The sequence below is a fragment of the Eriocheir sinensis genome, unplaced genomic scaffold, assembly GCF_024679095.1.
Source record: "Eriocheir sinensis breed Jianghai 21 unplaced genomic scaffold, ASM2467909v1 Scaffold297, whole genome shotgun sequence".
NCBI classification, from domain to species: domain Eukaryota; kingdom Metazoa; phylum Arthropoda; class Malacostraca; order Decapoda; family Varunidae; genus Eriocheir; species Eriocheir sinensis.
Window position 1 is genome coordinate 162,804 of NW_026111606.1, and position 72,089 is coordinate 234,892.

Consider the following 72,089-nt stretch of genomic DNA (forward strand, 5'->3'; position numbering starts at 1 on the left):
ACGGTCAGAAAGGAAACTGGAGATAAAGGTACAGAGAGAAGGATAGAAACTGTAGGAGGGTAGTTTAGAAAGCAAAGATTTGTGCCAGACCCTATCAAAAGCTTTTGATATGTCCAGCGCAATAGCAAAAGTTTCACCGAAACGGCTAAGAGAGGATGACCAAGAGTCAGTTAAGAAGGTTAGGAGATCTCCAGTAGAACGCCCCTTGCGGAACCCATACTGGCGATCAGATAGAAGGTCAGAAGTGGAAAGGTGCTTTTGAATCTTACGGTTAAGGAATGAGTCAAAAGCTTTAGATAGACACGAAAGTAAAGCAATAGGACGGTAGTTTGAGGATTGAGCGGTCACCCTTCTTAGGTACAGGCTGTGTGAAGGCATACTTCCAGCAAGAAGGAAAGGTAGATGTTGACAGGCAGAGGCGAAAGAGTTTGACCAGGCAGGGTGACAGCACGGAGGCACAGTTTTAAGGACAATAGGAGGCACTCCATCAGGTCCATAAGCCTTCTGAGGATTGAGGCCAGAGAGGCATAGAAAACATCATTTTGAAGAATTTTATAACAGGCATAAAGGAGTCAGAGGGGATGAGTAGGAGGAATATGCCCAGAATCGTCCAGAGTGGAGTTTTAGAAAAGTTTGAGAGAAGAGTTCAGCCTTAGAGATAGATGAGACGGCAGTGTTGCTGTCAGGACTGAGGAGTGGAGGAAAGATGAAGAAGTGAAGTTGAGGAGATGTTTTGGCTAGATGCCAGAAGTCACGGGAAGAGTTAGAGAAAGCAAGGTTTGACATTTTCTATTAATGAAAGAATTTTTGGTTAGTCGGAGAATAGATTTGGCACGATTTCGGGCAGAAATGTAAAGTTCATAATTAGCATTAGTTTGAAGGCTCTGGTATCTTTTGTGAGCTACCTCTCTATCATTGACAGCACGAGAACAAGCGTGATTAAACCAAGGCTTTTTAGCGTGAGGAGTAGAGAAAGAACGAGGAATGTATGCCTCATTCCAGAGAGACAATCACCTCTGTGATGCGCTGAGCACACACAGAGGGGTCTCTATCCTGGAAGCAATAATCATTCCACGGGAAATCGGAAAAGTACATCCTCAGGTCGTCCCACCGAGCTGAAGCAAAATGCCAGAAGCATCACCTCTTCGGTGGGTCCAGAGGATGTACAGGAGCGATAGGACAGGATGCAGAAATAAGATTGTGATCGGAAGAGCCCAACGGAGAGAACAGTTTGACAGAATAAGCAGAAGGGTTTGAGGTAAGGAAGAGGTCTAGAATGTTGGGCCGATCTCCAAGACGGTCAGGAATACGTGTAGGGTGCTGGACCAACTGCTCTAGGTCGTTGAGGATACCAAAGTTGTAGGCTTGTTCACCATGATGGTCAGTGAAAGAGGATGAAAGCCAAAGCTGGTGGTGAACATTTTTTTATACGTATTTACTTCATTTTATGTGTATTTTGTATATATATTTTTATAAAAATCTACGTTATTTTATGTGTATTCGTATATATATTTTGAAACAAATTTACATTGTTTTATATGTATTTTGCATATCTTTTTCAATACAAATCTACCTTATTGTGTGTGCATTTCGTATATTTATTTTAATACAAATTCAAATATTTTATGTGTGTTTTGGTATATATATTTTTATAAAAAATGCGCTATTTTATGGGTATTTTGCATCTTAATTTTCATACAAATTTACATTATTTTATTTATATTCTGTGTATTTATTTTGATACGATTTTACATTATTCTATTTGTGTTTTGTATATATTTTGGTATACATATTTACAATATTTAATGTGTATTTTGTATATATATTTTATACAAATTTACGTTATTTTAGGTGTATTTGTTTATATATTTTCATTCAAATTTAATAATTATTTTATGTGTATTTTGTATATGTATTTCAATACAAATTTACCTAATTTTATGTGTATCTTGTATATTTATTTTCATACAAATTTAAATTATTTTTGTTTATTTTTGTATATAGTTCTATTCAAATTTAGGTTATTTTATGTGTATATTGTATATCTATTTTCATACAAATACACATTCTTTTATTGATATTTTGTTTATTTATTTTGATACGAATTTTCAATATTTATTATTATTTATTATTTAATGTATATATATTTTATATATATATACATATATATATATATATATATATATATATATATATATATATATATATATATATATATATATATATATATATATATATATATATATATATATATATATATATATATATATATATATATATATATATATATATATATATATATATATATATATATATATATATATATATATATATATATATATATATATATATATATATATATATATATATATATATATATATATATATTTTTCTTTATTTTCATACAAATGTACGTTACTTTATGTATTTGTTTCATTTCATACAAATTTACATTATTTTATGTGAATTTTATATATGTATTTAAATACATATATAACTAATAATATGTGTATTTTGTATATCTATTTTCATACAAATTGAAATTATTTTGTGTATTTGTTATGTATATTTTATATAAATTTTCGTTACTCTATGTGTATTTTGTATATTTATTTTCCTACAAATATACGTTCTTTTATCGGAATTTTGTTTACTTATTTTGATACGAATTTACATTATTTATGTGCATTTTGCACATCTATTTCAATTCAAATTTACTTTATTGTATGTGCATTTTGTATATTTATTTTAATACAAATTTAATTATTTTATATGTATTTTTGTATATATATTTTTATACAAATATGCGTTATTATATGGGTATATTGCATCTTTATTTGCATACAAATTTAAATTATCTTATTGATATTCTGTTTATTTATTTTGATACCATTTAACATTATTTTATGAGTATTTTGTATATATATTTTTATACATATTTAAAATGTTTAATGTATATTTTGTATATATATTTTATCCAAATTTACGTTATTTTATGTGTGTTTATATATGTATTTCAATACAAATTTGTCGAAGTTTATTTGTATTTTGCATATCTTTTTTCTAACAAATTTAAACTATTTTTGTGTATTTTTGTATATATTTTTATACAAATTTTAGTTATTTTATTTGTATTTTGTATATATATTTTCCTACAAATATACATTCTTTTATTGGAGTTTTGTTGATTTATTTTGATACGAATTTACATTATTTTATGAGTATTTTGTATATATATTTTTCTACGTATTTACATTTTTTATGTTTATTTTGTATATATATTTTCTAAAAAATTTACGTTATTTTATTGTGTGTATTCGTATATATTTTGATACAAATTTTAAACAAATTCATGTTATTTTATGTGTATTTGGATATATATTTTCATACAAATTTACATTATTTTATGTGTATTTTGTACATATATTTCATTACAAATTTACCTTATTTTATGTTTATTTTGTATATTTATTTCATTCAATTTTAAATTATTTTATGTGTATATTTGTATTTGTGTTTAGGTTATTTTATGTGTATTTTCAATATATATTTTCATCCATAATTACATTATTTTATTGGTATTTTGTTAATTTAATTCGATTCTAATTTAGATTATTTCATAGGTATTTTGTATACATATTTTTATACGCATTTACATTATTTAATGTGTGCTTTGTATATATATTTTTATGCACATTTACTTTATTTTACGTGCATTTTTGTACATAATTATATTTTTATAGAAATTTGCATTATTTTATATGTATTTTGTATATATTTTCTCATACAAATTTACATTAACTTATTGGTATTTTGTTCATTTATTTTGATACGAATTACATTATTATATGTGTATTTTGTACATATTTTTTATACGTATTTAAAGAATTTCATGAGAATTTTGTTTATATATTTTTATACAAATTTACGTTATTATGTGTGTATTTGTATAAATATTTTGATACAAATTTACATTATTTTATGTATTTTGTATGTATATTTCAATTCAAATTTAGCTTATTTTATGTGTATTTTGTATATCTATTTTCATATAAATTTAATTACTTTTGTGTGTTTTTGTATATTGTTTTATACAAATTTACGTTATTTTATGTGTATTTTGTATATTTATATTTATACAAATACACATTCGTTTATTGTTATTTTGTTTATTTATTTTGATTCGAATTTACATTATTTTATGTGTATTTTGTATCCATTTTTTTATACGTATTTACTTAATTTTATCTGTATTTTGTATATATGTTTTTATAGAAATCTACGTTATTTTATATGTTTTCGTATATATATTTTGAAACAAATTTACATTGTTTTATATGTATTTTTGAATATCTCTTTCAATACAAATTTACCTTACTTTATGTGCATTTTGTATATTTATTTCAATACAAATTTAAATATTTTATGTGTATTTTGGTATATATATTTTTATAAAATATACGCTATTTTATGGGAATTTTGCATCTTTATTTTTATACAAATTTACATTATTTTATTGATATACTGTGGATTTATTTTCATACGATTTTACATTATTCTACTTGTTTTTTGTATATATTTTTTTTATACACATTTACATTATTTAATGTGTATCTTGCATATATATTTTATACAAATTTACGTTATTTTAAGTGTATTTGTTTATATATTTTCATTCAAATTTACATTATTTTATGTGTATTTTGTATATGTATATCAATACAAATCTACCTAATTTTATGTGTATTTTCTATATTTCTTTTCATACAAATGTAGATTATTATTATTTTTTTTTATATAGTTTGATACAAATTTAGGTTATTTTATGTACGCAATTTAATGTGTGTTTTGTATACATATTTTTATGCAAATTTACTTTATTTTATGTGCATTTTTGTACATATATTTTTATTGAAATTTGCGTTATTTTATGTGTATTTGTATATGTTTTCTCATTCAAACTTACATTATTTTATTGCTATTTTGTTTATTTATTTTGATACGAATTAAATGATTATATATGTATTTAGTACATATTTTTTATACGTATTTACATTGCTTAATATGTATTTTGTTTATATATTTTTTAAACAAATCTACGTTATTATATGTATTTGTATAAATATTTTAATTAAAATTTACATTATTTTATGTATTTTGTATATACATTTCAATTCAAATTTAGCTTATCTTATCTGTATTTTGTATATCTATTTTCATACAAATTTAATTACTTCTGTGTATTTTTGTATATAGTTTTATACAAATTTACGTTATTTTATGTGTATTTTGTATATTTATATTTATACAAATACACATTCTTATATTGGTATTTTGTTGATTTATTTTAATACGATTTTACATTATTTTATGTGTATTTTGTATGTATTTTTATAGAAATCTACGTTATTTTATGTGTATTCGTATATATATTTTGAAACAAATTTACATTGTTTTATAAGTATTTTGTATATCTATTTCAATACAAATTTACATTATTGTATGTGCATTTTTTATATTTATTTTAATACAAATTTTAATATTTTATGTGTATTTTCGTATATACATTTTTATAAAAAATGCGTTATTTTATTGGTATTTTGCATCTTTATTTTCATACAAATTTACATTACTTTATTGATATTATGCTCATTCATTTTGATACGATTTTACATTATTCTATATGTATTTTGTAAATATTTTTCATACAAATTTACGTTATTTTATGTGTATTTATTTATATATTTTGACACAAATTTACAATATTTTATGGGTATTTTGTATATATATTTCAAAATAAATTTACCTAGTTTTATGTGTATTTTGTATATCTATTTTCATACAAACTCAAATTATTTTTATGTATTTGTGAATATATTTTAATACAAATTTTAGTGATATTATGTGTATTTTGTAAATTTATTTTCATTCAAATATATATTATTTTATTGGTATTTTGTTGATTTATATTGACAGGAGTTTACATCATTTTATATGTACTTTGTATATATATTTTTATACGCATTAACATTATTTAATATTTATTTTGAATATATATCTTTATACAAATTCATTATATTTTATGTGTATTTGTATATATATTTTCATATAAATTTACATTATTTTATATGTATTTTGTACATATATTTCATTACAAATTTACCTTATTTTATGTTTATTTTGTATGTGTATTTTGTATATTTATATTTATACAAATACACATTCTTTTATTGGTACTTTGTTTATTTATTTTGATTAGAATTTACATTATTTTGTGTTTATTTTGTATATATATTTTTATAGAAATCTACGTTATTTTATGTGTATTCGTATATATATTTTGAAACAAATTTACATTGTTTTATATGTATTTTTGCATATCTCTTTCAACACAAATTTACTTTATTGTATGTGCATTTTGTATATTTATTTCAATACAAATTTAAATATTTTATGTGTATTTTGTTATATATATTTTTATAAGAAATGCGCTATTTTAGGGGAATTTTGCATCTTTATTTTTATACAAATTTACATTATTTTATTAATATTCGGTGTATTTATTTTGATACGATTTTACATTATTCTATTTGTTTTTTGTATATATTTTTTTATACATATTTACATTATTAATGTGTATATTGCATATATATTTTATAATAAGGTAAAGTTATATTGAAATAGATATGCAAAATACTTATAAAACAATGTAAATTTGTTTCAAAATATAAATACGAATACACATAAAATAACGTAGATTTCTAGAAAAATATATATACAAAATACACTTAAAATGAAGAAAATACGTATAAAAAAATGGACACAAAATGCACATAAAATAATGTAAATTCGTATCAAAATAAATAAACAAAATACCAATAAAAGAATGTGTATTTGTATAAATATAAATATACAAAATACACATAAATAACGTAAATTTATATAAAACTATATACAAAAATACACAAAAGTAGTTAAATTTGTATGAAAATAGATATACAAAATACACATAAAATAAGCTAAATTTGAATTGAAATATTTACATCAAATTTACATCAAATAATGTAAATTTGTATCAAAATATTTATACAAATACACATATAATAACGTGAGTTTGTATGAAACACATAAACAAAATACACATTAAATAATGTAAATACGTATAAAAAAATATGTACAAAATACACATATAATCATGTAATTCGTATCAAATTAAATAAACAAAATACCAATAATATAATGTAAATTTGAATGAGAAAACATATACACAGTTCATATAAAATAACGCTATTTTTTTTAGAAATATATGTACAAAAATGCACATAAAATAAAGTAAATTTGCATAAAAATATATATACAAAACTCACATTAAATAATGTAAATACGTATAAAAACATGTATACAAAATACCTTTGAAATAATCTAAACTCGTATCGAGTTAAATTAACAAAATACCAATAAAATAATGTAATTTTGGATGAAAATATATATAAAAAATACACATAAAATAACCTAAATACTAATACAAATATACACATAAAATAATTTAAAATTGCATGAAATGAATATATAAAATAAGCATAAAATAAAGTAAACTTGTAATGAAATATTTGTAAAAATATACATAAAATAATGTAACTTTATATGAAAATATATATTCAAATACACATAAAATATCATGAATTTGTATAAAATTTGTATCAAATTATATACGAATATACACAAAAAAATAACGTAAATTTTTATGAAAATATATATACAAAATATATATAAAATAATATAAATACGTAGAAAAATATATATACAAAATACACATAAGGTAATGTAAATTCGTATCAAAATAAATCAACAAAATTCCAATAAAAGAATGTATATTTGTAGGAAAATATATATACAAATTACAAATAAAATAACTAAAATTTGTATAAAAATATATACAAAAATACACAAAAAATATTTTAAATTTGTTTGAAAATAGATATGCAAAACACACATAAAATTAGGCAAATTTGTATTGAAATACATATACAAAACACACATAAAACAATGGAAATTTGCATGAAAAAATTTAAACATATACACATAAAATAACGTAAATTTGATAAAATATATATACAAAATATACATTAAATGATGTAAATATGTATAAACATATATATACAAAATACACATAGAATAATGTTAAATCGTATCAAAATAAATAAACAGAATATCAATAAAATAATGTAAATTTGTATGAAAATAAAGATGCAAAATACTCTTATAATAACACATATTTGTATAAAAAAATATTTACAAAAATACATATAAAATAGTTAAATTTGTATTAAAAAAAATATACAAAATGCACATATAATGAAGTAAATTTGTATTGAAATAGATATGGAAAATTCACATCAATGATGTAAATTTGTATCAAAATATATATACGAATACTCATAAAATAGAGAAAATTTCTAAGAAAATATTCATACAAAATACATATAAAATTATGTAAATAAGTATAAAAATATATATATAAATATACCAAATATACCTCAAATAATGTAAATTCGTGTCAAAATAAATAACCCAATTTCTGATAAAAGATCGTATATTTATAGGGAAATAAATATACAAAATATACATAAAATAACGAAAATTTATATAAAAATATATACAAAAATACACGAAAATAATTTCAATTTGTATGAAGATTGATATACAAAATATACATATAATTAGTTAAATTTGTATTTAAATACATGTACAAAACACACATAAAATAATGTAAATTTGTATGAAATGAAAACAAACACACATAAAATAACGTACATTTGTATAAAATATATATACAAAATACACATAGAATAATGTAAAATCGTATCAAAATCAATACAGAAAATATCAATAAAATAATGTAAATTTGTATGAACATAAAGATGCAAAATACCCATAAAATAAAGCATATTTTTTTTAAAATACATATACAAAAATACACATAGAATAATTAAATTTGTATTAAAATTAATTTATAAAATGCATATACAATAAGGTAAGTTTGTATTGAAAAAATATGCAAAATACACATAAAACAGTGTAAATTTGTTTCAAAATCTATATACGAATACTCATAAATCAACGTAGATTTCTATAGAAATATATATACAAAAAACGCATCAAATGATGTAAACAATATATATATATATATATATATATATATATATATATATATATATATATATATATATATATATATATATATATATATATATATATATATATATATATATATATATATATATATATATATATATATATATATATATATATATATATATATATATATATATATATATATATATATATATATATATATATATATATATATATATATATATATATATATATATAAAATACACATTAAATAATGTAAATTCGCGTCAAAATAAATAAAAAAAATATCAATAAAAGAATGTGTATTTGTATGAAAATAGATATACAATATACAAATAAAATCACCTAAATTTGTATAAAACTAGATACAAAAATACAAAAAAATATTTTAAATTTGTATGAAAATAAATATACAAAATACACATAAAGTTAGGTAAATTTGTATTGAAATACATTTACAAAATACACATAAAATAATGTAAATTTGAATGAAAATATATAAACAAATACACTTAAAATAACGTAAATTTGTATAAAATATATTTACAAAATACACATTAAATAATGTAAAGATGTATAAAAAAATATATACAAAACACAAATAGAATAATGTAAAATCGTATCAAAATAAATACACTGAATATTAATAAAATAATGGAAATTTGTATGAAAATTAAGATGCATAATACCCTTAAAATAACGCATTTTTCATAAAAATATATATACCAAGACACACGTAAAATATTTGAATTTGTATTAAAATAAATATACAAAATGCACATACAATAAAGTAGATTTGTATTGAAATAGAAATGCAAAATACATATAAAACAATGTAAATTTGTTTCAAAATATATATACGAATACACATAAAATAAAGTAGATTTCTATGAAAATATATATACAAAAGACACATAAAATGAAGTAAATACGTATTAAAAAAGGTATACAAAATACACATAAAATAATGTAAACGCGTAAAAATAAATAAACAAAATACTAATGTGTATTTGTATAAATATAAATATACAAAATACACATAAAATAACGTAAATTTATATAAAACTATATGCAAAAATACACAAAAGTAATTAAATTTGTGTGAAAATAGATATACAAAATACACATGAAATAAGCTAAATTTGAATTGAAATATATATACAAAATACATAAAACAATGTAAATTTGTATTAAAATATTTATACAAATACACATATAATAACGTAAATTTGTATTAAAATACATAAACAAAATACACATTAAATAATGTAAATACGTATAAAAAAATATGTACAAAATACACATATAATCATGCAATTCGTATCAAAATAAATGAATAAAATACCAATAAAATAATGTAAATTTGTATGAGAAAGCATTTTTTTTTTTTTACAACAAAGGAGGCAGCTCAAGGGCACACAAAAAAAGAAAACAGTAATAAAAAAAAAGCCCGCTACTCGCTGCTCCTAAAGTAAAACAAAAGATATACAAACATATACAAAATACTCATAAAATAACGCAAATTTCTATAAAAATATATGTACAAAAATGCACATAAAATGAAGTAAATTTGCATAAAAAATATTTACACAAAACACACATTATTTAATGTAAATGAGTATAAAAATATGTATACAAAATACCTATGAAAAAATCTAAATTCGTATCGAATTAAATTAAGAAAATACCTATAAAATAATATAATTTTGGATGAAAATATATATAGAAAATACATATAAAATTACCTAAATACAAATGCAAATATACACATAAAATAATTTAAGATTGAATGAAATAAATATACATAATAATCATAAAATAAGGTAAATTTGTAATGAAAACTATGTAAAAATACACATAAAATAATATAAATAAGTATGAAAATATATGTACAAATACACATTAAATAACATGAATTTATATAAAATTTGAATCAAAATAAATACGAATACACACAATAAAATAAAGTAAATTTTTATTAAAATATATGTACAAAATACACATAAAATAATGTAAATACGTAGAAAAATATATATACAAAATACACATAAAATAATGTAAACTCGTATCAAAATACATAAACGAAATTCCAATAAAGGAATGTATATTTGTAGGATAATAAATATACAAAATACAAATAAAATAACTAAAATTTGTATAAAAATATATACAAAACTTTACAAAAATAATTTAAATTTGTTTGAAAATAGATTTGCAAAATACACATAAAACTAGGCAAATTTGTATTGAAATACATATAGAAAATACACATAAAATAATGTAAATTTGTATGAAAATATATAAACAAATACACATAAAATAACGTAAATTTTGATAAAATATATATACAAAATATACATTAAATAATGTAAATATGTATAAAAATAGAATAATAAAACATAGAATAATATTAAATCGTATCAAAATAAATAAACAGAATATCAATAAACTAATTTAAATTTGTATGAAAATAAAGATGCAAAATACCTATATAATAACGCATATATGCATAAAAATATATATACAAAAATACACATGAAACAATTAAATTTGTATTGAAATAAATATACAGAATGCACATACAATAAAGTAAATTTGTATTGAAATAGATATGCAAAATACACATCAATAATATAAATTTGTATCAAAATATATATACGAATACACATAAAATAGAGTAAATTTCTATGGAAATATACATACAAAATACATATAAATTTATGTAAATAGTGTAAAAATATATATACCAAATACACCTAAAATAATGTAAATTCGTATCAAAATAAATAAACAAAATTCCGATAAAAGAAAGTATTATTGTAGGAAAATAAATATACTAAATACACATAAAATAACGAGAATATGTATATTAATATATCTAAAAAAAAACACAAAAATAATTTCATTTTGTATAAAAATAGATATACAAAATACACATATAATTAGTCAAATTTGTCTTCAAATACATGTACAAGATACACACAAAATAATGTAAATTTGTATGAAATGAAAACAAATACACATAAAATAACGTACATTTGTATAAAATATATATACAAAATACACATAGAATAATGTAAAATCGTATCAAAATAAATACACAGAATATCATAAAATAATGTAAATTTGTATGAAAATAAAGAATCAAAATACCCATAAAATAAAGCATATTTTTTTATAAAACTACATATACAAAAATACATATTCAATAACTAGATTTGTATTAAAAATAATATACAAATGCTCATACAATAAGGTAAATTTGTTTTGAAAAAATATGCAAAATACACATAAAACAATGTAAATTTGTTTAAAAATATATATACGAATACACATAAAATAACGTATATTTCTATAGAAATATATATACAAAATACACTTGAGATGATGTCAATACGTATAAAAATATATATACAAAATACACATTAAATAATGTAAATTCGCGTCAAAATAAATAGATATAATATCAATAAAAGAATATGTATTTGTATGAAAATAGATAAGCAAAATACACATAAAATTACCTAAATTTGTATAAAACTATATGCCAAAATACACAAAAAATAATTTAAATTTGTTATTATATGTGTGTTTTGCATATGTTATCTCATTCAAATTTACATTATTTTATTGGCATTTTGTTTATTTATTTTGATACGAATTACATTATTATATGTGTATTTTGTACAAATTTTTTATACGTATTTACATTATTTAATGAGTATTTTGTTTATACATTTTTTATACAAATTCACTTTATTATATGTGTATTTTTACAAATATTTTGATACAAATTTACATTATTTTATGCACTTTGTATATATATTTCAATTCAAATTTAGCTTATTTTATGTGTATTTCGTATATCTATTTTTATACAAATTTAATTACTTTTGTGTATTTTTGTGTATAGTTTTATACAAATTTACGTTATTAATGTGTATTTTATATATTTATATTTATACAAAAATATATATATACAAAATACACCTAAAATAAGGTAAATTCGTATCAAATTCAATAAACAAAATTCAGATAAAAGAACGTATATTTGTAGGAAAATAAATATACAAAATACACATAAAATAACGAAAATTTGTATGAAAATATATACAAAAATAAACAAAAATAGTTTCAATTTGTATAAAAATAGATCTACAAAATACTCATATAATTAGTTAAATTTGTATTTAAATACATGTACAAAATACACATAAAATAATATAAATTTGTATGAAATGAAAACAAATACACATAAAATAACATACGTTTTTTAAAAATATATACAAAATACACATAGAATAATGTAGATTTGTATGAAAATAAAGATGCAAAATACCCATAAAATACAGCATATTTTTTTAAAAAATACATATACAAAAGTAAACATAGAATAATTGAATTTGTATTAAAATTAATATACAAAATGCATATACAATAAGGTAAATTTGTATTGAAAAAATATGCAAAATACACATAAAACAATGTAAGTTTGTTACAAAATATATATACGAATACAGATAAAATAACGTAGATTTCTATAGAAATATATATACAAAATACACATGAAAAGACGTAAATAAGTATAAAAATATATATACAAAATACACATTAAATAATGTAAATTCGTGTCAAAACAAATAAACAAAATATCAATAAAAGAATGTGTATTTGTATGAAAATAGATATACAAAATACACATAAAATAACCTAAATTTGTATAAAACTATATACAAAAATACACAAAAAAATATTTTAATTTGTATGAAAATAAATATACAAAATACACATAAAATTAGGTAAATTTGTAATGAAATACATATACAAAATACACATAAAATAATGTAAACTTGAATGAAAATATATAAACATATACACCTAAAATAACGTAAATTTGTATCAAATATATATACAAAATACACATTAAATAATGTAAATATGTAAAAAAAATATATATATAAAATACACAAAAAATAATGTAAATTCGAATAAAAATAAATAAACAAAATACCAATAAAAGAATGTGTATTTGTATAGATATAAATATACAAAATACACATACAAAATAAACATAAAATAAGGTAAATTTGTAATGAAAAATATATACAAAATACACATAAATTAATGTAAATTTATATGAAAATATATATACAAATACACATAAAATACCATGAATTTGTATATAAAATATATATGTAATGAAAAATATATACAAAATACACATAAAATAATGTAAATTTATATGAAAATATATATACAAATACACATAAAATACCATGAATTTGTATAAAAAAATATATTCAAAATAAATATTAAATAATGTAAATGCGTATAAATATATATATACAAAGTACATATAAAATAATGTAAATTCGTATCAATATAAATCATCAAAACACCAATAAAATAATATATATTTGAATGAAAACAAATTTACAAAATACACATAACATAATTAAAATTTGTATTAAAATATATACAAAAATACATAGAAATAATTTGAGTTTGTATGAAAATAGATATACAAAATACATATAAAACTAAGTAAATTTCTTTTGAAATGTATATACAAAATACCCATAAAATATTGTAAATTTGTGTCAAAATATATAAACAAATACACATAAAATAACGTAAATTTGTATGAAAAATATATACAAAATACACATAGAATAATGTCAATTCGTATCAAAATTAATGAGCAGAATATCAATAAAATAATGTAAATTTGTATGAAAATAAAGATGCAAAATACCCAAAAAATAAAGCATATGTTTATAAAAATACAGATACAAAAATACACATCGAATAATTAAATTTGTATTAAAATTAATATACAAAATGCGTCTATAATAAGGTAAATTTGTATTGAAAAAATATGCAACATACACGTTTACTCATAAAATTTATTTTATTTTATTGGTATTTTGTTTATTTATTTTGATACGAATTACATGATTATATGTGTATTTTGTACATATTTTTAAACATAAAATAACGTAAATTTGTATGAAAAATATATACAAAATACACATAGAATAATGTCAATTCGTATCAAAATGAATGAGCAGAATATCAATAAAATAATGTAAATTTCTATGAAAATAAAGATGCAAAATACCCAAAAAATAAAGCATATGTTTATAAAAATACAGATACAAAAATACACATCGAATAATTAAATTTGTATTAAAATTAATATACAAATGCGTATAATAAGGTAAATTTGTATTGAAAAAATATGCAACATACACGTTTACTCATACAAATTTATATTATTTTATTGGTATTTTGTTTATTTATTTTGATGCGAATTACATGATTATATGTGTATTTTGTACATATTTTTTTATACGTATTTACATTATTTAATGTGTATTTTGTTTATATATTTTCATACAAATTTACGTTATTATATGTGTATTTGTATAAATATTTTGATACAAATTTACTTTATTTCATGTATTTTGTATATATATTTCAATTCAAATTTAGCTTATTTTGTGTGTATTTTGTATATATTTCATTCAAATTTAGTTACTTCTGTGTATTTTTGTATATAGTTTTATACTAATTTACGTTATTTTATTTGTATTTTGTATATCTATTTTCAAACAAATACACATTCTTTTATTGGTATTTTGTTTATTTATTTTGATACGAATTAACATTATTTTATGTGTATTTTGTATACATTTTTTTTATACGAATTTAATTCATTTTATGTGTATTTTGTATATATATTTTTATAGAAATCTACGTTATTTTATGTGTATTCGTATATATATTTTGAAACAAATTTACATTGTTTTATATGTATTTTGCATATCTATTTCAATACAAATTTACCTTATTGTATGTGTTTTTGTATATTTATTTTAATACAAATTTAATTTTTTTATGTGTATTTTGGTATATATATTTTTATAAATAAAAAAAATGCGTTAATTTATGGTTATTTTGTTTCTTTATTTTCATACAAATTTACATTATTTTATTAATATTCTGTGTATTTATTTTGATACGATTTTACATTATTCTATTTGTGTTTTGTACATATTTTTTTATACAAATTTACGTTATTTTAAGTGTATTTGTTTATGTATTTTCATTCAAATTTACACTATTTTATGTGTATTTTGTGTATGTATTTCAATACAAATTTACCTAATTTTATGTGTATTTGTATATTTATTTTCATTCAAATTTAAAATATTTTTGTGTATTTTTGTATATAGTTTGATACAAATTTAGGTTATTTTATGTGTATTTTGTATATCTATTTTCATACAAATACACATTCTTTTATTGATATTTTGTTTATTTATTTTGACGCGAATTTACATTATTTAATGTGTATTTTGTATATATATTTTTATACGTATTTACATCATTTCATGTGTATTTTGTATAGTTTTAAACAAATTTATATTATTTAATGTGTATTTTTTATATATATATATTTATAAATACACATTCTTTTATTGGTATTTTGTTTATTTATTTTGATACTAATTTACATTATTTTATGTGTATTTTGTATACATTTTTTATACGTATTTACTTAATTTTATGTGTATTTTGTATATATATATATTTTTTTAGAAATCTACCTTATTTCATGTGTATTGGTATATATATTTTGAAACAAATTTACATTGTTTATATGTATTTTGCATATCTATTTTTGTGTATTCTGTATTTATTTTTGTTAAACATAGAATAATGTAAAATCGTATCAAAATAAGTACACAGAATATCAATAAAATAATTTAAATTTGTATGAAAATAAAGATGCAAAATACCCATAAGATAAAGCATATTTTTTTTTTAAATACATATAGAAAAATACACATAGAATAATTAAATTTGTATTAAAATTAATATACAAAATGCACACATACAATAAGGTAGATTTGTATTGAAAAAAAAACGCAAAACACAAATAAAACAGTGTAAATTTGTTTCAAAATATATATACGAATACACATAAAATAACGTAGATTTCTATAGAAATATATATACAAAATACACATGAAATTATGTAAATACGTATAAAAATATATATATATATATATATATATATATATATATATATAAAATACATATTAAGTAATGTAAATTCGTGACAAAATAAATAAACAAAATATCATGAAAAGAATGTGTATTTGTATGAAAATAAATAATAGAAAATAAATTTGTATGTAATATATATGCAAGATACATTTAAATAATGTAAATATGTATAAAAAAATATATATACAAAAAACAAATAAAATAATGTAAAATCGTATCAAAATAAATACACCGAATATTAATAAAATAATGTAAATTTGTATGAAAATAAAGATGCAAAATTCCCATCAAATAGCGCATTTCTTATAAAAATATATATACCAAAATACACATAAAATATTTAAATTTGTATTGAAATAAATATACAAAATGCACATACAATAAGGTAAAATTCTATTGAAAGAGATATGCAAAAATACATATAAAACAATGTAAATTTGTTTCAAAACATATATACGAATACACATAAAATAACGTAGATTTCTATAAAAATATGTATACAAAATACACATAAAATTAGGTAAATACGTAAAAAGAATGTAAACAAAATACACATAAAATAATATAAATTCGAAACAAAATAAATAAACAAAATACCAATAAAAGAATGTGTATTTGCTCTGTGTATTTTTGTATATAGTTTTATACAAATTTACGATATTTTATGTGTATTTTGTATATTTATATTTATACAAATACACATTCTTTTACTGGTATTTTGTTTATTTATTTTGATACGATATTTATGTGTATTTTGTATTCATTTTTTTATACGTATTTACTTCATTTTATGTGTATTTTGTATATATTTTTATAGAAATCAACGTTTTTTTATGTGTATTCGTATATATATTTTGAAACAAATTTACATTGTTTTATATGTATGAAATTTGAATGAAAATACATAAACAGATACACTTAAAATAACGTAAATTTGTATAAAAAAATATGTACAAAACACAAATAGAATAATGTAAAGTCGTATCAAAATAAATACACAGAATATTAATAAAATAATGTAAATTTGTATGAAAATAAAGAAGCAAAATACCCATAAAATAACGCATTTATAAAAATAAATATACCAAAATACACACCAAAAAATTAAATTTGTATTAAAATAAATATACAAAAAACACATACAATAAGGTAAATTTGTATTGAAATAGATATGCAAAATAAATATAAAACAATGTAAATTTGTTTCAAAATATATATACGAATACATATGAAATAACGTAGATTTCTATAAAAATATATATACAAAATACACATAAAATGAAGTAAATATGTATAAAAAAAATGTATACAAAATACACATAAAATAAAGTAAATTCGTATCAAAATAAATAAACAAAATACCAATAAAATAATGTGTATTTGTATAAATATAAATATACAAAATACACATAAAATAACGTAAATTTATATAAAACTATATTCAAAAATACACAGAAGTAATTAAATTTGTATGAAAATATATACAAAATACACACAAAATAAGCTAAATTTGAATTGAAATATATATACAAAATACATGAAATAAAGTAAATTTGTATCAAAATATTTATACAAATACACATATAATAACGTAAATTTGTATGAAAATATATAAACAAAATACACATTAAATAATGTAAATACGTATAAAAAAAATATGTACAAAATACACATATAATCATGTAATTCGTATCAAAATAAATTAACAAAATACCAATAAAATAATATAAATTTGTATGAGTAAACGTGTATGTTGCATATTTTTTCAATACAAATTTACCTTATTATATACGCATTTTGTATATTAATTTTAATATATGTGTATTTGAATATATATTTTTAAACAAATTTACATTATTTTATATATTTTCTATATTTATTTCAATTCAAATTTAGCTTATTTTATGTGTCTTTTGTATATCTATTTTCATACAAATTTAATTATTTTTGATTATTTTTGTATATAGTTTTATATAATTTAACGTTATTTTATGTGTATTTTGTATATTTATATTTATAGAAGTAATCATTCTTTTATTGGCATTTAGTTTATTTATTTTGATACGAGTTTACATTATTTTTTCTTATACGTATTTACTTCATTTTATGTGTATTTTGTATATATATTTTTTTAGAAATCTACGTTATTTTATGTGTATTCGTATATATATTTTGAAACAAATTTACATTGTTTTATGTGTATTTTGCATATCTATTTCAATACAAATTTACCTTATTGTATGTGCATTTTGTATATTTATTGTAATACAAATTTAAATATTTTATGTGTATTTTGGTATATATATTTTCATAAAAAAATGCGTTGTTTTATGTGTATTTTGCATCTTTATTTTCATACAAATCTACATTATTTTATTAATATTCTGTGTATTTATTTTGATACTTTTTTACATTATTCTATTTGTGTTTTTATACATATTTACATTATTTAATGAGTATTTTCTATATATATTTTATGCAAATTTACGTTATTTTAAGTGTATTTGTTTATATATTTTCATTCAAATTTATATTATTTTGTGTATTTTGTATATGTATATCAATAGAAATTTAACTAGTTTTATGTGTATTTTGTATATATATTTTCATACAAATTTAAATTATTTTGTGTATTTTTTTAATAGAGTTTTATACAAATTTACAATATGTTATGTGTATTTTGTATATCTATTTTCATACAAATACACATTCTTTTATTGATATTTTGTTTATTTATTTTGATGCGAATTTACATTATTTAATGTGTATTGTGTATATATATTTTTATACGTATTTACGTCATTTCATGTGTATTTTTTATATATATTTCTATCGAAATATACGTTATTTTATGTGTATTCGTATATATATTTTGAAACAAATATACATTGTTTTATGTGCATTTTGTATATTTTTTCAATACAAATTTCCCTTATTGTACGTGCATTTTGTATATTAATTTTAACCCAAATTTAATTATTCTATGTGTATTCTTGTATATGTATTTTAAAAAAAATATGCTTTATTTTATGGGTATTTTGCATCTTTATTTTCATACAAAATTACATTATTTTATTGATATTCTGTGTATTTATTTTGATACGATTTTAAATTATTCGATGTATATTTTGTATATCTATTTTATACAAATGTACGTTATTTTATGTGAGTTTGTTTTCATTTCATACAAATTTACATTATTTTATGTGTATTTTGTACATGTATTTAAATACAAATTTAACTAATTATATGTGTATTTTGTATATCTATTTTCATACAAATTGAAATTAATTTTTTTGTTTTTTTGTATATATTTTTATTCAAATTTTCGTAATTTTGTGTGTATTTTGTATATTTATTTTCCTACAAATATGCGTTCTTTTATCGGAATTTTGTTTATTTATTTGATACGAATTTTCATTTTTTTAGATGTATTTGATATATATATTTTTATACTTATTTACATAATTTTATATGTATTTTGAATATATATTTTCATAGAAATTTACTCTATATGTATATACAAAAAAACACAAAAATAATTTAAATTTGTATGAAAATAAATATACAAAATACACATAAAATTAGGTAAATTTGTATTGAAATACATATACAAAATACACTTAAAATAATGTAAATTTGAATGAAATTATATAAACAAATACACTTAAAATGACGATAATTTGTATAAAATATATATAAAAAATACACATTAAATAATGAAAATATGTATAAAAAATATATAAAAAACACAAATAGTATAATATAAAATCGTATCAAAATATATACACAGAATATTAATAAAATAATGTACATTTGTATGAAAACTAAGATGCAAAATACCTATAAAATAACGCATTTTTTTATAAAATTATATATACTAAAATTCACATAAAATATTTGAATTTGTATTAAAATAACTATACAAAATGCACATACAATAAGATAAATTTGTATTGAAATAGATATGCAAAAAACATATAAAACAATGTAAATTTGTTTCAAAATATATAAACGAATACACATATAATAACGTAGATTTCTATAAAAATATATATATACTAAATACACATAAAATTAAGTAAATACGAATAGAAAAAGTACACAAAATACACATAAAATAATGTAAATTCGTATAAATATAAATAAACAAAATACCAATAAAAGAATGTGTATTTGTATAAATATAAATATACAAAATGCACATAAAATAACGTAAATTTGTATAAAACAATATACAAAAATACACAGAAGTAATTAAATTTGCATGAAAATAGATATACAAAATGCACAGAAAATAAGCTAAATTTGAATTGAAATATATATACAAAATACATAAAATAAAGTAAATTCGTTTCAAAATATTTTTAACAAATACACATATAATAACGTAAATTTGTAAAAAAAATATATAAACAAAATACACATTAAGTAATGTAAATACGTATAAAAAAATATTTACAAAATACACCAATAATCAAGTCATTCGTATCAAAATAAATAAACAAAAAACTAAATAAATAATGTAAATTTGTATGAGAAAACATATACAAAATACACATAAAATATCGTTTTAAGTTTCTATAAAAATATATGTACAAAAATGCACATAAAATTAGTTTGCATAAAAAATATATACAAAACACACATTAGATAATGTAAATGAGTATAAAAATATGTATACAAAATACCTATGAAATAATCTAAATTCGTATCGAGTTAAATTAAGAAAATAACAATAAATTAATGTAATTTTGGATGAAAATATATTTAGAAAACACACATAAAATAACCTAAATACAAATACAAATATACACATTAAATAATTTAAAATTGAATGAAATAAATATACAAAATAAACATAAAATAAGGTAAATTTGTAATAAAATATATGTAAGAATACACATAAAATAATATAAATTTGTATGAAAATATATGTACAAATACACATAAAATAACATGAATTTGTATAAAATGTTTCAAAATATATACGAATACACACAATAAAATAACGTAAATTTTTATGAAAATGTATATATAAAATACACATAAAATAGTTTAAATACGTAGAAAAATATATATACAAAATACACATAAAATAACGTAAATTCGTAAAAAAATAAATACACAAAATTCCAATCAAAGAATGTATATTTGTAGGAAAATATATATACAAAAAACAAATAAAATAAATAGAATTTGTATAAAAATATATACAAAAATACACAAAAATAATTTAAATTTGTTTGAAAATAGATGTGCAAAATACACATAAAGTTAGGCAAATTTGTATTGAGATACATATACAAAACTCACATAAAATAATGTAAATTTGTATGAAAATATATAAACAAATACATATAAAATCACGTAAATTTGGATAAAATATATATATATATATATATATATATATATATATATATATATATATATATATATATATAAATTATATATTTTTTATATATATATAAATATATATATATATATATATATATATATATATATATATATATACAAAATATACATTAAATATTTTAAATATGTATAAAAATATATTATATTATATATATTTTTATTGATATTTGCGTTATTTATGTGTATTTTGTATATGTTTTCTCATAGAAATTTACATTATTTTATTGGCATTTTGTCTATTTATTTTGATACGAATTACATGATTATTTATGTATTTTTTACATTTTTTTATACGTATTTACATTATTTAATGTGTATTTTCTTTATATATTTTTATACAAATTTACGTTATTATATGTGTATTTGTATAGGTATTTTGATACAAATTTAGATTATTTTATGTATTTTGTATATATATTTCAATTCAAATTTAGCTTATTTTATGTGTATTTTGTATATCTATTTATTTTAATACAAAATCAAATATTTTATGTTTTTTCGTATATATATTTTTATAAAAAAAATGCGTTATTTTATGGGTATTTTGCATCTTAATTTTCATACAAATTTACATTATTTTATTAATATTTTCTGTATTTATTTTGATACGATTTTACATTATTTTATTTGTGTTTTGTATATATTTTTTTATACATATTTACATTATTTAATGTTTTTTTTGTATATATATTTGATACAAATTTACGTTATTTTAAGTCTATATGTTTATATATTTTCATTCAAATTTACATTATTTTATGTGTATTTTGTATATGTTTTTCAATACAAATTTCCCTATTTTTTTATGTTTTTTGTATATTTATTTTCATACAAGTTTAAATTATTTTTGTATATTTTTGTATATAGTTTTATACAAATTTAGGTTATTTTATGTGTATTTTGTATATCTATTTTCATACAAATACACATTCTTTTCATGATATTTTGTTTATTTATTTTGACACGAATTAACATTATTTAATGTGTATTTTGTATATATATATATTTTTATACGTATTTACATTATTTCAAGTGTATTTTGTATATATATTTCAATAGAAATCTGCGCTATTTTATGTGTATTCGAATATATATTTTGAAACAAATTTACATTGTTTTATGTGTATTTTGCATATTTTTTCAATACAAATTTACCTTATTGTATGTGCATTTTGTATTTTAATTTTGATACAAATTTGATTAATCTATGTGTATTTTTGTATATATATTTTTTTTTAAATATGTAATTAGTAAAATTTGTATTTAAATACATATACAAAATACACAAAAAAATAATGTAAATTTGTATGAAATGAAAACAAATTCACATAAAATAACGTACATTTCTATAAAATAGATATACAAAATAATTTTATGTTTTTTTTTATATTTATTTTCATACAAATTTAAATTATTTTTGTGTATTTTTGTATATAGTTTTATACAAACTTAGGTTATTTTATGAGTATTTTGTATATCTATTTTCATACAAATACACATTCTTTTATTGATATTTTGTTTATTTATTTTGACGAGAATTTAAATTATTTAATGTGTATTTTGTATATATATTTTTATACGTATTTACATAATTTCATGTGTATTTTGTATATATCTTTCTATAGAAATCTACGTTATATTATGTGTATTCGTATATAGATTTTTAAACAAATTTACACTTTTATGTGTATTTTGCATATTTTTTTAATACAAATTTACCTTATTGTATATGCATTTTGTATATTAATTTTAATACAAATTTAATTATTCTATGTGTATTTTTGTATATGTATTTTTATAAAAATATGCTTTATTTTATGGGTATTTTGCATCTTTATTTTCATACAAATTTACTTTATTTTATTGATATTCTGCTCATTCATTTTGATACGATTTGACATTATTCTATGTGTATTTTGTATATATTTTTCAAACAAATTTACGTTATTTTATGTGTATTTGTTTATATATTCTGACACAAATTTACAATATTTTATGGGTATTTTGTATATATATTTCAAAAGAAATTTACATAGTTTTATGTGTATTTTGAATATCTATTTTCATACAAATTCAAATTATTTTTATGTATTTTTGTATATATTTCAATACAAATTTTAGCTATGTTATGTGTATTTTGTAAATCTATTTTCATTCAAATATATACTTTTTTATTGGTATTTTGTTGATTTATATTGATACGAATTTACATTATTTTATATGTACTTTTTATATATATTTTTATACGCATTTACATTATTTAATATTTATTTTGAATATATAATTTTATACAAATTCATGGTATTTTATGTGTATTTGTATATATATTTTCATATAAATTTACATTATTTTATGTGTATTTTATACATATATTTCATTACAAATTTACCTTATTTTATGTTTATTTTGTATGTGTATTTTGTACATTTATATTTATTCAAATACACATTCTTTTATTGGTATTTCGTTTATTTATTTTGTTTCGAATTTATATTATTTTATGTGTATTTTGTTTACATTTTTTTATACGTATTTACCTAATGTTATGTGTATTTTGTGTATATATTTTTATATAAATCTACGTTATTTGATGTGTATTTGTATATATATTTTGAAACAAATTTACTTTGTTTTATATGTATTTTTGCATATCTCTTTCAATAGAAGTTTACCGTATTGTATGTGCATTTTGTATATTTATTTCAATACAAATTTAAATATTTTGTGTATTTTGGTATATATATTTTTATAAGAAATGCGCTATTTGATGGGAATTTTGCTTCTTTATTTTCATACAAATTTACATTATTTTATTAATATTCGGTGTATTTAGTTTGATACGATCTTACATTATTCCTTTTGTTTTATATATATATATATATATATATATATATATATATATATATATATATATATATATATATATATATATATATATATATATATATATATATATATATATATATATATATATATATTTTATACATATTTACATTATTTAATGTATATCTTGCATATATATATCATACAAATTTATTACCTATTATTTATTTTCATACATATACATTCTTTTCATGATATTTTGTTTATTTATTTTGACGAATTTACATTACTTAATTTGTATTTTATATATATATATATATATATATATATATATATATATATATATATATATATATATATATATATATATATATATATATATATATATATATATATATATTTTATACGTATTTTTATAATTTCATGTGTATTTTGTATATATATTTCTATAGAAACCTACGTTAATTTTTGTGTATTCGTATATATATTTTGAAACAAATTTATAATGTTTTATTTGTATTTTGCGTTTTTTTTCAATACAAATTTACCTTATTATATGTGTGCATTTTGTATATTAATTTTAATACAAATTTAATTATTCTATGTGTATTTTTGTATATGTATTTAAAACAAAAAATATGCTTTATCGTATGGGTATTTTGCATCTTTGTCTTCATACAAATTTAAATTATTTTATTGATATTCTGTGTACTTTTTTTGATACGATTTTACATTATTCTATGTATAACAAAAAGAAATACAGAATACACAAAAATAGCTATGCAAAATGCATATAAACAATGTAAATTTGTTTCAAAATATATATACGAATAAGCATGACATGGGTATTTTGAATCTTAATTTTCATACAAATTTACATTATTTTATTAATATTTTCTGTATTTATTTTGATACGATTTTACATTATTTTATTTGTGTTTTGTATATATTTTTTTTATACATATTTACATTATTTAATGTGTTTTTTGTATATATATTTGATACAAATTTACGTTATTTTAAGTCTATATGTTTATATATTTTCATTCAAATTTACATTATTTTATGTGTATTTTGTATATGTATTTCAATACAAATTTACCTAATTTTATGTTTTTTGTATATTTATTTCCATACAAGTTTAAATTATTTTTGTTTATTTTTGTATATAATTTTATACAAATTTAGGTTATTTTATGTGTATTTTGTATATCTATTTTCATACAAATACACATTCTTTTCATGATATTTTTTTTATTTATTTTGACACGAATTAACATTATTTAATGTGTATTTTGTATATATATTTTTATACATATTTATATTATTTCAAGTGTATTTTGTATGTATATTTCTATAGAAATCTACGTTATTTTATGTGTATTCGTATATATATTTTGAAACAAATTTACATTGTTTTATGTGTATTTTGCATATTTTTTCAATACAAATTTACATTATTGTATGTGCATTTTGTATATTAATTTTAATACAAATTTGATTATTCTATGTGTATTTTTTGTGTATGTATTTTTATAAAAATATGCTTTATTTTATGGGTATTTTGTATATTTATTTCAATACAAATTTAAATATTTTATGTGTATTTTGGTATATATATTTTTTTTAAAAATGCGATAATTTTTGGGAATTTTGCATCTTTATTTTCATACAAATTTACATTAGTTTATTGATATTCTGTGTATTTATTTGGTATGATTTTACATTATTCTATTTGTATTTTGTATATATATTTTATATAAAATGTATTTGTTTTCATTTCCTGCAAATCTACATTATTTTATGTGTTTTTTGTACATGTATTTAAATACAAATTTAACTAGTTATATGTGTATTTTGTATATCTATTTTGTATGTATATTTTCATAGAAATTTTCTCTATTTTATGAGTATTCGTATATATATTTTGATACAAATTTACATTATTGATGTGTATTTTGCATATCTATTTCAATACAAATTTTCTTTATTGTACGTGCATTTTGTATATTTATTTTAGTACAAATTTAATTATTTTATATGTATTTTTGTATATATATTTTTATGCAAATATGCGTTATTATATGGATATTTTGCAGCTTTATTTTCATACAAATTTACATTATTTTATTGATATTCTCTTTATTTATTTTGATACGATTTAACATTATTCTATGTGTATTTTGTATATATTTTTTATACATATTTACATTATTTAAGGTTTATTTTGTATATATATTTCATCCAAATTTACATTATTTTATGTGTATTTGTTTATATATTTTTATACAAATTTATATTATTTTATGTGTATTTTGTATATACATTTTCATAAAAAAAACTACGTTATTTTATTGTGTGTATAAGTATATATTTTGATACAAATTTTATACAAATTCATGTTATTTAATGTGTATTTGTATATATTTTCATACAAATTTATATTATTTTATGTGTATTTTTTCATATATTTCATTACAAATTTACCTTATTTTATGTTTATTTTGTATATTTATTTCATTCAATTTAAAATTATTTTATGTGTATATTTGTATTTGTATTTAGGTTATTTTATGTGTATTTTGTATATACATTTTCATCCAAAATTACATTATTATATTGGTATTTTCTTAATTTAATTCGATACGAATTTAGATTATTTCATAGGTATTTTGTATATATATTTTTATACTCATTTACATTATCTAATGTGTGTTTTGTATATATATTTTTTTGCAAATTTTTTTTATGTTCATTTTTGTATATATATTTTTATAGAAATTTGCGTTATTTTATGTATATAGTTTTATATAAATTTACGTTATTTTATGTGTATTTTGTATATTTATATTTATACAAATACACATTCTTTTATTGCTATAATGTGTATTTATATTTATACGAATTTACATTATTTTATGTGTATTTTGTATACATTTTTTTATACGTATTTACTTAATTTTATGTGTATTTTGTATATGTATTTTTATAGAAATCTACGTTATTTTATGTGTATTCGCATATATATTTTGAAACAAATTTACATTATTTTATATGTATTTTGCATACCTATTTCAATACAAATCTACCTTATTGTATGTGCATTTTGTATATTTATTTTGATACAAATTCAAATATTTTATGTGTATTTTGGTATCAATAATTTTATAAAAAATGCGTTATTTTATAGGTATTTTGCATCTTAATTTTCATACAAATTTACATTATTTTATTAATATTCTGTGTATATATTTTGATACGATTTTACATTATTCTATTTGTGTTTTGTATATATATTTTTTATACATATTTACATTATTTAATGTGTATTTTGTATATATATTTCATACAAATTTACGTTATTATATGTGTATTTGTTTATATATTTTCTTTCAAATTTACATTATTTTATGTGTATTTTGTATTTGTATTTCAATAGAAATTAACCTAATTTTATGTGTATTTTGTATATTTCTTTTCATACAAATTTAAATTATTTTTGTGTATTTTTGTATATAGTTTTATACAAATTTAGGTTATTTTATGTACGCATTTACATTATTAATGTGTGTTTTGTATACATATTTTTATCCAAAGTTAATTTATTTTACGTTCGTTTTTGGACATATATTTTTATAGAAATTAGCGTTATTTTATATGTATTTGTATATGTTTTCTCATACAAATTTACATTATTTTATTGCTATTTTGTTTATTTAGTTTGATACGAATTACATGATTATATGTGTATTTTGTACATATTTTTTATACGTATTTACATTATTGAATGTGTATTTTGTTTATATGTTTTTAAACAAATTTACGTTATTATATGTATTTTTATAAATATTTTCATACAAATTTACATTATTTTATGTATTTTGTATATACATTTCAATTCAAATTTAGCTTATTTTATCTGTATTTTGTATATCTATTTTCATACGAATTTAATTACATCTGTGTATTTTTGTATATAGTTTTATACAAATTTACGTTATTTTATGTGTATTTTGTATATTTATATTTATACAAATACACATTCTTTTATTGGTATTTTGTTTATTTATTTTGATACGAAATTACATTATTTTATGTGTATTTTGTATACATTTTTTTATACGTATTTACTTCATTTTACGTGTATTTTGTATATATATTTTTATACAAATCTACGTTATTTTATGTGTGTTCGTATATATATTTTGAAACAAATTTACATTGTTTTATATGTATTTTGCATATCTATTTCAATACAGATTTACCTTATTGTATGTGTATTTTGTATATTTATTTTAATACAAATAAATTTTATTATGTGTATTTTTGTATATATATTTAAAAAAAAATGTGTTATTTTATGGGTATTTTGCTTCTTTATTTTCATACAAATTTACATTATTTTATTAATATTCTGTGTATTTATTTTGATACGATTTTACATTATTCTATTTGTGTTTTGTATATATTTTTTTTATACAAATTTCCGTTATTTTAAGTGTATTTGTTTATGTATTTTCATTCAAATTTACAGTATTTTATATGTATTTTGTATATGTATTTCAATACAAAGTTACCTAATTTCATGTGTATTTTGTATATTTATTTTCATACAAATACACATTCTTTTATTGACATTATGTTTATTTATTTTGACGCGAATTTACATTATTTAATGTGTATTTTGTATATATATTTTTATACGTATTTACATCCTTTCATGTGTATTTTGTATATTTAAAAAAAATGCGTTATTTTATGGGTATTTTGCATCTTTATTTTCATACAAATTTACATTATTTTATTTACATTCTGTGTATTTATTTTAATACGATTTTACATTATTCTATTTGTGTTTTTTATATATATTTTATACAAATTTATGTTAATTTAAGTGTATTTGTTTATATATTTTCATACAAATTTACATTATTTTATGTGTATTTTGTATATGTATTTCTTTACAAATTTACCTAATTTTATGTGTATTTTGTATATTTATTTTCATACAAATTTAGCTTATTTTTGTGTATTTTTATATATAGTTTTATACAAATTTACGTTATTTTATGTGTATTTTGTATATGTATTTTCATACAAATACACATTCTTTTATTGATATTTTAATTATTTATTTTGACACGAATTTATATTATTTAATGTGTATTTTGATATATATTTCTATACGTATTTACAACATTTCATGTATATTTTGTATATATATTTCTATAGAAATCTACGTTATTTTATGTGTATTCGTATATATATTTTGAAACAAATCTACATTATTTTATGTGTATTTTGTATATATATTTCATGATAAATTTGCCTTATTTTAAGTTTATTTTTATATCTATTTTCATTCAAATTCAAATCATTTCATGTGTATATATTTATTTGTGTTTACGTTATTTTATGTGTATTTTATATATATATTTTCATTCAAAATTACATTATTTTATCGGTATTTTGTTCATTTATTTCGATACGAATTTAGATTATTTCATGTGTATTTTCTATTCATATACATATAGAGTAAATTTCTATGAAAATATATATTCAAAATACATATAAAATTATGTAAATAAGTATAAAAATATATATATCAAATACACCTAAAAAAAATGAAAATTCGTACCAAAATATATAAATAAAATTCCGATAAAAGAACGTATATTTGTAGGAAAATAAATATATAAAATACACATAAAATTACGAAAATTTGAATAAAAGTATATACAAAAATACACAAAATTAATTTAAATTTGTATGAAAATAGATATACAAAATACACATATAATTAGTTAAATTTGTATTTAAATACATGTACAAAATTCACATAAAATAATGTAAATTTGTAGGAAATGAAAACAAATTCACATAAAATAACGTACATTGGTATAAAATAGATATACAAAATATACATAGAATAATGTAAAATCGTATCAAAATAAATACACAGAATATCAATAAAATAATGTAATTTTGTATGAAAATAAAGATGCAAAATACCCATAAAATAAAGCATATTTTTATAAAAATACATATACAAAAATATACATAGAATAGCTAAATTTGTATTAAAATTAATATACACAATGCACGTACAATAAGGTAAATTTGTATTGAAAAAATATGCGAAATGCACATAAAACAATGTATATTTGTTTCAAAATATATATACGAATACACATAAAATAACGTATATTTCTATAGAAATATATATACAAAATACACATGAAATGACGTAAAGACGTATAAAAATATATATACACAATACACATTAAATAATGTAAATTCGCATCAAAATAAATAAACAAAATATCAAAAAAGTATGTGTATTTGTATGAAAATAGATATACAAAATACACATAAAATATTGTAAATTTGAATAAAACTCTATACAAAAATACACAAAAATTAATTTAAATTTGTATAAAATATATATACAAAATACATATGAAATTAGGTAAATTTCTATTGAAATACATATACAAAACACACATAAAATAATGTAAATTTGAATAAAAATATATAAACAAATACACTTAAAATAACGAAAATTTGTATGAAATATATATAGAAAATACACATTAAATAATGTAAATATGTATAAAAAAATATATACAAAACACAAATAGAATAATGTAAAAGAGTATTAAAATAAATACACAGAATATTAATAAAATAATGTAAATTTGTATGAAAATAAAGATGCAAAATACCCATAAAACAACGCATTTTTTATGAAAATATTTATACCAAAATGCACAAAAAATATTTAAATTTGTATTACAATATATATACAAAATGCACATACAATAAGGTAAATTTGAATTGAAATAGATATGCAAAATACATATAAAACAATGTAAATTTGTTTCAAAATATACATACGAATACACATAAAATAACGTAGATTTCTATAAAATATATATACAAAATACACATAAAATGAAGTAAATACGTATAAGAAAATGTATACAAAATACACATAAAATAATGTAAATTCGTATCAAAATAAATAAACTAAATGCCAATAAAAGAATGTTTACTTGTATAAATATAAATATACAAAATACACATAAAATAACGTAAAATTGTATAAAACTATATACAAAAATAAACAAAAATAATTAAATTTGTATGAAAATAGATATACAAAAGACACAAAAAATAAGCTAAATTTGAATTGAAATAAATATAGAAAATACATAAAATAATGTAAATTTGTATCAAATATATATTCAAATACACATATAATAACGTAAATTTGTATCAAAAATACACATTAAATAATGTAAATACGTATAAAAGATATGTACGTAATGTAAAAATTTATAAAATTAAAGATGCAAAATACCCATAAAGTATCTCATATTTAAAAAAAATATATATACAAAAATACACATAAAATAATTAAATTTGTATTAAAATAAATATACAAAATACACATACAATAAGGTAGATTTTTATTGAAATAGATATGCAAAAAACACATAAAATAATGAAATTTTTTATCAAAATATATACGAATACACACAATAAAATTACGTAAATTTTTATGAAAATATATATACAAAATACACATAAAATAATGTAAATACATAGAAAAATATATATACAAAATACACATAAAATAATGTAAATTCGTTACAAAATAAATAAACAAAATTTCCTCTAAAAGAATGTATATGTGTAGGAAAATATATATACAAAATACAAATAAAATAAAAAAAATTTGTATAAAAATAATACAAAAATACACAAAAGTAATTTAAATTTGTTTGAAAATAGATATGCAAAATACACATGAAATTAGGCAAATTTTTATTGAAATACATATACAAAATACACATAAAATAATGTAAATTTGTATGAAAATATATAAACAAATACACATAAGATACCGTAAATTTCCATAAAATATATGTACAAAATATACATTAAATAATGTAAATATGTCTAAAAATATATATACAAAATACACAGAATAACGTAAAATCGTATCAAAATAAATAAACAGACAATCAATAAAATAATGTAAATTTGTATGAAAATAAAGATGCAAAATACCCATATAATAACGCATATTAAATTTGCATCAAAATAAATATACAAAAGGCACATACAATAAAGAAAATTTGTATTGAAATAGATATGCGAAATACACATAAATAATGTAAATTTGTATCAAAATATATATACGAATACACATAAAATAGAGTAAATTTCTATGAAAATATATATTCAAAATACATATAAAATTATGTAAATAAGTATAAAAATATATATATCAAATACACCTAAAATAATGAAAACTCGTATCAAAATAAATAAACAAAATTCCGATAAAAGAACGTATATTTGTAGGAAAATAAATATACAAAATTCACATAAAATTACGAAAATTTGAATAAAAATATATACTAAAAAACAAAAAAAATAATTTAAATTTGTATGAAAATAGGTATACATAATACACATATAATTAGTTAAATTTGTATTTAAATACATGTACAAAATACACATAAAATAATGTAAATTTGTATGAAATGAAAACAAATTCACATAAAATAACGTTCATTTGTATAAAATATATATACAAGATATACATAGAATAATGTAAAATCGTATCAAAATAAATACACAGAACATCAATAAAATAATTTAAATTTGTATGAAAATAAAGATGCAAAATACCCATAAAATAAAGCATTTTTTTATGAAAATACATATACAAAAATACACATAGAATAATTAAATTTGTATTAAAATTAATATACAAAATGCACGTACAATAAGGTAAATTTATATTGAAAAAATATGCAAAATGCACATAAAACAATGTATATTTGTTTTAAAATATATATACGAATACACATAAAATAATATATATTTCTATAGAAATATATATACAAAATAAACATGAAATTACGTAAATAAGTATAAAAATATATATACACAATACACATTAAATAATGTGAATTCGCGTCAAAATAAATAAACAAAATATCAATAAAAAATGTGTATTTGTATGAAAATAGATATACAAAATACACATAAAATATTTTAAATTTATATAAAACTCTTTTTATAAAAATATATATACCAAAATAATAAAAATTTTAAATTTGTATTACAATAAATATACAAAATGCACATACAATAAGGTAGATTTATATTGAAATAGATATGCTAAATACATATAAAACAATGTAAATTCGCTTCAAAATATATACCAATACACATAAAATAACGTAGATTACTATAAAAATATATATACAAAATACACATTAAATGAAGTAAATACGTATAAGAAAATGTATACAAAGTACACATAAAATAATTAAATTTGTATTAAAATAAATATACAAAATACACATACAATAAGGTAAATCTATATTGAAATAGATATGCAAAATAAACATAACATAATGTAAATTTGTATCAAATCATATACGAATACACACAATAAAATAACGTAAATTTTTATGAAAATATATATAAAAAATACACATAAAATAATGTAAATACGAAGAAAAATATATATACAAAATACACATAAAATTATGTAAATTCTTATGAAAATAAGTGAACAAAATTCCACTAAAAGAATGTATATTTGTAGGAAAATATAAATACAAAATACAAATAAAATAACTAAAATTTGTATAAAAATATATAAAAAAATACATAAAAATAATTTAAATTTGTTTGAAAATAGATATGCAAAATACACATAAAATTAGGCAAATCTGTATTGAAATACATATACAAATTACACATAAAATATTGTAAATTTGTATGAAAATATATAAACAAATACACATAAAATAGCGTAAATTTATATAAAATATATATACAAAATATACATTAAATAATGTAAATGTGTATAAAAATATATATACAAAATACACATAGAATAATGTAAAATCGTATCAAAATAAATAAACAGAATATCAATAAAATAATGTAAATTTGAATGAAAATAAGATGCAAAATACCCAAATAATAACGCATATTTTTACAAAAATACACATAAAATAATTAAATTTGTATTAAAATAAATATACAAAATACACATACAATATGGTAAATTTGTATTGAAATAGATATGCAAAATAAACATAAATGATGTAAATTTGTATCAAAATATATATACGAATACCCATAAAATAGAGTAAATTTCTATGAAAATATATATTCAAAACACAAATAAAATGATATAAATAAGTATAAAAATATACATATCAAATACACCTAAAATAATGTAAATTCGTATAAAAATAAATAAACAAAACTACGATAAAAGAACGTATATATGTAGGAAAAAAAATATACAAAATATATTTGTATAAAAATATATACAAAAATACACAAAATTAATTTCAATTTGTATGAAAATAGATATACAAAATACTCATATAATTAAATAAATTTGTATTTAAATACATGTACAAAATATACATAAAATTAGGTAGATTTGTATTGAAATACATATACAAAATACACATAAAATAATATTTAAATTTGAATGAAAATATATAAAAAATACACCTAAAATTACGTAAATTTGTATAAACATATATATAAAAAATACACATTAAATTCTGTAAATATGTATGAAAAAATATATATACAAAACACAAATAGAATAATGTAAAATAGTATCAAAATAAATACACTGAATCTTAATAAAATATTGTAAATTTGTATGTAAATTAGGATGCAAAATACCCATAAAGAAACGCATTTTTTTATAAAAATATATATACCAAAATACACATAAAATATTTGAATTTGTATTAAAATAAATATACAAAATGCACATACAATAAGGTAAATTTGTATTGAAATAGATATGCAAAATACATATAAAACAATGTAAATTTGTTTCAAAATATATATACGAATACACACAAAATAGCGTAGATTTCTATAAAAATATATACAAAATACACATAAAAATAAGTAAATACGTATAAACTCTTTCGCCTCTGCCTGTCAACATCTACCTTTCCTTCTTGCTGGAAGTATGCCTTCACACAGCCTGTACCTAAGAAGGGTGACCGCTCCAATCCCTCAAACTACCGTCCTATTGCTTTACTTTCTTGTCTATCTAAAGCTTTTGAATCAATCCTTAACCGTAAGATTCAAAAGCACCTTTCCACTTCTGACCTTCTATCTGATCGCCAGTATGGGTTCCGCAAGGGGCGTTCTACTGGTGATCTCCTAGCCTTCTTAACTGACTCTTGGTCATCCTCTCTTAGCCGTTTCGGTGAAACTTTTGCTATTGCGCTGGACATATCAAAAGCTTTTGATAGGGTCTGGCACAAATCTTTGCTTTCTAAACTACCCTCCTACGGTTTCTATCCTTCTCTCTGTACCTTTATCTCCAGTTTCCTTTCAGACCGTTCTATTTCTGCCGTGGTAGACGGTCACTGTTCTTCCCCTAAATCTATTAACAGTGGTGTCCCACAGGGTTCTGTCCTATCTCCCACTCTTTTTCTGTTGTTCATTGATGATCTTCTTTCCAAAACGAACTGTCCTATCCATTCCTACGCCGATGATTCCACTCTGCATTTTAACGACTCAAGGCTGGAGGCTGCAGAACGCTTAGCCTCAGACCTTACTATTATTTCCGATTGGGGCAAGAAGAACCTGGTGTCCTTCAACGCCTCAAAAACACAGTTTCTCCACCTATCCACTCGACACAATCTTCCAAACAACTATCCCCTATTCTTTGACAACACCCAGCTATCACCTTCCTCAACACTAAACATCCTCGGTCTATCCTTAACTCAAAATCTCAACTGGAAACTTCATATCTCATCTCTTACTAAATCAGCTTCCTCGAGGCTGGGCGTTCTGTACCGTCTCCGCCAGTTCTTCTCCCCTGCACAGTTGCTGTCCATATACAGGGGCCTTGTCCGCCCTCGTATGGAGTATGCATCTCATGTGTGGGGGGGCTCCACTCACACAGCTCTTCTGGACAGAGTGGAGGCAAAGGCTCTTCGTCTCATCAGCTCTCCTCCTCATACTGATAGTCTTCTACCTCTTAAATTCCGCCGCAATGTTGCCTCTCTTTCTATCTTCTATCGATATTTCCACGCTGACTGCTCTTCTGAACTTGCTAACTGCATGCCTCCCCCCCTCCCGCGGCCTCGCTGCACTCGACTTTCTACTCATGCTCATCCCTATACTGTCCAAAGCCCTTATGCAAGAGTTAACCAGCATCTTCACTCTTTCATCCCTCACGCTGGTAAACTCTGGAACAATCTTCCTTCATCTGTATTTCCTCCTGCCTACGACTTGAACTCTTTCAAGAGGAGGGTATCAGGACACCTCTCCTCCCGAAACTGACTTATCTTTCGGCCACCTCTTTGGATTCTTTTTAGGAGCAGCGAGTAGCGGGCTTTTTTTTTTATTAATGTTTACTTTTTTGTGCCCTTGAGCTGTCTCCTTTGCTGTAAAAAAAAAAAAAAAAAAAAAAAAAAAAATGTATACAAAATACACATAAAATAATGTAAATTCGTATCAAAATAAATAAACAAAATACCAATAAAAGAATGTGTATTTGTATAAATATAAATATACAAAATACATATAAAATAACGTAAATTTGTATTAAACTATATACAAAAATACACAAAAGTAATTAAACTTGTATGAAAATATATATAAAAAATAAAAATAAAATAAGGTAAATTTGAATTGAAATGTATATACAAAATACATAAAATAATGTAAATTTGTATCAAAATATTTACACAAATACACATTTGATAACGTTAATTTGTTTAAAAATATATAAACAAAATACACATTGAATAATGTAAACACGTATAAAAAATATGTACAAAATACACATATAATCATGTAATTCGTATCAAAATGAATAAACAAAATAGCAATAAAATAATAATAATAATAATAATAAATGGTCTATTCATTTGTAGGAAGCCATTAAATAATGTAAACTCGCGTCAAAATAAATAAACAAAATATCAATAAAAGAATGTGTATTTGTATGAAACTAGATATAGAAAATACACATAAAATAACCTAAATTTGTATAAAACTATATACAAAAAAACACAAAAATAGTTTAAATTTGTATGAAAATAAATATACAAAATACACATAAAATTAGGTAAATTTGTATTGAAATACATATACAAAATACATTTAAAATAATGTAAATTTGAATGAAATTATATAAAGAAATGCACTTAAAATAACGTAAATTTGTATAAAATATATATAAAAAATACACATTAAATAATGAAAATATGTATAAAAAAGTATATACAAAACACAAATAGTATAATATAAAATCGCATCAAAATATATACACAGAATATTAATAAAATAATGTAAATTTGTATGAAAACTAAGATGCAAAATACCTATAAAATAACGCATTTTTTTTTAAAATTATATATACCAAAATACACAAAATATTTGAATTCGTATTAAAATAAATATACAAAATGCACATACAATAAGGTAAATTTGTATTGAAATAGATATGCAATATACATATAAAACAATGTAAATTTGTTTCAAAATATATATACGAATACACATATAATAACGTAGATTTCTATAAAAATATATATACTAAATACACATAAAATTAAGTAAATACGAATAGAAAAAGTACACAAAATACACATAAAATAATGTAAATTCGTATAAATATAAATAAACAAAATACCAATAAAAGAATGTGTATTTGTATAAATATAAATATACAAAATGCACATAAAATAACGTAAATTTGTATAAAACTATATACAAAAATACACAGAAGTAATTAAATTTGTATGAAAATAGATATACAAAATACACACAAAATAAGCTAAATTTGAATTGAAATATATATACAAAATACATAAAATAAAGTAAATTTGTTTCAAAATATTTTTAACAAATACACATATAATAACGTAAATTTGTATAAAAATATATAAACAAAATAGACATTAAGAAATGTAAATACGTATACAAAAATATGTACAAAATACACAAATAATCATGTCATTCGTATCAAAATAAATAAACAAAAAACTAATTAAATAATGTCAATTTGTATGAGAAAACATATACAAAATACACATAAAATAACGCAAATTTCTATAAAAATATATGTACAAAAATGCACATAAAATTAATTTGCATAAAAAAATATATATAAAACACACATTAGATAATGTAAATGAGTATAAAAATATGTATACAAAATACCTATGAAATAATCTAAATTCGTATCGAGTTAAATTAAGAAAATAACAATAAATTAATGTAATTTTGGATGAAAATATATATAGAAAACACACATAAAATAACCTAAATACAAATACAAATAAACACATTAAATAATTTAAAATTGAATGAAATAAATATACAAAATAAACATAAAATAAGGTAAATCTGTAAAAAAATATATGTAAAAATACACATAAAATAATATAAATTTGTATGAAAATATATATACAAATACACATAAAATAACATGAATTTGTATAAAATTTGTTTTAAATATATACGAATACACACAATAAAATAACGTAAATTTTTATGAAAATGTATATATAAAATACACATAAAATAATTTAAATACGTAGAAAAATATATATACAACATACACATAAAATAATGTAAACTCGTAACAAAATAAATACACAAAATTCCAAAAAAAGAATGTATATTTGTAGGAAAATATATATACAAAAAAAAAAAATAACTAAAATTTGTATAAAAATATATACAAAAATACACAAAAATAATATAAATTTGTTTGAAAATAGATATGCAAAATACACATAAAGTTAGGCATATTTGTATTGAAATACATATACAAAACTCACATAAAATAATATAAATTTGTATAAAAATATATATACAAATACACATAAAATAACGTAAATTTGGATAAAATATATATATACAAAATATACATTAAATATTTTAAATATGTATAAAAATATTTTATATTATATATATTTTTATTGACATTTGCGTTATTTATGTGTATTTTGTATATGTTTTCTCATAGAAGTTTACATTATTTTATTGGTATTTTGTCTATTTATTTTGATACGAATTACATGATTGTTTGTGTATTTTGTACATTTTTTTATACGTATTTACATTATTTAATGTGTATTTTGTTTATATATTTTTTTACAAATCTACGTTATTATATATGTATTTTTATAAGTATTTTGAAAAATTTACATTATTTTATGTATTTTGTATATATATTTCAATTCAAATTTAGCTTATTTTATGTGTATTTTGTATATATATTTTAATACAAATTTAATTACTTTTATGTATTTTTGTACATAGTTTTATATAAATTTACGTTATTTTATGTGTATTTTGTATATTTATATTTATACAAACACACATTCTTTTATTAGTATTTTGTTTATTTATTTTGATACGAGTTTACATTATTTTATGTGTATTTTGTATACATTTTTTTATACGTATTTACTTAATTATATGTGTATTTTGTATATATATTTTTTTAGAAATCTACGTTATTTTAGGTGTATTCCTTTATATATTTTGAAACAAATTTACATTGTTTTATATGTATTTTGCGTATCTATTTCAATACAAATTTACCTTATTGTATGTGCATTTTGTATACTTATTTTAATACAAAATCAGATATTTTATGTGTTTTCGTATATATATTTTTATAAAAAATGCGTTATTTTATGGGTATTTTGCATCTTAATTTTCATACAAATTTACATTATTATATTGATATTTACATTATTCTATTTGTGTTTTGTAAATATGTGTAAATAATATATATACAAAACACATAGAGAATAATGTAAAATCGTATCATAATAAATACATAGAATGTAAATAAAATAATGTAAATTTGTATGAAAATAAAGATGCAAAATACCCATAAAATAACGCATTTTTTATAAATATACAAAATACACATGAAAGGATGTAAATATATAAATATCTATATATATATATATATATATATATATATATATATATATATATTTATATATATATATATATATATATATATATATATATATATATATATATATATATATATACAAAATACACATTAAATAATGTAAAATCGTGTCAAAATAAATAAACAAAATATCAATAAAAGAATGTGTATTTGTTTGAAAATATATATACAAAATACACATAAGATAACATAAATTTGTATAAAACTATATACAAAAATACACAAAAATAGTTTATATTTGTATGAAAATAAATATACAAAATACACATAAAATTAGGTAAATTTGAATGAAAATACATAAACAAATACACTTAAAATAACGTAAATTTGAATAAAAAAATATATACAAAACACAAATAGAATAATGTAAAATCGTATCAAAATAAATACACAGAATATTAATAAAATAATGTAAATTTGTATGAAAATAAAGATGCAAAATACCCATAAAATAACGCATTTTTTTTATAGAAATATATTTATACAAAAATATACATAAAAAATTAATTTGTATTAAAATAAATATACAAAATACACATACAATAAGCTAAATCTGTATTGAAATAGATATGCAGAATACACATCAATAATGTAAATTTGTATCAAAATATATATACGAATACTCATAAAATAGAGTAAATTTCTATGAAAATAAAATAATGTAAGTTTGCATGAAAACAAAGATGCAAAATTCCCATAAAGTAGCGCATTTTTTATAAAAATATATATACCAAAATACACATAAAATATTTAAATTTGTATTGAAATAAATATACAAAATGCACATACAATAAGGTAAATTTATATTGAATTTTCATTTTTTTAGGTGTATTTGATATATATATTTTTATACTTATTTACATAATTTTATATGTATTTTCAATATATATTTTCATAGAAATTTACTCTATATGTATATGTATAGAAAATACACATGAAATAATCTAAATTCGTAACGAAAAAAATGAACAAAATACCGATAAAATAATGTAATTTTGAATGAAAATAAATATAGAAAATACACATAAAAGAACGTATATACAAATAAATATATACACATAAGATAATTTGAATTTGAATGAAAATATATATAAAAATAAACATAAAATAAGGCAAATTTGTAATGAAATATATATACAAAATACACATAAAATAATGAAGATTTGTTTCAAAATATATATACGAATACACTTAAAATAACGTAGATTTCTATAGAAATATATATACAAAATACACATGAAATGATGTAAATACGTATAAAAATATATATACAAAATACACATTAAATAATGTAAATTCGTGACAAAATAAATAAGGAAAATATCAATAAGAGAATGTGTATTTGTATGAAAATACATGTATAAAATACACATAAAATAACGTAAATTTGTATAAAACTATATATAAAAATACACAAAAATAAATTAAACTTGTATGAAAATAAATATACAAAATACACATAAAATTAGGTAAATTTGTATTGAAATACATATACAAAATACACATAAAATAATGTAAATTTGAATGAAAATGTATAAACAAATACACTTAAATTAACGTAAATTTGTATAAAATATATATACAAAATACTCATTAAATAATGTAAATATGTATTAAAAATATCTATACAAAACACAAATAGAATAATGTAAAATCGTATAAAAAAAAGTACACAGAATGTTAATAAAATAATGTAAATTTGTATGAAAATAAAGATGCAAAATACCCATAAAATAACGCATTTTTAAAAAAAATATATTTACAAAAATACACATAAAAAAATTAATTTGTATTAAAATAAATATACAAAATACACATACAATAAGGTAAATCAGTATTGAAATAGATATGCAAAATACATATAAAACAATGTAAATTTGTTTCAAAATATATATACGAATACACATAAAATAACGTAGATTTCTATAAAAATATATATACAAATAAATAAATGAATAAATGAAGTAAATACGTATAAAAAAATGTATACAAATTACACATAAAATAATGTAAATTCGTATCAAAATAAATAAACAAAATACCAATAAAAGAATGTGTATTTCTATAAATATAAATATACAAAATACACATAAAATAACGTAAATTTATATAAAACTATATACAAAAATACACATAAGTAATTAAATTCGTATGAAAATAGATATACAAAATACAGATAAAATAAGCTAAATTTGAATTGAAATGTATATACAAAATACATAAAATAATGTAGATTTGTATCAAAATATTTATAAAAATTTGTTTCAAAATATATATACGAATACACATAAAATAACGTAGATTTTTATAAAAATACATATGCAAAATACATATAAAATAAAGTAAATACGTATAAAAAAATGTATACAAAATACACATAAAATAATGTAAATTCGTATAAATGTAAATAAACAATTTACCAATAAAAGAATGTGTATTTGTATAAATATAAATATACAAAATACACATAAAATAAATTTGAATAAAACTATATACAAAAATACACAAAAGTAATTAAATTTGTATGAAAATAGATATACAAAATACACACAAAATAAGCTAAATTTGAATTGAAATATATATATATATATATATATATATATATATATATATATATATATATATATATATATATATATATATATATATATATATATATATATATATATATATATATATATATATATACAAAATACATAAAATAAAGCAAATTTTTATCAAAATATATATACAAAAACACATATAATAAGGTAAATTTGTATGAAAATATATAAACAAAATACACATTAAATAATATAAATACATATAAAAATATGTTCAAAATACACATGTAATCATGTAATTCGTATCAAAATAAATAAACAAAATACCAATGAAATAATATAAATTTGTATGAAAAAACATATACAAAAAACACATAAAACAACGCATTTTTTATGAAATTATATGTACAAAAATGCACATAAAATAAATTTGTATAAAAATATGAGTATAAAAAAAATATGAGTATGAAATAATCTAAATTCGTATCGAATTAAATTAAGAAAATACCAATAAAATAACGTAGTTTTGGATGAAAAAATATATATATATAGAAAATACACATATAATAACCTAAATACAAATACATATATACACATAAAATAATTTAAAATTGAATGAGATAAATATATAAAATAAACATAAAATAAGGTAAATTTGTAATGAAATATATGTAAAAATACACATAAAATAATATAAATTTGTATCAAAATACATATATACAAATACACATAAAATAACAAGAATTTGTATAAAATTTGTATCAAAATATATACGAATACACACAATAAAATAACGTATCAAAATAAATAAACAGAATATCAATAAAATAATGTAAATTTGTATGAAAATAAAAATGCAAAATATCCATATAATAACGCATATTTGCATAAAAATATATATACAAAAATACATATAAAATAATTAAATTTGTATTAAAATAAATATACAAAATACACGTACAATAAAGTAAATTTGTATTGAAATAGGTATGCAAAATACACATCAATAATGTAAATTTGTATCAAAATATATATACGAATACTCATAAAATAGAGTAAATTTCTATGAAAATAAAATAATGTAAGTTTGTATGTAAATAAAGATGCAAAATTCCCATAAAATAGCGCATTTCTTATAGAAATATATATACGAAAATACAAATAAAATATTTAAATTTGTATTGAAATAAATATACAAAATGCATATACAATAAGGTAAATTTGTATTGAAAGAGATATGCAGAAATATATACAAAACAATGTAAATTTGTTTCAAAATATATATACGAATACAAATAAAATAACGTAGATTTCTATAAAAATATATATACAAAATACACATAAAATTAAGTAAATACGTATAAAAAAATGTATACAAAATACACATAAGATAATGTAAATTCGAATTAAAATAAATAAACAAAATACCAATAAAAGAATGTGTATTTGGATAAATATAAATATACAAAATACACATACAAAATAAACATAAAATAAGGTAGATTTGTAATAAAATATATGTACAAAATACACATAAAATAATGTAAATTTATATGAAAATATATATACATATACACATAAAATACCATGAATTTGTATAAAAATATATATTCAAAATAAATATTAAATAATGTAAATGCGTATAAAAATATATATACAAAGTACATATAAAACAATGTAAATTCGTATACAAAATACACTTAAAATAATGTAAATTTGAATGAGAATATATAAACATATAGACTTAAAATTACTTAAATTTGTATCAAATATATATACAAAAAAAAACATTAAATAATGTAAATATGTATAAAAAAATATATACAAAACACAAATGAAATAATGTAAAATCGTATCAAAATAAATACAGAAAATATTAATAAAATAACGTAAATTTGTATGAAAATTAAGATGCAAAATACCCATAAAATATCGCTTTTTTTTATAAAAATATATATACGAAAAAACTTAAAATATTTGATTTTGTATTAAAATAAATAGATATACAAAATACACATAAAATAAGCTAAATTTGAATTGAAATATATATACAAAATACATAAAATAATGTAAATTTGTATCAAAATACCTATACAAATACACATATCATAACGTAAATTTGTATAAAACATATATACAAAATACACATTAAATAATGTAAATTTGAATGAAAATACATAAACAAATACACTTAAAATAACGTAAATTTGAATAAAAAAATATATACAAAACACAAATAGAATAATGTAAAATCGTATCAAAATAAATACACAGAATATTAATAAAATAATGTAAATTTGTATGAAAATAAAGATGCAAAATACCCATAAAATAACGCATTTTTTTTATAGAAATATATTTATACAAAAATATACATAAAAAATTAATTTGTATTAAAATAAATATACAAAATACACATACAATAAGCTAAATCTGTATTGAAATAGATATGCAGAATACACATCAATAATGTAAATTTGTATCAAAATATATATACGAATACTCATAAAATAGAGTAAATTTCTATGAAAATAAAATAATGTAAGTTTGCATGAAAACAAAGATGCAAAATTCCCATAAAGTAGCGCATTTTTTATAAAAATATATATACCAAAATACACATAAAATATTTAAATTTGTATTGAAATAAATATACAAAATGCACATACAATAAGGTAAATTTATATTGAATTTTCATTTTTTTTAGGTGTATTTGATATATATTTTTATACTTATTTACATAATTTTATATGTATTTTCAATATATATTTTCATAGAAATTTACTCTATATGTATATGTATAGAAAATACACATGAAATAATCTAAATTCGTAACGAAAAAAATGAACAAAATACCGATAAAATAATGTAATTTTGAATGAAAATAAATATAGAAAATACACATAAAAGAACGTATATACAAATAAATATATACACATAAGATAATTTGAATTTGAATGAAAATATATATAAAAATAAACATAAAATAAGGCAAATTTGTAATGAAATATATATACAAAATACACATAAAATAATGAAGATTTGGTTCAAAATATATATACGAATACACTTAAAATAACGTAGATTTCTATAGAAATATATATACAAAATACACATGAAATGATGTAAATACGTATAAAATTATATATACAAAATACACATTAAATAATGTAAATTCGTGACAAAATAAATAAGGAAAATATCAATAAGAGAATGTGTATTTGTATGAAAATACATGTATAAAATACACATAAAATAACGTAAATTTGTATAAAACTATATATAAAAATACACAAAAATAAATTAAACTTGTATGAAAATAAATATACAAAATACACATAAAATTAGGTAAATTTGTATTGAAATACATATACAAAATACACATAAAATAATGTAAATTTGAATGAAAATATATAAACAAATACACTTAAATTAACGTAAATTTGTATAAAATATATATACAAAATACTCATTAAATAATGTAAATATGTATTAAAAATATCTATACAAAACACAAATAGAATAATGTAAAATCGTATAAAAAAAAGTACACAGAATGTTAATAAAATAATGTAAATTTGTATGAAAATAAAGATGCAAAATACCCATAAAATAACGCATTTTAAAAAAAAAATATATTTACAAAAATACACATAAAAAAATTAATTTGTATTAAAATAAATATACAAAATACACATACAATAAGGTAAATCAGTATTGAAATAGATATGCAAAATACATATAAAACAATGTAAATTTGTTTCAAAATATATATACGAATACACATAAAATAACGTAGATTTCTATAAAAATATATATACAAATAAATAAATGAATAAATGAAGTAAATACGTATAAAAAAATGTATACAAATTACACATAAAATAATGTAAATTCGTATCAAAATAAATAAACAAAATACCAAAAAAAGAATGTGTATTTGTATAAATATAAATATACAAAATACACATAAAATAACGTAAATTTGTATAAAACTATATACAAAAATACACAGAAGTAATTAAACTCGTATGAAAATAGATATACAAAATACAGATAAAATAAGCTAAATTTGAATTGAAATATATATACAAAATACATGAAATAAAGTAAATTTGTATCAAAATATTTATACAAATACACATATAAAAAATTTGTTTCAAAATATATATACGAATACACATAAAATAACGTAGATTTGTATAAAAATATATATACAAAATACACATAAAAATGAAGTAAATACGTATAAAAAAATGTATACAAATTACACATAAAATAATGTAAATTCGTATCAAAATAAATAAACAAAATACCAAAAAAGGAATGTGTATTTGTGTAAATATAAATATTCAAAATACACATAAAATAACGTAAATTTGTATAAAACTATATACAAAAATACACAAAAGTAATTAAATTTGTATGAAAATAGATATACAAAATACACACAAAATAAGCTAAATTTGAATTGAAATATATATATATATATATATATATATATATATATATATATATATATATATATATATATATATATATATATATATATATATATATATATATATATATATATATATATATATATACAAAATACATAAAATAAAGTAAATTTGTATCAAAATATTTATACAAATACACATATAATAAGGTAAATTTGTATGAAAATATATAAACAAAATACACATTAAATAATATAAATACATATAAAAAATATGTTCAAAATACACATGTAATCATGTAATTCGTATCAAAATAAATAAACAAAATACCAATGAAATAATATAAATTTGTATGAAAAAACATATACAAAAAACACATAAAACAACGCATTTTTTATGAAAATATATGTACAAAAATGCACATAAAATAAATTTGTATAAAAATATGAGTATAAAAAAAATATGAGTATGAAATAATCTAAATTCGTATCGAATTAAATTAAGAAAATACCAATAAAATAACGTAGTTTTGGATGAAAAAATATATATATATAGAAAATACACATATAATAACCTAAATACAAATACATATATACACATAAAATAATTTAAAATTGAATGAGATAAATATATAAAATAAACATAAAATAAGGTAAATTTACAATGAAATATATGTAAAAATACACATAAAATAATATAAATTTGTATCAAAATACATATATACAAATACACATAAAATAACAAGAATTTGTATAAAATTTGTATCAAAATATATACGAATACACACAATAAAATAACGTATCAAAATAAATAAACAGAATATCAATAAAATAATGTAAATTTGTATGAAAATAAAAATGCAAAATATCCATATAATAACGCATATTTGCATAAAAATATATATACAAAAATACATATAAAATAATTAAATTTGTATTAAAATAAATATACAAAATACACGTACAATAAAGTAAATTTGTATTGAAATAGGTATGCAAAATACACATCAATAATGTAAATTTGTATCAAAATATATATACGAATACTCATAAAATAGAGTAAATTTCTATGAAAATAAAATAATGTAAGTTTGTATGTAAATAAAGATGCAAAATTCCCATAAAATAGCGCATTTCTTATAGAAATATATATACGAAAATACAAATAAAATATTTAAATTTGTATTGAAATAAATATACAAAATGCACATACAATAAGGTAAATTTGTATTGAAAGAGATATGCAGAAATATATACAAAACAATGTAAATTTGTTTCAAAATATATATACGAATACAAATAAAATAACGTAGATTTCTATAAAAATATATATACAAAATACACATAAAATTAAGTAAATACGTATAAAAAAATGTATACAAAATACACATAAGATAATGTAAATTCGAATTAAAATAAATAAACAAAATACCAATAAAAGAATGTGTATTTGGATAAATATAAATATACAAAATACACATACAAAATAAACATAAAATAAGGTAGATTTGTAATAAAATATATGTACAAAATACACATAAAATAATGTAAATTTATATGAAAATATATATACATATACACATAAAATACCATGAATTTGTATAAAAACATATACTCAAAATAAATATTAAATAATGTAAATGCGTATAAAAATATATATACAAAGTACATATAAAACAATGTAAATTCGTATACAAAATACACTTAAAATAATGTAAATTTGAATGAGAATATATAAACATATAGACTTAAAATTACTTAAATTTGTATCAAATATATATACAAAAAAAACATTAAATAATGTAAATATGTATAAAAAAATATATACAAAACACAAATGAAATAATGTAAAATCGTATCAAAATAAATACAGAAAATATTAATAAAATAACGTAAATTTGTATGAAAATTAAGATGCAAAATACCCATAAAATAACGCTTTTTTTTATAAAAATATATATACGAAAAAACTTAAAATATTTGATTTTGTATTAAAATAAATAGATATACAAAATACACATAAAATAAGCTAAATTTGAATTGAAATATATATACAAAATACATAAAATAATGTAAATTTGTATCAAAATACCTATACAAATACACATATCATAACGTAAATTTGTATAAAACATATAAACAAAATACACATTAAATAATGTAAATAAGTATAAAAAAAATGTAAAAAATACACAAATAATCATGTCATTCGTATCAAAATAAATAGACAATATACCAATAAAATAATATAAATTTCTATAAGAAAACATATACAAAATACACATAAATAACGCAAATATCAATAAAAATATATATAATATAATACATTTTTATACATATTTAAAATATTTAATGTATATTTTGTATATATATATTTTATCCAAATTTACGTGATTTTATATGTATTTGTTTATACATTTTCATACAAATTTACATTATTTTATGTGAGTTTTGTATATGTATTTCAATACAAATTTGCCTAACTTTATGTGTATTTTGCATATCTATTTTCAAACAAATTTAAATTATTTTTGTGTATTTTTGTATATATTTTTATACAAATTTTAGTTATTTTATTTGTTTTTTGTATATATATTTTCCTACAAATATACATTCTTTTATTGGAATTTTGTGTATTTAATTTTTTACGAATTTACATTATTTTATGTGTATTTTGTATATATATTTTTCTACGTATTTAAACTATTTTATGTGTGTTTTATATATACATTTTCATAAAAATTTTATTGAGTGTATTCGTATATATTTTGAAACAAATTTTATACAAATTCATGTTATTTTATGTGTATTTGTATATATTTTCATACAAATTTATATTATTTCATGTGTATTCTTACATATATTTTATTACAAATTTACCTTATTTTATGTTTATTTTGTATATTTATTTATTTCAATTTTAAATTATTTAATGTGTATATTTGTATTTGTATTTAGGTTATTTTATATGTGTTTTCTATATATATTTTCATCCAAAATTACATTATTTTATTGTTATTTTCTTAATTTAACTTTTATACATATTTACATTATTTAATGTGTATTTTGTATATTTTAAAACAAATTTACGTTATTTTATGCGCATCTGTTAAAATATTTTGATACAAATTTACATTATTTTATGTATTTTGTATATATATTTCAATACAAATTTAGTTTATTTTATGTTTATTTTGTATATCTATTTTCATTCGTATCAAAATAAATAAACAAAATAGCAATCAAATAATGTAAATTTGTATGAGAAAACATATACAAATACACATAAATTAACGCAAATTTCTAAAAAAATATATGTACTAAAAAGCACATAAAATAAAGTAAATTTGCATAAAAATATATATACAAAACACACATTAAATAAAGTAAATGCGTACATAAAATAACCTAAATTTGTATAAAACTATATACAAAAATACACAAAAATATTTAAAATTTGTATGAAAAGAAATATACAAAATACACATAAAATTAGGTAAATTTGTATGGAAATACACATACAAAATACACATAGAATAATGTAAATTTGAATGAAAATATATAAACAAATACACTTAAAATAACGTAAATTTGTATAAAATATTTATGCAGGATACACATTAAAAAATGTAAATGTGTATAAAAAATATATACAAAAAAGAAATAGAATAATGTAAAATCCTGTCAATATAAATACACAGAATATCAATAAAATAATGTAAATTTGTATGAAAAGAAAGATGCAAAATTCCCATACAATAGCGCATTTTTTATAAAAATATTTAAATTTGTATTAAATTAAATATACAAAATGCATATACAGTAAGGTAAATATGTATTGAAAGAGATATTCAAAAATACATATAAAACAAAGTAAATTTGTTTCAAAATATATATACGAATACACATCAAATAACGTAGATTTCTATAGAAATATATATACAAAATACACATGAAATTATGTAAATACGTATAAAAATATATATACAAAATACATATCTAGGTAAATTCGTGTCAAAATAACTAAACAAAATATCATGAAAAGAATGTGTATTTGTTTGAAAATAAATAATAGATAATAAATTTGTATGAAATATACACATACACACACAATATACACACAATATACACAAGATACTCATTAAATAATGTAAATATGTATAAAAAAAATATATACAAAAAACAAATAGAATAATGTGAAATCGTATCAAAATAAATACACCGAATATTAATAAAATAATGTAAATTTGTATGAAAATAAAGATGCAAAATTCCCATCAAATAGCGCATTTCTTATAAAAATATATATACCAAAATACACATAAAATATTTAAATTTGTATTGAAGTAAATATACAAAATGCACATACAATAAGGTAAACTTGTATTGAAAGAGATATGCAAAAATACATATAAAACAATGTAAATTTGTTTCAAAATATATATACGAATACACATAAAATAACGTAGATTTCTATAAAAATATATATACAAAATACACATAAATTAAGTAAATACGTATAAAAATAAATATACAAAATACACATAGAATAATGTAAAATTGTTTAAAAAAAAATAAACAGAATATAAATAAAATAATGTAAATTTGTATGAAAATAAAAATGCAAAATACCCATAAAATAAAGCATATTTTTATAAAAATACATATACAAAAATACACATAGCATAATTAAATTTGTATTAAATTTAATATACAAAATGCATATACAATAAGGTAAATTTGTATTGAAAAAATATGCAAAATACACATAAAACAGTGTAAATTTATTTCAAAATCTATATACGAATACTCATAAATCAACGTAGATTTCTATAGAAATATATATACAAAATACACATCAAATGATGTAAGCACGTATAAAAATATATATAAAATACACATTAAATAATGTAAACTCGCGTCAAAATAAATAAACAAAATATCAATAAAAGAATGTGTATTTGTATGAAAATAGATATACAATATACACATAAAATCACCTAAATTTGTATAAAACTATATACAAAAATACACAATTTTTTTTTTAATTTGTATGAAAATAAATATACAAAATACACATCAAATTAGGTAAATTTGTATTGAAATACATTTACAAAATACACATAAAATAATGTAAATTTGAATGAAAATATATAAACAAATACACTTAAAATAACGTAAATTTGTATAAAATATATATAAAAAATACACATTAAATAATGTAAATATGTATAAAAAAATATATACAAAACACAAATAGAATAATATAAAATCGTATCAAAATAAATACACAGAAAATTAATAAAATAATGTAAATTTGTATGAAAATTAAGATGCAAAATACCCATAAAAAAACGCATTTTTATAAAAATATTTATACCAAGACACACATAAAATATTTGAATTTTTATTAAAATAAATATACAAAATGCACATACAATAAGGTAAATTTGTATTGAAATAGATATGCAAAATACATATAAAACCATGTAAATTTTTTTCAAAATATATATACGAATACACATAAAATAACGTAGATTTCTATGAAAACAAATATACAAAATACACACAAAATGAAGTAAATACGTATAAAAAAAAGGTATACAAAATACACATAAAATAATGTAAACTCGTATCAAAATAAATAAACAAAATACTAATAAAAGAATGTGTATTGTATAAATATAAATGTACAAAATACAAATAAAATAACGTAAATTTGTATAAAACTATATGCAAAAATACACAAAAGTAATTAAATTTTTGTGAAAATAGATATACAAAATACATTTGTATTTTGTGTATTTATTTTCATACAAATTGAAATAATTTCTTGTTTATTTTTTTATATATTTTCAAACAAATTTTCGTGATTTTATGTGTATTTTGTATATTTATTTTTTCTACAAATATACTTTCTTTTATCTGAATTTTGTTTATTGAATTTGAAACGAATTTACCTTATTTTGTATATCTATTTTCATACAAATTAAAATAATTCTGTGTATTTTTGTATATAGTTTTATATAAATTTACGTTATTTTATGTGTATTTTGTATATTTATATTTATACAAATACACATTCTTTTATTGGTATTTTGTATATTTATTTTGATACGAATTTACATTATTTTATGTGTATTTTGTATACATTTTTTATACGTATTTACTTCATTTTATGTGTATTTTGTATATATATTTTTATAGAAATCTACGTTATTTTATGTGTATTCGTATATATATTTTGAAACAAATTTACATTGTTTTATATGTATTTTGCATATCTATTTCAATACAAATTTACCTTATTGTATGTGTTTTTTATATATTTATTTTAATTCAAATTTAATTTTTTATGTGTATTTTGGTATATATATTTTTATAAATAAAAAAAGCGTTATTTTATGGGTATTTTGCCTCTTTATTTTCATACAAATTTACATTATTTTATTAATATTCTGTGTATTTATTTTGATACGATTTTACATTATTCTATTTGTGTTTTGTATATATTTTTTTTATACAAATTTACGTTATTTTAAGTGTATTTGTTTATGTCTTTTCATTCAAATTTACATTATTTTATGTGTATTTTGTATATGTATTTCAATACAAATTTACCTAATTTTATGTGTATTTTGTATATTTATTTTCATACAAATTTAAAATATTTTTGTGTATTTTTGTATATAGTTTGATACAAATTTAGGTTATTTTATGTGTATTTTGTATATCTATTTTCATACAAATACACATTCTTTTATTGATATTTTGTTTATTTATTTTGACGCGAATTTACAGTATTTAATGTGTATTTTGTATATATATTTTTATACGTATTTACATCATTTCATGTGTATTTTGTATATATATTCCTATAGAAATCAACGTTATCTTATGTGTATTCGTATATATATTTTGAAACAAAATTACACTGTTTTATGTGTATTTTGCGTTTTTTTTTTCAATACAAACTTACCTTATTGTATGTGCATTTTGTATATTAATTTTAACACATATTTAATTATTCTATGTGTATTTTTGTATATGTATTTTTTAAAAAAATATGCTTTATTTTATGGGTATTTTGCATCTTTATTTTCATACAAATTTAGATTATTTTATTTATATTCTGTTTATTTTTTTAAACAATTTTACATTATTCTATGTGTATTTTACACATAGAATGATACAAATTTACATTATTTTATGAATTTTCTATATTTATTTCAATTCAAATTTAGCTTATTTTATGTGTCTTTTGTATATCTATTTTCATACAAATTTAATTATTTTTGTTTATTTTTGTATATAGTTTTATACAATTTTACGTTATTTTATGTGTATTTAGTATATTTATATTTATACAAGTAAACATTCTTTTATTGGCATTTAGTTTATTTATTTTGATACGAATTTACATTATTTTATGTGTATTTTGTATACATTTTCTTATACGTATTTACTTCATTTTATGTGTATTTTGTATACATATTTTTATAGAAATCGACGTTATTTTATGTGTATTCGTATAAATATTTGTAAACAAATTTACATTGTTTTATGTGTATTTTGCATATCTATTTCAATACAAATTTACCTTATTGTATGTGCATTTTGTATATTTATTGTAATACAAATTTTGATATTTGATATGTATTTTGGTATATATATTTTCATAGAAAATGCGTTGTTTTATGGGTATTTTCCATCTTTATTTTCATACAAATTTACATTATTTTATTAATATTCTGTGTATTTATTTTGATACTATTTTACATTATTCTATTTGTGTTTTGTATATATTTTTTTATACATATTTACACTATTTAATGAGTATTTTCTATATATATTTCATACAAATTTACATTATTTTAAGTGTATTTGATTATATATTTTTATTCAAATTTACATTATTTTATGTGTATTTTGTATAGGTATTTCAATAGAAATTTAACTAGTTTTATGTGTATTTTATATATATATTTTTATACAAATTTAAATTATTTTTGTGTATTTTTTTAATAGAGTTTTATACAAATTTACAATATTTTATGTGTATTTTGTATATCTATTTTCATACAAATACACAATCTTTTATTGATATTTTGTTTATTTATTTTGATGCGAATTTACATTATTTAATGTGTATTGTGTATATATATTTTTATACGTATTTACGTCATTTCATGTGTATTTTGTATATATATTTCTAAAGAAATATACGTTATTTTATGTATATTCGTATATATATTTTGAAACAAATATACATTGTTTTATGAGCATTTTGTATATTTTTTCAATACAAATTTACCTTATTGCACGTGCATTTAGTATATTAATTTTAATACAAATTTAATTATTCTATGTGTATTCTTCTATATGTATTTTTAAAAAAATATGCTTTATTTTATGGGTATTTTGCATCTTTATTTTCATACAAAATTACATTATTTTATTGATATTCTGTGTATTTATTTTGATACGATTTTACATTATTCTATGTATATTTTGTATATCTATTTTATACAAATGTACGTTATTTTATGTGAATTTGTTTTCATTTCATACAAATTTACATTATTTTATGTGTATTTTGTACTTGTATTTAACCCGGTAGCAGCGACGGGCCAAATTTGTGGCTTTACCGTATACCAGCGATGGGCAAAATTTCTGCCATGATATAAACCTCATAAAATAGATGATGCATAAACTGATCACACATGCGTTAATATGTATTATGAAATGGTTTGCGTGAGTGATGATTATTTCTCATTATTTTAACCTAACCTAACTTAACCTAACCTAAGAAACATGACCCCGCAGCTACCGGGTTAAATACAAATTTAACTAATTATATGTGTATTTTGTATATCTATTTTCATACAAATTGAAATTTATTTTTTTGTTTTTTTGTATATATTTTTATTCAAATTTTCGTAATTTTATGTGTATTTTGTATATTTATTTTCCTACAAATATACGTTCTTTTATCGGAATTTTGTTTATTTATTTTGATACGAATTTAAATTTTTTTAGGTGTATTTGATATATATTTTTTTATACTTATTTACATAATTTTATATGTATTTTGAATATATATTTTCATAGAAATTTACTCTATATGTATATACAAAAAAAACAAAAATAATTTAAATTTGTATGAAAATAAATATACAAAATACACATAAAATTAGGTAAATTTGTATTGAAATACATATACTAAATACACTTAAAATAATGTAAATTTGAATGAAATTATATAAACAAATACACTTAAAATAACGTTAATTTGTATAAAATATATATAAAAAATACACATTATATAATGAAAATATCTATAAGAAAATATATACAAAACACAAATAGTATATTATAAAATCGTATCATAAAATATTCACAGAATATTAATAAAATAATGTACATTTGTATGAAAACTAAGATGCAAAATACCTATAAATAACGCATTTTTTTAAAAAATTATATATACCAAAATACACATAAAATATTTGAATTTGTATTAAAATAAATATACAAAATGCACATACAATAAGGTAAATTTGTATTGAAATAGATATGCAAAATACATATAAAACAATGTAAATTTGTTTCAAAATATATATACGAATACACATAAATAACGAAGATTTCTATAAATATATATATACAAAATACAAATAAAATTAAGTAAATACGAATCAAAAATGTATACAAAATAAACATAAAATAATGTAAATTCGTATAAATATAAATAAACAAATTACCAATAAGAGAATGTGTATTTGTATAAATATAAATATACAAAATGCACATAAAATAACGTAAATTTGTATAAAACTATATACAAAAATACACAGAAGTAGTTAAATTTGTATGAAAATAGATATACAAAATACACACAAAATAAGCAAAATTTGAATTGAAATATATATACAAAATACATAAAATAAATTAAATTAGTTTCAAAATATTTTTAACAAATACACATGTGTATTTTGTATATCTATTTTGTATGTATATTTTCATAGAAATTTACTCTATTTTATGAGTATTCGTATATATATTTTGATACAAATTTACATTATTAATGTGTATTTTGCATATCTATTTCAATACAAATTTACTTTATTGTACGTTCATTTTGTATATTTATTTTAATACAAATTTAATTATTTTATATGTCTTTTTGTATATATATTTTTATGCAAATATGCCTTATTATATGGATATTTTGAATCTTTATTTTCATACAAATTTACATTATTTTATTGATATTCTCTTTATTTATTTTGATACGATTTAACATTGACGCGAATTTACATTATTTAATGTGTATTTTGTATATATATTTTTATACGAATTTAAATCATTTCATGTGTATTTTGTATAGTTTTAAAAAAATTATATTATTTAATGTGTATTTAGTATATATATATATATATATATATATATATATATATATATATATATATATATATATATATATATATATATATATATATATATATATATATATATATATATATATATATATATATATATATATATATATACATATTTATACAAATACACATTCTTTTATTGGTATTTTGTTTATTTATTTTGATACTAATTTACATTATTTTATGTGTATTTTGTATACATTTTTTATACGTATTTACTTAATTTTATGTGTATTTTGTATATATATTTTTATAGAAATCTACCTTATTTCATGTGTATTCGTATATATATTTTGAAACAAATTTACATTATTTATATGTATTTTGCATATTTATTTTTGTGTATTCTGTATTTATTTTTGTTATAAATAGAATAATGTAAAATCGTATCAAAATAAGTACACAGAATATCAATAAAATAATGTAAATTTGTATGAAAATAAAGATGCAAAATACTCATAAAATAAAGCATTTTTTTATGAAAATACATATACAAAAATACACATAGAATAATTAAATTTGTATTATTTTATATGTACTTTGTATATATATTTTTATAGGCATTTACATTATTTAACATTTATTTTGAATATATAATTTTATACAAATTCATGGTATTTTATGTGTATTTGTATATATATTTTCATATAAATTTACATTATGTTATGTGTATTTTGTACATATATTTTATTACAAATTTACCTTATTTAATGTTTATTTTGTATGTGTATTTTCTACATTTATATTTATACAAATACACATTCTTTTATTGGTATTTTGTTTATTTATTTTGATTCGAGATTACATTATTTTATGTGTATTTTGTTTACATTTTTTTTATACGTATTTACTTAATTTTGTGTATTTTCTATATATATTTTTATAGAAATCTACGTTATTTTATGTGTATTCGTATATATATTTTGAAACAAATTTACATTATTTTATATGTATTTTTGCATATCTCTTTCAATAGAAGTTTACCTTATTGTATGTGCATTTTGTATATTTATTTCAATACAAATTTAAATATTTTATGTGTATTTTGGTATTTATATTTTTATAAGAAATGCGCTATTTGATGGGAATTTTGCATCATTATTTTCATACAAATTTACATTATTTTATTAATATTTGGTGTATTTATTTTGATACGATTTCACATTATTCTATTTGTTTTTTGTATATATTTTTTTTATACATATTTACATTATTTAATGTGTATCTTGCATATATATTTCATACAAATTTATTATCTATTATTTATTTTCATACAAATACACATTCTTTTCATGACATTTTGTTTATTTATTTTGACGCGAGTTTACCTAGATATGTATTTTGTATATATATTTTTAAACGTATTTACATAATTTCATGTGTATTTTGTATATATATTTCTATAGAAATCTACGTTATTTTATGTGTTTTCGTATATATATTTTGAAACAAATTTACTTTGTTTTATATGTATTTTTGAATATCTCTTTCAATACATATTTCCCTTACTGTATATGCATTTCGTATATTTATTTCAATACAAATTTAGATATTTTATGTGTATTTTGGTATATATATTTTTATAAAAAATGCGCTATTTTATGGGAATTTTGCATCTTTCTTTTCAATAAAATTTACATTATTTTATTTATATTCTGTGTATTTATATTGATAGGATTTTACATTATTCTATTTCTTTTTTGTATATATTTTTTATACACATTTACATTATTTACGTTATTTTAAGTGTATTTGTTCATATATTTTCATTCAAAAATACATTATTCTATGTGTATTTTGTATATGTATTTCAATACAAATTTACCTAATTTTATGTGTATTTTGTATATTTCTTTTCATACAAATTTTAAATATTTTTGTGTATTTTTGTATATAGTTTTATACAAATTTAGGTTATTTTATGTACGCATTTACATTATTTAATGTGTGTTTTGTATATATATTTTTATGCAAATTTACTTTATTTTATGTGCATTTTTGTACATATATTTTTTTTAGAAATTTGCGTTAATTTATGTGTATTCGTATATGTTTTTTCATACAAATTTACATTATTTCTTTGCTATTTTGTTCATTTATTTTGATACGAATGAAAATAGATATACAAAATAAACATAAAATAAACTAAATTTGTATTGAAATATATATACAAAATACATAAAATAATGTAAATTTGTATCAAAATCTTTTAACAGATGCGCATAAAATAACGTAAATTTGTTTTAAAATATACAAAATACACATTAAATAATGTAAATATGTATAAAAAAATATATACAAAACACAAATAGAATAATGTAAAATCGTATCAAAATAAATACACAGAATATTAATAAAACAATGTAAATTTGTATGAAAATAAAGATGCAAAATACCCATTAAATAACACATTTTTTATAAAAATATATATACCAAAATACACATGAAAAAATTAATTTGCATTAAAATAAATATACAAAATACACATACAATAAGGTAAATCTGTATTGAAATAGATATGCAAAATACATATAAAACAATGTAAATTTGTTTCAAAATATATATACGAATACACATAAAATAACGTAGATTTGTTTAAAAATATATTATACAAAATACACATAAAATGAAGTAAATACGTATAAAAAAATGTATACAAAATACACATAAAATAATGTAAATTCGTATCAAAATAAATAAACAAAATACCAATAAAAGAATGTGTATTTGTATAAATATAAATATACAAAATACACATAAAATAACGTAAATTTGTATAAAACTATACAAAAATACACAGAAGTAATTAAATTCGTATGAAAATAGATATACAAAATACAGATAAAATAAGCTAAATTTGAATTGAAATGTGTATACAAAATACAATATTTTATGTGTATATTTATATATATATATATATATATATATATATATATATATATATATATATATATATATATATTTCCATCTATCTATCTATATATATATCTATCTATCTATCTATCTATCTATCTATCTATCTATCTATCTATATATATATATGTCTATCTATATCTATATCTATATATATATATATATATATATATATATATATATATCTATCTATCTATCTATCTATCTATCTCTATCTATCTATCTATCTATCTATCTATATATATGTATATATATATATATATATATATATATATATATATATATATATATATATATATATATATATATATCTATCTATCTATATATCTATCTATCTATCTATCTATCTATCTATCTATCTATCTATCTATATATATATATATATATATATATATATATATATATATATATATATATATATATATATATATATATATATATATATAAATATATATATATTTATATAAATATTTATGTGTAAATTCGTTTCAAAATATTTTTAACAAATACACATATAATAACGTAAATTTGTAAAAAAAATATATAAACAAAATACATATTAAGTAATGTAAATACGTATAAAAAAATATTTACAAAATACACAAATAATCAAGTCATTAGTATCAAAATAAATAAACAAAAAACTAATTAAATAATGTAAATTTGTACGAGAAAACATAAACAAAATACACATAAAATAACGTTTTAAGTTTATTTAAAAATATATGTACAAAAATGCACATAAAATTAGTTTGCATAAAAAAATATATACAAAACACACATTAGATAATGTAAATGAGTATAAAAATGTGTATACAAAATACCTATGTAATAATCTAAATTCGTATCGAGTTAAATTAAGAAAATAACAATAAAATAATGTAATTTTGGATGAAAATATATATAGAAAACACACATAAAATAACCTAAATACAAATACAAATATACACATTAAATAATTTAAAATTGAATGAAATAAATATACAAAATAAACATAAAATAAGGTAAATTTGTAATAAAATATATGTAAGAATACACATAAAATAATATCAATTTGTATGAAAATATATATACAAATACACATAAAATAACATGAATTTGTATAAAATTTGTTTCAAAATATATACGAATACACACAATAAAATAACGTAAATTTTTATGAAAATGTATATATAAAATACATATAAAATAATTTAAATACGTAGAAAAATTTATATACAAAATACACATAAAATAACGTAAATTCGTAAAAAATTAAATACACAAAATTCCAATAAAAGAATGTATATTTGTGGGAAAAAAATATATACAAAAAACAAATAAAATAACTAAAATTTGTATAAAAATATATACAAAAATACACAAAAATAATTTAAATTTGTTTGAAAATAGATATGCAAAATACACATAAAGTTAGGCAAATTTGTATTGAAATACATATACAGAACTCACATAAAATAATGTAAATTTGTATGAAAATATATAAACAAATACATATAAAATAACGTAAATGTGGATAAAATATATATACAAAATATACATTAAATATTTTAAATATGTATAAAAATATATTATATTATATATATTTTTATTGATATTTGCGTTATTTATGTGTATTTTGTATATGTTTTCTCATAGAAATTTACATTATTTTATTGGTATTTTGTCTATTTATTTTGATACGAATTACATGATTATTTGTGTATTTTGTACATTTTTTTATACGTATTTACATTATTTAATGTGTATTTTGTTTATATATTTTTATACAAATTTACGTTATTATATGTGTATTTGTATAAGTATTTTGATACAAATTTACTTTATTTTATGTATTTTGTATATATATTTGAATTCAAATTTAGCATATTTTATGTGTATTTTATATATCTATTTATTTTAATACAAAATCAAATATTTTATGTTTTTTCGTATATATATTTTTATAAAAAATGCGTTATTTTATGGGTATTTTGCATCTTAATTTTCATACAAATTTACATTATTTTATTAATATTTTCTGTATTTATTTTGATACGATTTTACATTATTTTATTAGTGTTTTGTATATATTTTTTTATGCATATTTATATTATTTAATTTGTTTTTTGTATATATATTTCAAAGAAATTTTCATTATTTTAAGTCTATATGTTTATATTTTCATTCAAATTTACATTATTTTATGTGTATTTTGTATATGTATTTCAATACAAATTTACCTAATTTTATATGTTTTTTGTATATTTATTTTCATACAAGTTTAAATTATTTTTGTGTATTTTTGTTTATAGTTTTATACAAATTTAGGTTATTTTATGTTTATTTTGTATATCTATTTTCATACAAATACACATTTTTTCATGATATTTTGTTTATTTATTTTGACACGAATTAACATTATTTAATGTGTATTCTGTATATATATTTTTATACGTATTTACATTATTTCAAGTGTATTTTGTATATATATTTCTATAGAAATCTGCGTTATTTTATGTGTATTCGTATATATATTTTGAAACAAATTTACATTGTTTTATGTGTATTTTGCATATTTTTTCAATACAAATTTACCTTATTGTATGTGCATTTTGTATATTAATTTTAATACAAATTTGATTAATCTATGTGTATTTTTGTATACGTATTTTTATAAAAATATGCTTTATTTTATGGGTATTTTCTATTTTTATTTTCATACAAATTTACATTATTTTATTGATATTCTGTGTATTTATTTTGATACGATTTCACATTATTCGATGTGTATATTGTATATATTTGTTTTATACATATCTACATTATTTAATGCTCATTTTTTTACATATATTTTATCCAAATTTACATTATTTTATGTGTATTTGTTTTTATATTTTCATACTTATTTACATTATTTTATGTGTTTTTTGTATATATATTTTTCTACGTATTTAAATTATTTTATGTGTATTTTGTATATACATATTCATAAAAAAAAAACACGTTATTTTATGTGTGTATAAGTATATATTTTGATACAAATTTTATACTTATTCATGTTATTTAATGTGTATTTGTATATATATTTTCATACAAATTTATATTATTTTATGTGTTTTTTTTCATATATTTCATTACAAATTTACCTTATTTTATGTTTATTTTGTATATTTATTTCATTCAATTTTAAATTATTTTATGTGTATATTTGTATTTGTATTTAGGTTATTTTATGTGTATTTTGTATATATATTTTCATCCAAAATTATATTATTTTATTGGTATTTCTTAATTTAATTCGATACGAATTTAGATTATTTCATAGGTATTTTGTATACATATTTTTATACTTATTTATATTATCTAATGTGTGTTTTGTATATATATTTTTATGCAAATTTATTTAATGATCATTTTTGTACATATATTTTTATAGAAATCTGCATAATTTTATGTATATAGTTTTATATAAATTTACGTTATTTTATGTGCATTTTGTATATTTATATTTATACAAATACACATTCTTTTATTGGTATATTGTTTATTTACATTTATACGAATTTACATTATTTTATGTGTATTTTGTATACATTTTTTTATACGTATTTACTTAATTTTATGTGTATTTTGTATATGTATTTTTATAGAAATCTACGTTATTTTATGTGTATTCGTATATATATTTTTAAACAAATTTAGATTATTTTATATGTATTTTGCATATCTATTTCAATACAAATTTACCTTATTGTATGTGCATTTTGTATATTTACTTTAATACAAGTTCAAATATTTTATGTGTATTTTGGTACTAATAATTTTTAAAAAAATGCGTTATTTTATAGGTATTTTGCATCTTAATTTTCATTTTATATGTACTTTGTATATATATTTTTATACGCTTTCACATTATTTAATATTTATTTTGAATATATATTTTTATACAGATTCATGGTATTTTATGTGTATTTGTATATATATTTTCATATAAATTTACATTATTTTATGTGTATTTTGTACATTTACTTTATTACAAATCTACCTTATTTTATGTTTATTTTTTATGTGTATTTAGTATATTTATATTTATCCAAATACACATTCTTTTATTGATATTTTGTTTATTTATTTTAATTCGAATTTACATTATTTTATGTGTATTTTGTATACATTTTTTTATACGTATTTACTTAATTTTATGTGTATTTTGTATATATATTTTTATAAAAATCAACGTTTTTTAATTTTATTCGTATATATATTTTGAAACAAATTTACATTGTTTTATATGTATTTTTGCATATCTCTTTCAATACAAATTTACCTTATTGTATGTGTATTTTGTATATTTATTTGAATGCAAATTTAAATATTTTATGTGTATTTTGGTATATATATTTTTATAAGAAATGCGCTTTTTTATGGGAATTTTGCATCTTTATTTTCATACAAATTTACATTATTTTATTAATATTCGGTGTATTTATTTTGATACGATGTTACATTATTCTATTTGTTTTTTGTATATACTTTTTTATACATATTTACATTATTTAATGTGTATCTTGCATATATATTTTATACAAATTTATTATCTATTATCTATTTTCATACAAATACACATTCTTTTCATGATATTTTGTTTATTTATTTTGACACGAATTTACATTATTTGATATGTATTTTGTATATATATTTTTATACGTATTTACATAATTTCATATGTATTTTGTATATATATTTCTATAGAAATATACTTTATTTTATGTGTATTCGTATATATATTTTGAAACAAATTTACATTGTTTTATATGTATTTTTGAATATCTCTTTCAATACAAATTTACCTTACTGTATATGCATTTTGTATATTTATTTCAATATAAATTTAAATATTTTATGTGTATTTTGGTATATATATTTTGCATCTTTATTTTATTTTTATACAAATTTACATTATTTTATTGATATTCTGTGTATTTATTTTGATACGATTTTACATTATTCTATTTGTTTTTTGTATATATATTTTTTATACACATTTACATTATTTAATGTGTATCTTGCATATATATTTTATACAAATTTACGTTATTTTAAGTGTATTTGTTTATATATTTTCATTCAAATTTACATTATTTGATGTGTATTTTGTATATGTATTTCAATACAAATTTACCGAATTTTATGTGTATTTTGTATATCTCTTTTCATAGAAATTTAAATTATTTTTGTGTATTTTTGTATATAGTTTTATACAAATTTATGTTATTTTATGTGCGCATTTACATTATTTAGTGTGTGTTTTGTATATATATTTTTTTGCAAATCTACTTTATTTTATTTGCATTTTTGTACATATATTTTTATAGAAACTTGCGTTATTTGTATATGTTTTCTCATACAAATTTACTTTATTTTATTGATATTTTGTCTATTTATTTTGATACGAATTACATGATTATATGTTTATTTTGTATATATTTTTTATACGTATTTACATTACTTAATGTGTATTTTGTTTATATATTTTTAAACAAATCTACGTTATTATATGTATTTGTATAAATATTTTGATACAGATTTACATTATTTTATGTATTTTGTATGTACATTTCAATTCAAATTTAGCTTATTTTAGCTGTATTTTGTATATATATTTTCATACAAATTTAATTACTTCTTTGTATTTTTGTATATAGTTTTATACAAATTTACGATATTTTATGTGTATTTTGTATATTTATATTTTTACAAATACACATTCTTTTACTGGTATTTTGTTTATTTATTTTGATACGATTTTTATGTATTTTTTGTATTCATTTTTTTATACGTATTTACTTCATTTTATGTGTATTTTGTATATATTTTTATAGAAATCTACGTTATTTTATGTGTATTCGTATATATATTTTGAAACAAATTTACATTGTTTTATATGTATTTTGCATATCTATTTCAATATAAATTTACCTTATAGTATGTGCATTTTTTATATTTATTTTAATACAAATTTTAATATTTTATGTGTATTTTGGTATATATATTTTTATAAAAAATGCGTTATTTTATGGCTATTTTGCATCTTTATTTTCATACAAATTTACATTATTTTATTAATATTCTGTGTATTTATTGTTGATACGATTTTACATTATTCTATTTGTGTTTTGTATATATTTTTTTATACATATTTACATTATTTAATGTGTATTATGTATATATATTTGATACAAATTTACGTTATTTTAAGTGTATATGTTTATATATTTTCATTCAAATTTCCATTATTTTATGTGTATTTTGTATATGTATTTCAATACAAATTTATCTAATTTTATGTGTATTTTGTATATTTATTTTCATACAAATTTAAATTATTTTTGTGCATTTTTGTATATAGTTTTATACAAACTTAGGTTATTTTATGAGTATTTTGTATATCTATTTTCATACAAATACACATTCTTTTATTGATATTTTGTTCATTTATTTTGACGAGAATTTAAATTATTTAATGTGTATTTTGTATATATATATTTTTATATGTATTTACATCATTTCATGTGTATTTTGTATATATATTTCTATAGAAATCTACGTTATATTATGTGTATTCGTATATAGATTTTTAAACAAATTTACACTTTTATGTGTATTTTTCATATTTTTTCAATACAAATTTAATTATTGTATATGCATTTTGTATATTAATTTTAATACAAATTTAATTATTCTATGTGTATTTTTGTATATGTATTTTTATAAAAATATGCTTTAATTTAAGGGTATTTTGCATCTTTATTTTCATACAAATTTACGTTATTTTATTGATATTCTGCTCATTCATTTTGATACGATTTGACATTATTCTATGTGTATTTTGTATATATTTTTCATACAAATTTACGTTATTTTATGTGTATTTGTTTATATATTTTGACACAAATTTACAATATATTATGGGTATTTTGTATATATATTTCAAAAGAAATTTACCTAGTTTTATGTGTATTTTGAATATCTATTTTCATACAAACTCAAATTATTTATATGTATTTTTGTATATATTTCAATACAAATTTTTGTTATGTTATGTGTATTTTGTAAATCTATTTTCATTCAAATATATATTATTTTATTGGTATTTTGTTGATTTATATTGATACGAATTTACATTATTTTATATGTACTTTTTATATATATTTTTATACGCATTTACATTATTTAATATTTATTTTGAATATATAATTTTATACAAATTCATGGTATTTTATGTGTATTTGTATATATATTTTCATATAAATTTACATTATTTTATGTGTATTTTGTACATATATTTCATTACAAATTTACCTTATTTTATGTTTATTTTGTATGTGTATTTTGTACATTTATATTTATACACGTTTACTCATAAAAAATTATATTATTTTATTGGTATTTTGTTTATTTATTTTGACACGAATTACATGATTATATGTGTACACATTTTTTTATACGTATTTACATTATTTAATGTGTATTTTGTTTATATATTTTCATACAAATTTACGTTATTATATGTGTATTTGTATAAATATTTTGATACAAATTTACTTTATTTCATGTATTTTGTATATATATTTCAATTCAAATTTAACTTATTTTGTGTGTATTTTGTATATATTTTCATACAAATTTAATTACTTCTGTGTATTTTTGTATATAGTTTTATATAAATTTACGTTATTTTATGTGTATTTTGTATATTTATATTTATACAAATACACATTCTTTTATTGGTATTTTGTTTATTTACTTTGGTACGAATTTACATTATTTTATGTGTATTTTGTATACATTTTTTTATACGTATTTACTTCATTTTATGTGTATTTTGTATATATATTTTTATAGAAATCTACGTTATTTTATGTGTATTCGTATACATATTTTGAAACAAATTTACATTGCTTTATATGTATTTTGCATATCTATTTCAATACAAATTTACCTTATTGTACATATAAAACAATGTAAATTTGTTTCAAAATATATGTACGAATACAAATCAAATAACGTAGATTTCAATAAAAAAAATATATATACAAAATACACATAAAATTAAGTAAATACGTATAAAAAAATGTAAACAAAATACACATAAAATAATGTAAATTCGAAACAAAATAAATAAACAAAATACCAATAAAAAAATGTGTATTTGTATAAATATAAATGTACAAAATACACACACAAAATAAACATAAAATAAGGTAAATTTGTAAGGAAATATATGAACAAAATACACATAAAATAATGTAAATTTATATGAAAATATATATACAAATACACATAAAATACCATGAATTTGTGTAAAATTATATATTCAAAATACAATGTAAATGCGTATAAAAATATATATACAAAGTACATATAAAATAATGTAAATTCGTATCAATATAAATCAACAAAATACCAATAAAATAATATATATTTGAATGAAAATAGATTTACAAAATACACATAACCTAACTAAAATTTGTATTGAAATATATACAAAAATACATAAATATAATTTGAGTTTGTATAAAAATAGATATTCAAAATACACATAAAACTTGGTAAATTTCTTTTGAAATATATATACAAAATACCCATAAAATATTGTAAATTTGTGTCAAAATATATAAACAAATACACATAAAATAACGTAAATTTGTATGAAAAATATATACAAAATACACATAGAATAATGTCAAATCGTATCAAAATGAATGAGCAGAATATCAATAAAATAACGTAAATTTGTATGAAAATAAAGATGCAAAATACCCATAAAATAAAGCATATTTTTATAAAAATACATATAGAAAAATACACATAGAATAATTAAATTTGTATTAAAATTAATATACAAAATGCATATACAATAAATTTAAATTTGATTATATTAAATTAAATAGATATACAAAATAAACATAAAATAAGGTAAACTTGAAATAAAATATATGTAAGAATACACATAAAATAATATAAATTTGTATGAAAATATATATACAAATACACATAAAATAACATGAATTTGTATAAAATTTGTTTCAAAATATATACGAATACACACAATAAAATAACGTAAATTTTTATGAAAATGTATATATAAAATACACTTAAAATAATTTAAATACGTAGAAAAATATATATACAAAATACACATAAAATAATATAAATTCGTAAAAAATTAAATACACAAAATTCCAATAAAAGAAAGTATATTTGTAGGAAAATATATATACAAAAAACAAATAAAATAACTAAAATTTGTATAAAAAAATATACAAAAATACACAAAAATAATTTAAATTTGTTTGAAAATAGATATGCAAAATACACATAAAGTTAGGCAAATTTGTATTGAAATACATATACAAAACTCACATAAAATAATGTAAATTTGTATGAAAATATATAAACAAATACATATAAAATAACGTAGATTTGGATAAAATATATATACAAAATATACATTAAATATTTCAAATATGTATAAAAATATATTATATTATGTATATTTTTATTGATATTTGCGTTATTTATGTGTATTTTGTATATAGGCGGTGGCGTAGGTGGTAGCATACTGGGCTCACATTCACCGCGTGATTGACGACGCGGGTTCGAATCCTCACGCTACCACTCGGATTTTTCAGTCACCGCCGAGTGGCTTAAAACTACCCACATGCTGTCCTGAAGACCACCCATCAACCCGGACTCTAGAGGAAGCCGTCCAAGCGAATCAAGAACGAGTTCCGGGGGGCAGCATGAGCCAATGCAAGATGGCGCCACTATAAACACTCGCCTGCGCCAGAACGGGCTGGGCCGACCATCAGGCCCCACCTGGAAGAAGCCTTGGGCCGACCATCAGGCCCCACCAGGAAGATGCCTACCGGCGCAACAGGCAACGAAGTAAAAAAAAAAAAAAAAAAAAATGTTTTCTCATAGAAATTTTCATTATTTTATTGGTATTTTGTCTATTTATTTTGATACGAATTATGTAGTGACCCATTAAACATACCATTTTCTTTCTCGTTTCCTCCACCTTTATTTCTTCAGTCTGCCCTGAAATCACCTTGTCCTCTTTCACTTCTTCCACTCTCATCACACTGTAATATCTTGTCTTTATATTCATCAGATTGCAAGTCACTACATATAAATATATGTATACAATCACTCCTATTATTACAAACATTAACATACTGAAACTGCATCACCATAAAGCCATT